The sequence below is a fragment of the Punica granatum genome, chromosome 8 (assembly GCF_007655135.1).
Source record: "Punica granatum isolate Tunisia-2019 chromosome 8, ASM765513v2, whole genome shotgun sequence".
Taxonomy (NCBI): domain Eukaryota; kingdom Viridiplantae; phylum Streptophyta; class Magnoliopsida; order Myrtales; family Lythraceae; genus Punica; species Punica granatum.
In genome coordinates, this window is record NC_045134.1 from 16,431,773 (window position 1) to 16,503,861 (window position 72,089).

At 44.3% G+C, this 72,089-nt stretch overlaps 2 protein-coding genes across 3 annotated transcripts in view; one reads left to right on the forward strand and one right to left on the reverse strand.

Moving 5' to 3' along the window:
• The first annotated feature begins 10,380 nt into the window (after window positions 1–10,380).
• On the forward strand, window positions 10,381–22,171 carry LOC116187600 (heat shock 70 kDa protein 17-like). Of its 2 annotated transcripts, XM_031516418.1 has the most exons (16): window positions 10,381–10,728; window positions 11,110–11,353; window positions 12,101–12,906; window positions 14,161–14,393; window positions 15,033–15,192; window positions 15,653–15,898; window positions 16,007–16,143; window positions 16,262–16,592; window positions 16,717–16,878; window positions 17,280–17,354; window positions 17,437–17,537; window positions 17,742–17,811; window positions 19,045–19,101; window positions 19,225–19,283; window positions 21,048–21,120; window positions 21,204–22,171. In XM_031516418.1, the coding sequence occupies exons 3-16, from the start codon at window positions 12,145–12,147 to the stop codon at window positions 21,417–21,419; spliced, it is 2,682 nt and encodes an 893-aa protein (XP_031372278.1). In that variant the 5' UTR covers window positions 10,381–10,728; window positions 11,110–11,353; window positions 12,101–12,144; the 3' UTR covers window positions 21,420–22,171. The 2 variants fall into 2 exon arrangements, with proteins under 2 accessions (XP_031372278.1, XP_031372277.1); XM_031516417.1 differs by lacking the exons at window positions 10,381–10,728; window positions 11,110–11,353 and having other exon boundaries at window positions 11,739–12,906.
• Window positions 22,172–59,394: 37,223 nt separating this feature from the next.
• Window positions 59,395–72,089, reverse strand: part of LOC116188781 (uncharacterized mitochondrial protein AtMg00860-like) — a 16,374-nt gene continuing 3,679 nt past the window's right edge. Inside the window, exon 3 of the mRNA XM_031518251.1 lies at window positions 59,395–59,540. Within this exon, the coding sequence (XP_031374111.1) occupies window positions 59,395–59,540 (146 nt within the window). The remainder of the gene's footprint in view (window positions 59,541–72,089) is intronic.

The window sequence follows — 72,089 nt, forward strand, 5'->3', positions numbered from 1 at the left end:
CGACCGGTTCCTTGGCTTTCCCGGGGTTCTTGCACAACCCTGGACGATCCAGGGATTTGGTTGACACCAGCTACAAGCCGAGGTAGCCCGCACTACGATGTTTCCCTTTTCTGAAAACAACTTTCAAATAAAGGGCAAAAATCGTCTTTTCACAATTCAGCGATACCCTTAGGGTTAGCATGACAGAAACACTACAGTACGGGATAAGAATGGGCTACCTGTTCAGGTGCAGGTTCATCTGCATAGCCTTTCTTATCTAACTGATGAGTTTCTATCATCCTAACATAGACTCGGGTAACTAGAACAGTTATCTCTATCAGAAAACATGCAAAATGCTGATTAACCTTTCACTCGACCTAACTAAACACTAGATAATGGTTAGGAGGAATTCTAGATTCCAAATCTAGAGTCAAAACACGAGTTTGGTTAATTCAGTGGTAATTCAGTGTCACAATACAGAACAACTGTAAAAGCAATCCACACACCTGAGATTTGACTCTCTTTGTCAAGTTCTCAAAACAAAGCCGAATGCTAAAACGTTGGCACATGTTTGATTGTTTAGCATATGGCATTTGCTTGCAAAAACACCCCTGGGTTAATAATCTGTTAATTCACGTAAACACGACAATAACAAACACTTTGTCTGTTATTAACATGTTGCGTGTTATCTTTCCGCACCTGTTTGCCATGCGGGTCGAGCCTGATCCCTAGGCCGAATAATATTAGGGTTCAACACCCTAATCATCGAGCACAGGGTCCAACACCCTAATCAACACTCACAGGGTCCATCGCCTTATTCAGTGAGAGCGTCCATTGAATTTCAGTTCTTCGGTCTTTTCCCTAAACTCACGGTGAGTTAGAGTGGAATAATAACCGAACGCGAAACGACTGGAATTCGACCCTTTTGTAATTTGTATTTATTGTTTTGAGAGCATTGTAAGGATTCTATTTGGCGCATTTATTCTGTAAGAATTCCAGTCGGTGAGCGAACGGTTCGAGAGTCGAATTAATCGAATCGGTCTAATGCTTGCCCAGACACAAGTAAATCCAAGATCTCGCGGTTTTGGTTCACGCAGGGATTCAACCTCCATGGTTCGATGAACTGTAACGCAAGATTGTGAACCAATTCCCTGACATATAGATTTATTTCTCTCCCGGCTTCTCAACCGACATCGTTTAATTCATCGAGTTTACGGTGTCAAAACGTGCGAGCCGAGCGCAACTTAATCCACGCGGTAAATAATAAAACATGCAAGCCTAGCAAACCAGAGTACCGAAAGGGCGTGCGGGATATAGGCCCGCACGTAATATGAACCCCCGAACACGGACTTTCCGGTTCCGCACAGACCAATGCCTTAACAACAAACTAGGTGTTCCATACCCCTAGACCCAGGGTAACTTATCCGCCCTCGACCTTCGGGTCGTAAAATGATAAGTGGCGACTCCTTCTCTCACGCGTGTCCGTCACGCGTCCCCACGGGAAAGTGGACGTTCCGACCAAGCCGCGCGATCCAAAAGCGCGCAATGCGGGCCCCGACGAGAGTCCACATTCGGGTCCGTACACACACATATATATATATATATATATGTATGGTTATAGAGGTGATGGTGACTGAATGATTGCGGAACATAGTTGATGTGTATGCTTAGTATGCTTGTGATGGTTGGACTATAGCCATGGGATCGCTAGACCCGGCGGATTATAAAAGGGGCCTGATCGGCCGCCGAACCCGGCGGAATACAAATAGGGACTTGATCGGCCACTGGACCCGGCGGAATACAAATAGGGACATGATCGGCCGCTGGACCGGGCGGAATACAAATAGGGGCCTGATCGGCCGCTGGATCGACGGAATATAAATGAAGGTCAACTCTTACCGCCGGAGGTTAATGGGCGGCCCCCGCTTATGAGATGTGGGTATTGGAAGTTGAGAATGGTATGAGTGAGATGTGCGGGGTCACGGTACCGTCATAACTCTGTTGCGAGGAAATGCAACCCTATGGCTATATTATTGTTGTTTGGATTTGGTTGCCATATGAGTTGTGTGAAAGTATGATCTTGGTATTGGATCCTATATCTGGTGGAATATGTACATAGATAGATATATGATTGATTGTGGTGAATTGTGATGTTAACATATTAGTTCATTTTACTTTGGAATATAGTACTCACTGAGTTGCAGCTCACCCCCTGCATACATTTTTCCAGATGAGCTAGGAGCTAGACTAGCCGCACATGAGGACTTTAGATAACGGGGATCAGCGCAAAGGATTTTGGCAAGTAGGCCCACCCATAGTATAGGTAGTAAGTGTTCGTAAATGTTACAATCCTGTTACGACCTGAAACTTTTGTTAGTTGGTTTAGTGGTATGGTTGTAGCTGAACACACTATGGAGAGCATATATGTACATTAGAATCCGTTAGACTCATTATATATTCATGTAGAGCATGCCGAGTTAGTTTAAAGGTTGGATGTGTTGTAGAAGTATGCTATATATATATATGAAAGCTTTTTGTTCAGTCTGTGTTACAAGATGGTTGCAACTGAGTAATCTTTGAGAGTTTTATGCATATATCTGAATTAGTTAGGTGGTTATATGTTTATATAGAGCTTGCTGGGTTGGTTCAATGTGTTAGGAGTTAGGAAAACGGATTATACATATATGAGTTGCGTATATGATAATGGATATTAAGGAATAGAGGGGAAACTCTGCTATAAGTTTCGGGTCGTGACATTTTTTGGTATCAGAGCCTAGGTTATAGGATTTTGAAGACCTAGTGCGCTTGATCCCCGTTCTTTTTTATTAGTTGCGGCCCTAGGACGGGATATATCTTATCATTGTGTTTGTTAAATGCTTGGTTAACTTGTGTTCTGTTTAGGAAAATTCGCAATGGGACCTAAACGTGCAAGGCGGGGTCGACGTAGATACCGTACAGCCGAGAATTTAGCTGATCTGAGTACACCTGAGCCGATGACAGAGGAGCAAGTGTCTCAAGCTCCTCAAGAAGCTGCTGCAGCTCCTAGGGATCAAGATCCACCAATCCACCAAACATTAGCAGCCATGACTCGTCTAGTTGAGCAGCAAGCGCAGCTAATTGAGCAACAAACGGCCTTCTTCCAGAGGCAAGCAGCACAGCCGAGTGCATCCACATCTCACATGGAGCAACAATTGACGCCGTATGAAAGGTTTAGGAAATATGGTCCATCTAGTTTTTCGGGAAGTGCTGATCCGATAGAAGCAGAGAATTGGATAGCTGGAATAGAGAGGATTTTCTCAATCATGGAGGTTTCGGACACCCAACGTGTGGCACTTGCAACATTTATGCTAGAAGGGGATGCTCAGTACTGGTGGGAGGCTACTCAGAGACGACTGGACCCGAACTCTTCACATGTTATCACTTGGGGTGAGTTTACGCAAGCATTTTATAACAAGTACTTTCCAGCCTCGTTTCGGCGCACCAAGGAGCGGGAATTTCTTAATTTGAAGCAAGGAGAGCTCAGCGTAGCTGAATATGAAGTAAAATTTACCAAGTTGTCACGTTTTGCCCCTACATTGGTAAGTGATGAAACTTCCAAATGCAGTAGGTTCTTGGATGGATTGAACCTCAATATTAGGTCGCGCGTTTTCGTTCTGGAGATCCCATTATTTGCAGAACTGTATAATAAAGCCATCATTGCTGAGGAGGACTTACGAGAGGAAGTTCTTCAGAGAGAACAAAGTAGAACTCGGCCTAGTAGCTCAATGGTAGAGGGTTCCTCCCGACCCCCAAAAAGAGGCGGGTTTACGCAAGGCTTCAATAGAGGGAAATCAACATATCAGCAGTCTCCACAATGGTTTCATGAAGATAAGGGCATGAGGAGTCAGAGTGGTGGGAGTTATGGTGGAGCTAACTTTCCGAGGCATCAAAATTGTCAGAATTGTGGTCGATTTCATTCCGGAGTTTGTCAAGTGTAGTCTGGCAGCTGTTTTCATTGTGGACGTCGTGATCATTTAAGAAACAATTGCCCACAATTAAGGGGTGAATGTGTTACTTGTTTTAGATGTGGCATGAAGGGACATGTACAGAGGAATTGTAGGCAGCCTATAGTAGCAGCGTCTAGCAGCACTAGTGTGGGCAATAGGCCATCGGCGATGAGAGGCCGTGGGCAGATGAGTAGCAATAAGAGTGTTCAAAGCCGAGGGGGCGGATCGATGGTGAGCTCAGCAGGCTAGGCAAATAGACCAATGACACAGGGTAGAGTATTCACCTTAACGAAGCGGGATGCAGACGCTACTCCTACTGTTGTGACGGGTACGTTAAATCTCTTTAATAAACCTGCTCATGTACTTATAGACCCAGGGTCCACTCATTCATATATCTCATTGTCATATGCCATGCATTCTGATAGACCACGAGAGTTATTAGATAGTCGTATGTCCATAGTTACACCGACGGGGGAGAGCGTAGTGGTTGGGGAAGTGTATCGCGGTTGTAGGCTACACTTAGGGGATAAGGAGATGTTAGTAGATTTAATACCCTTAAGCATTTGGGATTTTGACGTTATCCTCGGGATGGATTGGCTTGCTTCTCATCATGCTTCGGTGGAGTGTTACAAGAAGGAGGTTATCTTTAGAATACCGAATAAGCCTGAATTTAAGTTTCATGGAGATCAGTTGGGTGTTCCATTCAATGTTATATCATCCCTCGAGGCGACGAAACTTTTGAAAATGGGATGTGAAGGATATTTGGCACATGTAGTTGCTACCGAGACACACTCACCTGAACTTAGCGAAATTCCAGTGGTCTGCCAATTCCCAGATGTTTTTCCTGATGACTTACCTGGCCTTCCTCCCGATAGAGAGATTGAGTTTACTATAAAGTTAGAGCCCAGTACTGCCCCGATTTCCCGCGCACCGTATCGTATGGCCCCGACAAAGCTCAAGGAATTGAAAGTCCAGCTACAAGAATTATTAGAAAAAGGATTCATTAGGCCTAGTGTGTCTCCTTGGGGTGCTCCAGTTTTGTTTGTGAAGAAGAAGGATGGCTCACTTAGATTGTGTATGGATTACCGACAGCTGAATCGGGTAACGATGCGCAATAAATATCCTTTACCTAGGATAGATGACTTGTTTGATCAGCTCCGAGGTGCTACCGTCTTCTCGAAGATCGATCTTAGATCGGGATATCACCAGCCGAAAATCAAGGACTCTGATGTGCCCAAGACTGCTTTTCGCACTCGGTATGGACACTATGAATTCCTTGTGATGCCTTTCGGGTTAACAAATGCTCTAGCAGCTTTTATGGATTTAATGAATAGAGTCTTCCAGCCATATCTTGATCAGTTTGTGGTGGTTTTCATCGATGATAGATTGGTATACTCGAGGAACCGGAATGAGCATGAAGAACATCTTCGTGTAGTGTTGCAGATTTTGAGAGAAAGAAAACTTTATGCTAAGTTTAGCAAATGTGAGTTTTGGTTAGACTGAGTGGGATTCCTCGGGCATGTGATTTCAGGTGATGGTGTATCAGTAGATCCCACGAAGATTGAAGCTATTTTGAATTGGAATCGCCCTACAAGTGTAACGGAGGTGAGGAGTTTCCTAGGATTAGCTGGTTATTATCGAAGATTTGTGGAAGGATTCTCCCTTATTGCTGCTCCCCTGACTCGGTTAACGCGAAAGAGTCTGAAGTTTGAATGGACAGATGAGTGTGAGCAAAGTTTCCAGGAGTTGAAGAAGAGATTGACCACTGCCCCAGTGCTTGTTATTCCGTCCACTGATGAGGGGTTTGTGATATATAGTGATGCATCCCATCAAGGCTTAGGCTGCGTATTAATGCAAAATGGCAGAGTGGTGGCTTATGCATCTCGGCAACTAAGGAATCATGAGAAGAATTACCCGACACATGATCTTGAACTGGCAGCTGCGGTATTCGCTCTCAAACTTTACCTGTATGGAGCAAGATGTGAAATTTATACAGACCACAGAGTTTGAAATATTTGTTCACTCAGAAAGAACTCAACTTAAGACAAAGGAGATGGATGGAATTAATTAAAGATTATGATTGCACGATCAACTATCATCTAGGGAAGGCAAATGTCGTGGCAGATGCACTGAGTCGGAAATCCTCAGCAAGATTAGCAGGTACGTGGAGTATTCATGACACACTTATCAATGAGTTTAGATCACTGGAAGTTAAACTAGAGATGACCGGTTTAGGAGCATTGATGGCTATTTATGATATGAAACCAGTGCTAGTTGATCGAATTCGAGAAGCGCAACAAGTAGATCCATTTTTAGTAGAGATGAAAAACAAGATTAAGGAAGGCAGAGTAAAGGAAGGCAAGAAGTTTGAATTTCTTTTGAAAGAGGATGACACACTTATGTTTGGGAATCGAATTTGTGTACCTGACGATGCTGAGTTGAAGAGAGAGATCCTTGTACAAGCCCATAGCTCACCATATGCGATGCACCCGGGAAGCACCAAGATGTATTATAATTTGAAGAGCAGTTATTGGTGGTATAACATGAAAAAGGAGATAGCTGAATATGTTGCTAAGTGTCTAGTATGTCAGCAGGTTAAGGCAGAACATCAGCACCCATACGGGTTACTACAACCTCTTCCGGTACCTGAATGGAAATGGGAAAAGATCACCATGGATTTTGTCTCGGGACTTCCACGAACACGAAGAGGGCATGATTCTATATGGGTGATAGTTGATAGGCTGACTAAATCCGCTCACTTCCTACCAGCTAAAACGACATTTGGTGCTGATCAGTTGGCACAATTGTTCATTAAGGAGATTGTGAGGTTGCATGGTGTGCCGGCATCCATAGTATCAGATAGAGGTTATTATTTTACTTCCAAGTACTGTAATAGTTTTGTGATGGCTCTGGGCACGAAGCTGAATTTGACCACTGCTTTTCATCCCGAATCAGATGGGCAGAGCGAAAGGACCATTCAGACATTGGAGGATATGTTAAGAGCGTGTATCATAGAATTTCAAGGCAGCTGGGATGACTACCTTCCTTTGATGGAATTTGCCTATAATAACAGTTACCAATCTAGTATTGGAATGGCTCCTTATGAGTCGCTTTATGGTCGGGCTTGTCGAACACCTCTGTGTTGGAATGAAGTTGGAGAGAGGCAATTAACTGGACCGGAAATAGTCGACTTAACGGCCGAAAAGGTCAAGGTTATTAAGGAAAGATTAAAGACAGCTCAAGGGCGACAAAAGAATTATGCAGATAAACGAAGAAAGGACCTCGAGTTCCAGCAAGGGGATCGAGTTTTCTTAAAAGTATCACCATGGAAGGGTATTATGAGATTTGGCAAGAAAGGAAAGCTTAGTCCCAGATATATCGGGCCATACAAGATTTTGGAGCGCATTGGGAAGGTGGCATATCGGTTGGCTCTACCCCCTGAACTGTCCCGTATTCATAACGTGTTTCATGTGTCAATGTTGCGTAAGTATATACCGGACCCATCTCATGTTTTGAGTTATGAGCCGGTGGAGTTAAATGAGGACTTGACATATGAGGAAGAGCCAGTGGAGATCTTAGATAGGAAAGAGCAGGTCCTTCGAACCAAGAGAATTCCATTAGTAAAGGTGTTGTGGAAGAGTCATTCGATAGAAGAAGCCACTTGGGAACCCGAGGATTCTATGAGAGTCAACTATCCATATATTTTCCCGATATCAGGTAAATAATTTTGAGGACGAAATTTTCATTAGTGGGGGAGATTGTGAGGCTAGTGTCCACCAAACATGCATATATGCTCATATACATATCCATATGCACATGCATGGTTACATAACATACATGTATATAATATACCATTATTTTTTTGGCTGGATCTTTAAATGTATATAATATACCACAACTTGTGGCTGGATCATTATCTATATGAAAAAATAATAATAATAATAATAAAAACGAAAAAGTGAGAAATCAGACAGAGATGAGTGTAGAATGGGCCAAGTGGCCTCCTCTTCAGCAGCCCTTTCCTTCCCACCGCCTTTGACCATCTTTGACCACCTTCTTTTTCTTCTTTTCATCCTTATTTAAGCCATACCCTCCCTTCCTCTATCCCTAGCTGAAAGAAAACGAAAATGAACCAGAAGAGAGAGAGAGAGAGAGAGTATTGAACTGAGTTGAGAAAATTCTTGGAGAAGAAGAAGAGGAAGAAGACTAAGTTGGAGTATTGATTAGTAAGTTGATTATCTGTGATTTAAACATTCATATTTACTATGTTGTACATGATTTGTGGCTCTTCTTACATCCTTCTTATCTGATCAAGTTTCAAAAGATTAGTTTATGGTAATTTAGTTAGTTTTCCTAGCTGATATATGTTGAATTGGACATATTTGGAGTTAATCTCATGTTGTTTTGGAATGAGTTGGTCACTTATATAAGCTGAATAATTCGGTTGTCTAAGGCAGGGGGCAAATTTCTTAGTTGAGTTAGGAGGTTTCTAATACACATAGCTATGCCCTTCTGAAAATCTATATATACATATATAGATGTAGACAAGTGTGTGAACATATGTATATATATGCATATATTTTGCTCTTTGAGCTGACTATGGATTAGAGAAAGGGATCTGATTTGAGAATTTATCATGCATTATAATGATATCATGTGATGGATTGATTGAATAAGCTCTTGTTTATATGTATTTTGGAACCAAGGAAGTGCTTAGAATTCCTTGCACTCTTCTTGAATTGGGCTGATCAAATTGGTCATCCATTTGATATAAATTTCAACGTATCCTAAGTTGATGTAAATTGAGGAATACATGTGCATATAATTTTGCATCGTTTCCTATTAAGAGAGTTGGGTAGAAATCGAAAGAGATAGGGAATGAACATCGTTAATTATGAACGTCTTACACTATAGCTATATTGATGAAGTAACACGGTGGTTAAACTGATGCAAATTTTTACTCTTATTTAGCATATTATCTAACCTTTGTGCTTGAACTGAATAGGGGCTGGGGAGACTGAGGTTATACCTCCGGAAGGCTCGACTCATTAAGTGGTCATTTCAGGAGTGTTTGTGAGTACTTTCTTCCATCGTAAAATGATAATAAACATATATATATATATATATGTATGGTTATAGAGGTGATGGTGGCTGAATGATTGCGGAACATAGTTGATGTGTATGCTTAGTATGCTTGTGATGGTTGGACTATAGCCATGGGATCGCTGGACCCGGCGGATTATAAAAGGGGCCTGATCGGCCGCCGAACCCGACGGAATATAAATAAGGACTTGATCGGCCGTTGGACCCGGCGGAATACAAATAGGGACATGATCGGCCGCTGGACCGGGCGGAATACAAATAGGGGCCTGATCGGCCGCTGGACCGGCGGAATATAAATGAAGGTCAACTCTTACCGCCAGAGGTTAATGGGCGACCCCCGCTTATGAGATGTGGGTATTGGAAGTTGAGAATGGTATGAGTGAGATGTGCGGGGTCACGGTACCGTCATAACTCTGTTGCGAGGAAATGCAACCCTATGGCTATATTATTGTTGTTTGGATTTGGTTGCCATATGAGTTGTGTGAAAGTATGATCTTGGTATTGGATCCTATATCTGCTGGAATATGTACATAGATAGAAATATGATTGATTGTGGTGAATTGTGATGTTAACATATTAATTCATTTTACTTTGGAATATAGTACTCACTGAGTTGCAGCTCACCCCTGCATACATTTTTCCAGATGAGCTAGGAGCTAGACTAGCCGCACATGAGGACTTTAGATAACGGGGATCAGCGCAAAGGATTTTGGCAAGTAGGCCCACCCATAGTATAGGTAGTAAGTGTTCGTAAATGGTACAATCCTGTTACGACCTGAAACTTTTGTTAGTTGGTTTAGTGGTATGGTTGTAGCTGAACACACTATGGAGAGCATATATGTACATTAGAATCCGTTAGACTCATTATATATTCATGTAGAGCATGCCGAGTTAGTTTAAAGGTTGGATGTGTTGTAGAAGTATGCTATATATATATATGAAAGCTTTTCGTTCAGTCTGTGTTACAAGATGGTTGCAACTGAGTAATCTTTGAGAGTTTTATGCATATATCTGAATTAGTTAGGTGGTTATATGTTTATATAGAGCTTGCTGGGTTAGTTCAATGTGTTAGGAGTTAGGAAAACGGATTATACATATATGAGTTGCGTATATGATAATGGATATTAAGGAATAGAGGGGAAACTCTGCTATAAGTTTCAGGTCGTGACACAAGAACCGGTGAAAATCGATTCCGGTTCCGGTTCTTGCCTACAGGGTACTTAGAACCGAAACCGGAACCGGTACTCGAAACCGGATATTTATAAAATAAAAAAAAAAAAGAAAGAAGAAGAAAGAGTGAAGTTACGGAATCAGAATAGAAGCCCTAGGAGTGCAGTCACAAAAACCCTGCATTCTCTTCTCTCCGTCTTCCTCTACGTCTCTTTCTCCCGCCGTCTACGAGATCGAGACTCCGATTACAGCTTTCTCAAGCTCTCCCTACCCCTTGAAAATCTTCAAAGATGGATGGGTTCTCTGGGAGCAGACCATTAATCAGCTCCTTACAGAGATGGATGGGTTCTCTAGGAATTCGGGGGTCATTGTTTTGACTGCTACCAACAGGCCTGATGTTCTCGACTTAGCTCTGTTGAGACCTGGGAGATTCGATCGACAGGTCACTGTGGACCGATCATATGTCGCTGGCAGAGTTAAAATTCTTCAGGTAATTAAGCTAAATTTCATTCAGTTAGATGCTCTTACTCGGATCAGTACTTCAGAGAGCTTGTAGATAATGCAAAGTGAATGTAGACCAAGAGTCGAGCTGGAAGAGTAATTAGTGTTTGAATTCCGATTTCGAAACTATTTCTAGGTACAGGATGGATCGTATTGCAGGTGTTTGATTTGGTAAAAGGCAAGATATTTGATTTAGCAAATCCTGTTTGATTTAGCAATGAAGTATTATTACCCTCGTGATCAGAACGGAATAAATTAGATGTCACAAGATGTGTGAGATTAGCTTATAATCACTTCCCTTGGTGTAAGGCAGGGCTAGCTTTAGAGGTTCAGCTAACCAAATTCTGATTTTTGTGGCCTTCTATTGCAGGTACATTCGAGAGGAAAGGCTCTGGCAAAGGACGTTGACTTTGAAAAGATTGCGAGGACCCAAGGATTTACCAGAGCCGACTTGCAGAATCTGATTAATGAGGCTGCCATTCTCACAGCTTGCCGTGACCTCAAGGAGATCAGCAAGGATGAGATCTCTGATGCTCTTGAGAGGATCATAGCTGGGCCCGAGAACAAGAATGCTGTCGTCTCCAACGAGAAGAAGAGACTAGTTGCCTATCACGGTATGTAATTTGACTCCTCTAGTTCTGTGTTTGAAGGTAAACTTCGTCTTCCCTTTTGTTGTCATAAACGTTCTTTCTGATTGAGAATAAGCTTCATGGCATCGCAGAGGCTGGGCACACTCTAGTCTAGTCGGAACGGGGTACTCGGAACCTGTGGTATAATACAGATTTCGAGTAGGTTCCGGTTCCAAAATTCAACAGGGTAGGGTTTGGTTCCAAAATCTTGGAACCGGTCTCGTATAGGGTAGGGTTCGGGTATCGCTAAAAGAATAGGATATACGGAATCGATCACCGCTACCGAAAAGAATACCAAATTTCGAGTCATCGACATTTATTATTATTTTACAGACGAAAAAGGAGAAGGGAAAAAAGAAAAAAAATAAAATAAAATAAAGGACATGAGAATCAAGTCAAGTCGAGCAAAATGCACCTTCTGGGAGTATGTGGGAGCATCGAGAGCCCAGCCCAGCATCACTGAACTTTTCTCGAGCGGCCACGTGTACTTTCTGCCAAGCGGTTACATCTCATTGGTATCCAGGCACCAAAGGTATCCACGTGGGCACCTGCTGGAGTCCATACTTTTTGGGAATTTTACAAAATGACCCAAAATGTTTATATATTTTTCTGAAATTACCACATTCCCTCTCTCCCTTCTCTACCCTCTTCCCTCCTCTTCTTCTGTCAAAACTCTTCGTCGCTTTCTCCTCCTAATACCATCCCATCTCGCAATTCATTCTCACATCTCAGTCATATCCTTTGGGATATAACCGCCGCCGTCAATCGGATCCGACATGAGGGCGGGGCTTTCCAGGTTTGCGTTCTTCCTCATTGTGCTGTCGTTGATCCTGGTGCCGTCCCGGTCAGCGGTCTCGAGCCTAGATTTTGGCTCGGAATGGCTGAAAGTCGCCGTCGTGAACATCAAGAAGGGGCAGAGTCCGATAACCATAGCGATCAACGAGATGTCGAAGCGTAAGTCCCCGGCTTTAGTGGCGTTCCAATCCGGCACACGTCTCCTGGGCGAAGAAGCCGCCGGTTTGGTCGCCCGGCACCCCGACAAAGTCTATTCCCAAATCAGGGACCTGATCGGTAAACCCTTTGGTTACGCCAAAAGCTTTCTCGACTCCATGTACTTTCCCTTCGATGTCGTGGAGGATTCGAGAGGTTCGGTGAGCTTCAGGGCTGATGATGGTGGGACTGTGTATACCGTGGAGGAGTTGTTGGGGATGATCCTCGGTTATGCGGCGAATTTAGCTGAGTTCCATTCCAAGTTACCCGTCAAGGATCTGGTGATTTCGGTCCCGCCCTACTTTGGCCAGGCCGAGCGCAGAGGATTGCTCCAGGCGGCCCACCTCGCGGGGATCAATGTCCTCTCTCTGATCAACGAGCCCTCTGGGGCTGCATTGCAGTATGGGATTGACAAGGATTTCTCGAACGAGTCGAGGCACGTCTTGTTTTATGATATGGGTTCGAGTAGCACTTATGCTGCGCTGATGTACTTCTCGTCATATCCTGCCAAAGAACTTGGAAAGACCGTAACTGTGAACCAGTTTCAGGTAAAACGTTACTTGCCCATTAGCGTACAGTTTCATGTTTTATTGGTGGTAATGCCAGGATTTCTCTTTTCCTGAGCCAGCGTTTGCCCAGTGTATCAGCAGACATGTCTTCTTCAGCATAACCTTAATAAACGAGACACTGAAACAAGTGCTGCAGTTTCAGATTGAATCGTGCGTGGAAAGTTGGTTCTTAGAAGAATAATTAAGTAGCCAGCAACTTAGGGGCTTGTGATACGTTATCTGTTTGCTAGTCTGTGGCCTTGCATTTTTCAGATGCTTTTGCTAGATAATGTAGCCTTTTTGCTGAAGGCTAGGGGTATAAGTTAACTTTTTGTCCTATAAGCATAAATCATGACCTTCTTATTCTAGAAGCTTGAATTGTTTGTATTTGGTAAAAACTGAAAAGTAGAAGTTTGCTCACGGAGATCGTTCGATAGACTTTTTGTATGGTTCTGCTAATATCAGATGAAAGTAGGTATTCATTTCACTGTAAAAAATCTTAGGCTTTCTTATATACGGTAAAATATACACATCTATCGTGATCTTCCCAAGTAGATAGTCCTGGATCCGTTCAGCTGCTCAAAGCACTTTCTGATGTGGTCCTTTTGGTCAAATTGCTTAATGTGCTTTCTAATTGAAATTTATTTTACATATATTTAAAGCCAGGAGGGCTGGCCAAGTGGTTGAACAGCGTGACTATCTTGGTAAAGTCGCAATGAAGCCACTCATGGCCGGACCGGACTTAATTGTCCTGTTGGGTTGTAGGGTGCTATGTGGGCTGTGGGGATTAGTCAGACAGATATTGGACACCCCTCTTTGTTTGTTTATTTTATTTTTCAATAAATGTATTCTGTCATGACACTATGCAGAGCAGATTCTTGTTTTGTGCGCCCATTTGCTGAAACTATTTACTGATGTTGCTGAAATATAACGAGAGCTCGTGCTCATGGCTGTTTAGGGACTCGACATTGTTATTCAATTGTTGTCGATCTATTAGGATTAATGTGTGCAATTTTCCTTAAGGTTAATCTGTTGGTGTATCCGCAGGACGAGTGCTTTAATGACATATGCATGTTGGAATTACGAATGCACATTGTTAGAGCTCTTTCGATCATTCATTTGTCTATTCTTTCTTTTTCTTCTTTCTTCGGGTGTTCCTTCATGATCCAAAATCAACTTTTGACATCTATGAACCTGAAGACCGTTCCAAATTCATTTCTTTGACATACTAATAGAACGGCGAAAGTTGCTCAGGTTAAGGATGTTAGATGGAACCATGAACTTGGAGGTCAGAATATGGAATTACGTTTGGTGGAATATTTTGCTGATGAGTTCAACAAACAACTTGGGAATGGGGTTGATGTGAGAAAACATCCCAAGGCAATGGCTAAATTGAAGAAACAGTTTAAGCGCACGAAAGAAATTCTAAGTGCTAATAAGGTGGCTCCGATATCAGTTGAATCCCTCTATGATGATCGAGATTTCAGGTAAGTGGTTTAGAAGGCCTAAGTATCTGCATGTGGAGGGGGAAAAAATTTATATCCCCATCTCTGCATTTATTGGTCTTCATATGGTCTGAATTCCAAAAATCCCCATAAAAATTATTTATTTATTTTCACAATTTCATTATCTCAGGTACAACTTACAATTCTGTAAGGAATGAAAAAACTGCTGCATTCTTTGTTTTTTTTTTTAGTCATTAAAAATGAAAAGCAGATATTTCGGGCTAGTGCCTCAAAATCCATTAGAAAGGTTCATTATTACTTGTTATGTAATTTGGTAACTCTATGGAAAGTTTCGTGGAACATAAGACTCAATCATGAAAATGAGGTAAATTATAGCATGAAAAGGACTTCCTTTTTTTCTTTTACTAATAATCTATAGTTGAGGGCTAAAAAATGAAATGTATTAGGATAAATGACAGCGTGCTATGAATTTCTTCCATTACTTGGTAAAATTTTGTATTCTCTACATTGCTGATGGTCCTACAAGCAAATGGCTGTTGTTTGGTCAACAAACATTCGACATAACATGTCAAGTATTTTTATTTACATTTTAATGGTACAGGCATACTCCCTAATTAAGTGTAATAGGAAAAGCTTACCTCAAAGTATTTTTCCTATCAGGAGCACAATCACTCGTGAGAAATTTGAAGAGCTCTGTGCAGATTTGTGGGAAAAAGCTCTTCTACCTGTTAAACAAGTGCTTCAGAATTCTGGTTTGAAGGTGGATGAAATATATGCTTTGGAATTGATTGGAGGTGCCACTAGAGTACCAAAGTTGCAGGTTAGTACCTCTCTTAAATAAGTGGATGAAATATATGCTTTGGAATTGATTGGAATTGATTGTGAAGGATGTACAAGATGCTCAATGTGCTTAATGTCAAACCTGGCCTTAGTAATTGCTTATGTTCTGAGTGAGCACATTCACCATTAAGCATTTTCTTGTACATGATATGAAGTTTTTTACTGGGTTTGTGACCTTTAAAGAATGGGAATGCTTATTTTTCACGAGTACAAGCTCTCTTAAGTATATATTACTGTCGCTGAAAGTGGAATTATTATGGATCACTTAATTTTCGGAGTGTCATATGGAATCCTTATTATATTTTCATGATTTTAATGTTTTGGTTTCTTCAGAAAAAAGATGTACATCTATCTAAACCATTTCCAAACAGTATATGTTAAAATTGTCTGTAGATGGAAGCAATTAGCAATGAAAGTTCTCTCACTTTGTCTCGTGACAGGCTACATTGCAAGAGTTTATCGGAAAGAGAGAGCTGGACAAACATCTCGACGCTGATGAAGCTATTGTTCTTGGTTCAGCTCTATGTGCTGCCAACTTTAGTGATGGAATCAGATTGAACAAAAAACTCGGAATGGTGGATGGTTCTCCATATGGATTTATGGTTGAACTGAATGGTCTTGATCTTGTTACAGACGACAGCACCAGGCAGTTACTTGTACCTCGAATGACAAAGCTTCCCAGCAAGGTGAATGAAATCGTGGATATAAAATCTATCATTGTGTTAATACTTAGACATTTACTTTAACAGTTACTTAATAATGCTTATTTTTGATAATGCTGACTCTTCTGGCAGATGTATAGATCTATCATTCATAACAAAGATTTTGAAGTTTCGCTGGCATATGAGAGTGGAGAACTTTTACCACCTGGTGTTAGCTCCCCTGATTTTGCTCACTATGCTGTTTCTGGCCTCTCAGATGCCTCTGAAAAGTATGAGCTTGAGACTGACACCTCTTAATACTGGAAATGGTTTCTTGCCATTCAATTTTGTTTTTACCAAACTTAGAATAAAGTCCGGATCTTATTTATGAACTATTCTTCTCTCCAGATATTCATTGAGGAATCTGTCTTCTCCCATTAAAGCAAGTTTGCACTTCTCTCTCAGTAGAAGTGGCATTCTTTCTTTGGACCGGGCAGATGCGGTTATAGAAATTTCAGAGTGGGTTGAAGTACCAAGAAAGAACTTGATTGTGGATAACTCAACAAGTGCTACACCCGACGTTACGGCAGAAGCTAGTACAACTGAGGAAAGCACTGAAAAACCACCAATTGATAGTGCAAGTAGCATTAAGAGTAACACTAGTCCGGAAGAGCAAGGTTCTGAAGATCTTGTTCCTGAAAAGAAGTTGAAAAAGCGAACCTTTAGGGTTCCACTGAAGGTATACAGTTAGCTTAATGCTTGCATGCTCATCATCATTTACAGGATTTTATACCCTTCCATCTTTCAAATATCCTGTTGGACTTGCCTTTGATCTTTCCATTGACGTTGATCACTCATCCCAGATCACTGACAAGACATCAGGACCTGGAAATCCCCTATCTAAGGAGTATTTTGCTGAAGCTAAAGGCAAATTGGATGCTCTTGACAAAAAGGATGCAGAGAGGAGAAGAACGGCAGAGTTGAAGAACGATTTGGAAAGCTACATATATGCTACCAAAGAACAGGTAAGGGTACCACTGATTTAACTTAGCATTTTAGACATGCATTTTTTTTTATATTTTACTATTGTTATTTTGTCCATTTCTTCGGTTGGAAATGCCTGGTTTACTTTTGTTTTTCTTAGTTCTTTATTCTAGGTTTTCTGAATTTAATTTTATTATGTTTTACTTTTGAATTGATGTTTCATTAGCTTTACCTAGAATAAGCTACCAGACGGTGCTATTTTTAATGTCTAAATCTAAGTTTCCTTTCAGTTTTTTTTTTCTTCGATTTGGTCTTCACATTGTGTAGACATTGTGTCTTGTTTCTCATTTTCTTTGGTCAGACTTTCTGTTCCTGATTTTCACATTATGCGATACTCTAGTTGCTGCACATTTCCAGTAGACTGACCTGATTTTTGCAACAGCTTGAGACATCAGAGGAATTTTCAAAAATATCCACTAGTGAGGAACGACAATCCTTTATCGAGAAGATGGATGAGGTAGCATTCTCTGCGATGCTTTCAAATTTTTTTCATTAAGTTCTATTTATTGCCTTTTAATTGGTTTAGCTTGTTTCTCTAGGTGCAACAATGGTTATATACTGAGGGTGAAGATGCTACGGCTACAAAGTTTCAGGAGAGACTGAACTCACTAAAAGCTGTGGGCGATCCAATTTTTTTCAGGTATTATCTTTTGTCATGCTTGTTATGGAAATCATATTTGCGGTTAAAATATCCTTGATCTTTTTGTCTTCTTTTATTATATTAATATATATATATATATTGATGCCTGTGTGTGTGTGTGTATATCCATTGTAGCATTTCATGGAAACTTTATCTTCGAGACTCCGTTTATCTGTTCACATAACATTTTCTTTGAACATATAGGCTGAAAGAACTTACAGCGCGACCGGCAGCTGTTGAGCATGCTCGAGGTTACCTTCATGAGCTAAAAGAGGTATTGGTCTCTCTCTCTCTCTCCCCTTGTCTTTGGAGGAAAAAAGAAAAGTTACTTTTATTGCCTTTGTAATATGATCTCTTTTTTGACCTTTTGGATAGTCATTCTCTGATTCATCTTGAATGGTCCCATCCAAAAATGGACAAAAGATATTGCATTCATTTTGGAGAGTCAAGCTAGGTCATAATGTCTGAATATTTGTAAGTCTTTTATTTTGCTGGAAATATTTTGAAGTCATTTTGCATGTACAATGAAACTGTGATTAGGTGAAATTTTAGGTGAAATTTTAGTATGAATGTCTTTTTCCCCCCTCATCACTGGAGCAATGTTTTAAATTCGCCCTTACCGTCAAGGGCGTGGTATTTATATTTCCATGCCATTTCACTCTTGACCGCACTACTGCATATTAGTCATAGCGCTGCATCTCTTCAATAGTTTTAGGTCAGGTCCCCCGTTTTATTAAGTGCCCTTTTCCTTTTAGTCAGGCATTCGTGTACCTAATATTGCAGTGATTTCTGCAAATAGTTGAACAATTTAGTCTCCTCTACCTCTTTGAAACTTTTTTTATTAGGAAATTGTTATAATAGATATAGGGAGAGTAATTAGGCATCTTTTAAACATTGCGGTTTACTTTTTTATCAATTTAGGGTACTTGTCATGTGTGTCAGTGTGCTATTACTTTCTTATAGAGGAGTTAAGATTTGGGGCTTTTGAGAAGGGACTATATGTGGCTTTTTGATTATTGATACCAGTCTCCTGCGAGTGTCAGCAGAACTAATGCCTTTGAAACTTATTTCTATTTTTGGCGTGAGTGATTTCTCTGAAACTTTATTTTTTGGGAAGCTGGAAAATTTGATTAATGTTCATTGACGAGGGCCACTGCAGGGTGCTTTCACTGACATGTTCTGATCATGCATGGCTTTGTTTTAGTTGAAATTAGAAGAGAATAGGAAAATGAGAAACGAGATGGATGGAGATTTGTTGCGACCAACATTCCACAAATTAATGAACATGAATTATTGGCTTTTATTATTATTGGGTATTCGTGTGAGGCTTTTTGCTGGATAATTTAACACTTTTCATGTGATAATGTGGGGGCTTTTCTTTTTTTTTTTGTGGAGATGGTTCAGTTTTGGCTTATTTCTCTGTGGATAGCACTCTAAATGGTGGAGAATACGTTATATCTAGGGTTGGATTCTTTCATGCGCTGAAATCCTTTCTGCTGATTTTCAGATTGTGAAGAATTGGGAGACAAACAAGTCTTGGATTCCTAGGGAGAGCATAGATGAGGTTTGTGATCATTTTTATTATTATTATTATTTTAATCCTTGAGAGTTTCATATCAACAATTTCTTTCTATTTGAGGTGAAATTCGACACTTCTATATCAGCATTATAAACTTTCATGCTGCAGGTACTGAATGATGCTGATAAGTTAAAAATCTGGTTGGAAGAGAAGGACAATGAGCAGAAGTGAGTTCCTCTTATTCTTTCTCATGTTTGTGCATTATGTCGTCATCCTCTTTGTGTTGCAAAATGGCTTTAGGGGGGGGGGGGGGGGGGGGTGTGGAGTCGCCCTTTTGGCAGGTCATAATTGCATACTCCATGCACATACCAAGTGAACTCGCTCACGGTCGCTTTTCTAACTTTGAGATTTAGTGGCAAAGATGTAGAGCAATGTTCGGTTGTTTTCAAGGATTAACTGTTTAAACTCGAAAGAGCAAACTTAGGGTGGGTTTCTGTATTAGATAGTTGCAATGATCTGTAGGGAATTGTTTTGTAATCAATAGAGGGGGGACTAGCTGATCTACAACTTTAAGTTTTTTTGTCACTTTAATGGGTCACTTCTGGAAATCCCGTAGTATAGAGCCATAGATTCATTTTTCTTTTCCTTGCTTGCACATCTGCTTCCATGACATAAATGCACTGCTGGTTGAGATTTCACTGCTATCCCAAGTTCACTCGTGAAGGGAGTTTTAAATTTTATTTTAAATATAGAAATGCATATAAATCTACAAGTAGAAGCTTATGGATAAAAAAAAAATAGCATAAGGACTCCCTCAATTTCCATTGCATTTATTTGTTTGGCTTGTTACGGTGATGGACTTGTTTTGACGATGAAAATGACATTGATGAAAGAGTAAATAGGCAATTTGGTCCATGACTTTCGCAGATTAGGTCAATTTGATCCCCTATTTTTTCAATTTACATCAAATAGGTTCTTTTTACATCAATTACATTCTCCACTGAATAAAATTACATCAATTGCATCCTCAGCTGAAGGAAGTTATATCAATTACATCCTCCACTAAATAAGTTGGGTCATTTATGATGCAATATACATCAAGCTGGTCCTTTGTGGTACATCAATTAGGTCCTTCCATCAACTAAGGAGTATGTTACATTGTTTAGATGCTTGCTTTTTTTTTTTATAACAGAAAATAAAAATAAAAAAAACAGTGGGGGCCGGTGGGGGCTCCTCCGCCACCGGAGGGTCCAGTACCCAAGAGGCAGGTTGTCGGCGGGGAGACCCTGTCGAAGCTCTCCCCGCTGTTCCTTCTGTTTTTTCTCTATTTCGAAAATCAAAGGGAGCAAGGGCGAGCTCCAGTAGGGATCCCTCATTTTTTTTTTAAAGACGATGAAACGACGTCATTTTAAATGGTGGACTCAATACGACATCATTTTAACCTTTTTTTTAAACAACAAAACGACGTCATTTTTGGTTCATCCCTCAAAATGACGCTATTTTATCGTCTTTCTAAAGCCCCATTTTTCATTTTTTTTCTTAATTTTTTTCTATTAACCTAAACGATGTAACATGTTTCACAGTTAACGTCATATTTAACACCATGATGATGGAAAGACCTGATGTACCAAAAGTTCTTTATGTATTTTGTGTAAAAAATGACACAATTGATGTAGCAATAACTTAATTGATGTAATGTCTTTTAGTGGAGTATGTAATTGATGTACAATGACTAAATTGATGCAAATTGACAAACTCAAGGACCAAATTGATGCAAAAAATAAATAAGGGACACAATTGACGTAATTCAGCGAAAGTCAGGGATCAAATTACCTATTTACTCTGATGTCTAGAGCCGCAACTAGTGATCGCATGGTGGTTTGATTCTTCATGCCATTAAGCTTCTCGTGCTTCACACTGTTATCTATATTGTGCTTCTGTACTTCCATTTCAACTTTTGGTAAATTTTGTATGCATGTGGCATATTACAGGCAATCTGACGATAACAAAACTGCTTTTACCGCTGACGAAGTGTACAGGAAGATACTCAGCCTGCAAGACACGGTATATATTATTCAAGCATATTTTGCTTAACTTCGAACTCTCGAATTGGCCAATTTCTCTTTATTTCATCAATGTCTGTACAGGTAAGTAGTGTCAACAGAATTCCAAAGCCAAAGCCCAAGATAGAGAAGCCTGCAAAAAATGAAACAGAAAAGAATTCCAATGATTCTTCTGCAGAAAGCCCTCGGAAGGACCAGTCGAGCAAGGATATGGATGGCGCAACTGAGGAGAATGCGAAAGGAGAAACTAAACCTGAAGCTGAAGCCCAATCTGAGGCTCAAGCCCATGATGAGTTATGATTGAACCAAGAGTCCCTCCCATTGAAGCGTGGTAATTTTGAGCCGAACAAAATTAAGACCGCCTTATTTTTTAGCAGGAAAGGCTGCTTTCCATACCCCGGTACATTTTATGTACATAGAAGAGATTTTCTTCCTCTTAATTAAAATCCGTGATCAGGTATGCAGCATAGGGGTTAGTGAGGCACCCCACATTATTGCGATGATGGTCGTCATTCATAGGACTATATCTTCCGGGCATGTCCGATAGGATTTTTGTTATTTAACGAGTAGAATACCACTGTCGCCACTCACTTATTTATTAGTTACCGTTTTTGCTCTCAACATATTTTTGCCACCAATTAGCCCCAAACGTTGATATTCTGTCTACCATTTATACCCTTTCGTTAACTTCCGTGACGAAAAATTCATGGACGACGTTACCTTTTTCCTCACTATTCTGTTACGGTAGGGTATAAATGGTAGACGGAATGCCAACGTTTGGGACTAATTGATGGCAAAAATATGTCATGGACAATAACGGTGGCTAATGAATAAGTGGATCGCGACAGTGGTAGTCTTATTCTTATTTAACTAATCCTTGCGTCCATCACAAGTTACATTTACACCGGCTTTACTTGTGTTGAAGTTTTGCTTAGTCTTATTGGGATTGTTGATGGGCTGTCTGCTAGGGGAAAAAGCTACCCGTTTGGTGTCAGAAAATTTTTTAATTATATTCCACTTATCTTCAATTCAATAATATAATTGTTACTTTTCCCTTTTCTTTAATTTTTTTAACAATTCAATTTAATTTTTAATATTAAATTCTCTTAACTATTCATTAATTTTTTTCACAATTCAATAACACAATCATTATTTTCTCTTAACTATTCATTATATTTTCACACTTTTTCTTATAATTTAATAACATAATCATTACAAATAAATTAAAATCAAAATTTAGTTCTACTCAATTTTTGTTGTCAACCTTCAGCTCTTTTCTATTTTTTGTCCTAAAGCTTATTTTCGTGTGGTTTCCTGTCCTGCACCTTTCCCGGTTTGTTCGGTTTGGGTTGTCATCCTGTTTTCCGTCAAAAAGGCGCACTTCCAATTATTGAAATAAAAAATAATAATTTTGAAGAAAATAAAATATCTGATTTTTTTTTTGTCCAAAGGCACAGCAATGGGGAGGAGCAGGGGTAGTTATCGGCGAGGCGCACTCCTCTCAGTCCCCGAATTTCCAAAACTCAAGTCGAACTCAAATCTCCCAATTTAGTGGGGAGGGGATCTCGACGGGGACTCGTTGAGATCTCTCAATTAAGTGGGGGTTCCTGATGAGGATCATGGGCATGACAATGAGGCTCATGTACACGAGCTTGGAAGTCGGACTCGTGAAGAGGGAGCTGAAGCACGAGATCTTGGAGGCTTGCATGTTTCAAGTGGGCCAATTACACGGGTGAAGGCCAAACAAATCCAACTAGTTATGGGGAGCTTGCTGATGGGCTTTATGGGCCAAGAAGAGTCTAATTCAATTGGGTCTTCAAAGGCGTTTATTCAACTGACTTACCATGAGATGCTGAAGATGGAATGAAAGACTGTCAACTATTCTAGATAGCCTTTATTTAGTTTCCTTTGCTATTTCTGACTTTAGGAAACTAAGGTTATTCTAGTTGCCTAGTTTATTAGTTTCCAGTTTTTCTTAAACTTATATAAAGGAGGCTGAGTAGCTGATCAGAGGTAGACTATTTTGGTATTTTGGTGAGATTTTCTCCTTTGTTCTTCATTGAACTCCTTCGAACGAACAAGTGTGACAGTTTGTGATTGTTCAGTACACTTTAATATTATTGGTTATTGTTTCTTCATAAACAACGGGTCAATAATCCTTGTCTTGATATTATTGGTTCTTGTTTCTCTATAAACAACGGGTCAATAATCCTCTTTATCTAAATCTGTGTTTGGCGATCTGGGAATCGATTCAAGTTGCTCGTCGGGTTTCATAATCCTTCGTGAGGTCCGCATTATTTTGGTATCAGAGCATCAGGCTCCAAATCATGTTTATCCTATCCTGTACGTTTCAATTCGTTGAATTTCATTCCATCTAGCTTGTTCGTTCTGGAATGTTAGTAGCAAAAAAAAAAAAGCGAAGTTCCAGCTTTAAAAAAAAGAGAAAAAAAATTCGGCCAAAAAAATTTATAGCTAAAAAAAAAGAAGAAGCCGTCGGTGTCAATTTGATCCGAATTCTTTGCATCAAATCATTCTAAAGTTGTTATTTACCTTTGTTGTTGATCCACGTTGATTTTGCTCCCATAATTACCTAATACCTGATCTTCGATATTCCCTTTCCTATATCATCCTCCATATCTTTCCATCCATTTATTACTCTGATATATTCCTTTCTTCATTCCTAAAATCTTTCATTGGTTAACTTTCCTTTAACCATTTATTTCCCTGTTAGTTTGTGTCCAAGTTAGGGTCAATAAATTAATTGCTGTTTAGAATTATTACAAGCTAGTTGCCTTCGATTTGTAAGTTGCTGAGTTCTTTAAAGAATTTTGAGGAGGAAATTAGAGTGGAAAGAGGTAAGAGTGGTGAGCGTATCAGAGGGAAAAAAAAACCATTGAACTGAGCGAAACACAAGTGTTGAGTGACGATAATTTGAGGGCAAACACTTGAGCGAGTGGTTGTGAGGTCCTAACACCAATTTTCTTTTCGTAGTGCAAACATGAGCTTCGCAGGAAAAGTCAATGAATTTGCAACCGGGGATGGAAGTAATGCCGGCCAGCAAGATGTTACTTTTACTTTGAAAGCCATGCAGCAACAATTCGGGAGATTGAAAGTTGTTTTTGGAGATATCCGTGATAGAATGGACCGGCAAGATCAACGAATTGATCAAATACAGAGGGAGCAACCTAGGCAGCATGTGCAAGTTCCCAATGCAAGGAGACTAATCCGCCAGCCGCCGAATCCTCACGATGAAGAAGATGAAGATTATGAGGAAGATGATGAAATTGCATCCGTGGGAAGTGTGAGGAGAGCCAGAGGAGTTAGGAATGAGGAGCCAGAGATGATGAAGCAAATCGTAGCACGACTTCAAAGGATCTAGTTCAAGTTCCAATTGGACCAATTACGCGAGCACAAGCAAATAAGTTTCAAGATGAACTCAACGGCCTGATTCAAAAGTTTAGGCTCAAGCAAATTCGTGGAGGCCCATTGGTCATGAACCACGTGATCAACAAAGATCCATCAACATGATTTAAGTTATAGAAGATTTCGGACAATGCTAAATTCAGCAAGTATTTGAGGAAGCTTCTAGAATATTTGATGATCAAGAGAAGATATCATCATATTTGTTTAAAGTTTAAATCTCATGGAGATATTCTAGGGATATTTAGATTTCATATCTTTATAGACTATGTCATATCTCTATCGATATTCTAGGTTTTATTTTCATGATCTTTAGGAGGAGATATGGCCATATTAGGATTAGTTTATGTCTATATATAATCATTTTAGTCAATTTTTAATAAAAAGGGAACATTCAAAAATTGTGAGAGTATTCTTTTTGGTTCTTGAAGAACTAATTCGAGCTTATCGGAAATTTCTGTGGCGTTCATCATCGACTTATCAAACGGCTTTCCACCACCGTTTGTGGCGTCTTCATCGACTTATCAAACGGCTTTCCATCACCGTTTGTGGCGTCTTCCTATATACCGAGGTTCTTATTTCGCATTAAACAACGAGTTGAGGTCAGTTATACCAAGATTCTTGTTTTTGTCGTAAACAACGGGTCGAAGGTTTGTCACTCAAATCTGATCGTGGAACGATCTTGGGTTCCTTTAGTTGTTGGGTCTCGTCATTCTTGGTGGGAATCGCATCAGATGAAGTAGATAGGAATATTGTGATGTGATCCAGCTAGAGGACCCTTCGCACGGGCATGCGAAAGCATTCCAGGATGACGGGGTATGGCATGAAGTCGAGCATTGGGATAAGCATGTGCCAGCTAGAGCAAGTACAAGAGCACGAGATAAGCGAATCCAACAAGCCATGCAAAGGCTGTTATTGCATGTCTATGGAGGAGAAGTCGAGCTCTTGGGCGGGCTGCATGTGGAACAAGAAGCCACGACCGTTCATATCCTAGAAATCTATTTAAAAGATGATTCCAGTTCAACTGGCTGAATTTAGTTGCTTTTCAATAACTTGGGCCTACTTTTTTTTTGGGCTCATTACACTTAGGATTTATTTTTGACGCAGCGCGGATCACGATTTCTCGTGCCTAAATCTGAATTTAGACTCGAAGGGAATAGAACACGGCTAAACCCTAACGATATGCTGAAAACAAAGAGTTATGGCAAACTCAAAGTATCATTCATTAATAGGTGTTTCTGAGGTATGTAATTCTTACAATGAGGTGAATAGCCTATATATAGAGGGAATGCACCTACATTGACTATAGAATAGGAAACTGACATCTATACTCCTCTAGATTACTTTACTAAAATGGAATAAGGAAATAATCTGAAACAAGAAACTTCAGACTCTTGACTCAAGCTAATATAGGAAACAATATCTAATTAAGAGAAATTGTACTATGGCAATATTCTTCTCTAGTAGCAACCGGAGTCTTCTAGAATATGGGCTGTTACTTTAAGCAGGACTCCTCGTCAATCTCCCCCTCTTGTGGAAAGCTCGGCCTCGAGCTTGAGCTGAACTCAGGATATAATGGCTCCTTCGAATCATAGTAAGGGTAAATGTCCGCCACATTGAATGTGCGTGAAATATCCATGGACTCGGGAAGATCTATGACATACACATTGTCATTTATCTTTTTCAACACCTTGTATGGGCCATACTTCTTCGGCTTCAGCTTGTTATAATTTCCAACTGTAAATCTTTCTTTCCGAAGAAACACTATCACCATATCCCCTTCTGAAAAGAGTCGCTCCTTACGATGCTTGTCGGAGGCCTTCTTATACTTCGCATTCGTAGCTTCCAGCCTTTGATGAACTTGTTGCTGCATTGATTGCACCTCCTTTACCATGCTTTCAGCTGCAGCATTGCCTTTATAGTTCTTTGGTGGCTTGATCAAATCGATAGCATGCCTTGGAACCTTTTGATAAACTATGGAGAATGGAGACCTCCCAGTAGCACTATGAATTGCACTATTGTAGGCAAATTCGGCTTGAGCAAGAGCGAAATCCCATTGCTTCGATTTTTCTCCACAAATGCTACGAACCATATTTGCCAAGGTCCTATTCATCGATTCCGTTTGACCATCTGTTTGTGGATGAGCTGTGCTACTGAACTTTAATGAAGCATCGAACATTTTCCATAAGGTAAGCCAAAAATGGCTAAGGAACCTGGTGTCTAGATCTGAAACGATGGATTTAGGAACACCGTGTGATAAGCTCACGAACCATAACTTGATAAGAAAGAAGGGTGGAGGGTAGAACCAACAAAACTCACTCGATAAGATGACTCGCCACGAGTAAGAAAAGTCGGGTTGATTCGCCACGCTCAAGGATGAACGATAAGAATCGGGGTTTTCGCCACTAAACAAAGGACTTGTTTAGATAAGAAAAATATAGGAAACGCTCTAGGAAATTTCATTCAAATATTCATCAAATTCGTCGTTTTTTTTTTTGCTTCTCTTATAATTGGTGCATATTTATATAGAGGGAAATTGACATCTAATATTCTCCAGATTACTTTCCTAAAATATAATAAGGAAACAATCTAAAATAGGAAACTTAAGATTGCTGACTCAAGCTAATATAGGAAAATAATATCTAATTAAGGGAAACTATATCATAGCAATATAAGAAACTCAATATCTAATTAAGCTAAATTCTTGTTCTTGAGTCTTCTAGAATGCGTGTTTGGTCCCGAAAATTCGAATACATGTTGGGCAGCAATCTGAAGCACATCATCCCCTCTTGGTTGGAAAAAGACTCGACCTCGAGTCTTCGTCGATGTTCTCCTGGTCTTGATTTGTGCGTTTCGCCGCTTCTTAACTTGCCACTTCAGTAACATCTTTTCTTTGAGAACTCTTTCCAGTAATTCTTCATAAATTGACTGCTTTATTTTTCCACGCCAGCCAACTCGTTGCCTGAACTGTTGCTTCCTCGGTGGAGTCGTATATGCTTTGACAAATTTTGCCTCGATTGGATGAAACACCATCGACGAATCTTTAATAGCAATTACTTCCTGAAGTTTCACTTGGCCTGGGTCTAAAAACAGTTCAGCCTGGACTTTCTCTTCAAAGTTTGAAATTAGTTCCTCCCGAAGAATCTTGTCAATCGCTAAATCCTTCTCGACCAGAACATTATTATCTTGTGACGCTTGAGCTGCTTCATTCTTGGACTCCACATTTTCTTTAAATTTGTCACCCTTCATAGAAGTTTCTTCAAGTTGTACTTTTTCCTCAACATCAACAATCGTCATAGGAAAAGCATTTGTGTTTCTATGCTTAAGAGGATAGGTAGACTTCATGCAACCGTCTTCAGATTCATAGAGGCGCTCTTCGTATCCCAAAGGAAAGAATCTGACCTTCAAGAGTTGTTTCATGTGCCTCCACGTAAATACCAGATTCCTTCCATCTTGAAGACGATTATTTTCCAATTTCTCCCACCAAGTAGACGCTTTGCCTCTTAGCCGATAAACAACTCTAACAACTCGACTTCCATCATTCGGGATGCCATAGTAGTCGAAGAATCGGTCCACATCCGAAATCCACGCCAAGTATTCCTCAGCGCTCATGCTTCCGTTGAAAGTCGGAATTCTCTTTGGGGGATAATCCTTCCGCACCCATTGGCGTCTTCTTATTCCACCGGAACTCTCGAGGGCTTGGGTCACTCGCTCGAGCCGTGCAGTTAACTCCTCTCGCGTCTGCTGGAAAGTGTGAGGCAAGTCTTGGTCGAAAGTAACCCCTCTTGGAACTCGTTCAGGGTTGCTTTTTATCCATAATCTTTGCTTATTTATAAAAAAAATCCACTCAAACACACGTGTTTCACTCGGCCAACAAGGATAGAACCTTCGCTCTGATACCAAATGATAAGCTCACGAACCAGAACTTGATAAGAAAGAAGGGTGGAGGGTAGAACCAACAAAACTCACTCGATAAGATGACTCGCCACGAGTAAGAAAAGTCGGGTTGATTCGCCACGCTCAAGGATGAACGATAAGAATCGGGGTTTTCGCCACTAAATAAAGGACTTGTTTAGATAAGAAAAATATAGGAAACGCTCTAGGCAATTTCATTCAAATATTCATCAAATTCGTCGTTTTTTTTTTGCTTCTCTTACAATTGGTGCATATTTATATAGAGGGAAGACACCCCTCTTGACTCTAGAACAGAAAATTGACATCTAATATTCTCCAGATTACTTTCCTAAAATATAATAAGGAAACAATCTAAAATAGGAAACTTAAGATTACTGATTCAAGCTAATATAGGAAATAATATCTAATTAAGAGAAACTATATTATAGCAATATAGGAAACTTAATATCTAATTAAGCTAAATTCTTGTTCTGGAGTCTTCTAGAATGCGCGTCTGGTCTCGAAAATTCATATACATGTTGGGCTGCAATCTGAAGCACATCAAAGACGCCACAAACGGTGATGCAAAGCCGTTTGATAAGTCGATGAAGACGCCATAAATGGTGGTGAAAAGCCGTTTGATAAGTCGATGATGAACGCCACGAAAACTTCCGATAAGTTCGAATCAGTTCTTCAAGAACCAAAGAGAATACTCTCACAATTTTCTAAATGTTCCTTCTCATTAAAAATTGACTAAGATGAATTTATATAGACACTGATGCGATTCCCGCCAAGAATGACGAGACCCGACAACTAAAGGAACCCAAGATCGTTCCACAATCAGATTTGAGTGACAAACCTTCGACCCGTTGTTTACGACAAAAACAAGAACCTTGGTATAACTGACCTCAACTCGTTGTTTAATGCGAAACAAGAACCTCGGTATATAGGAATACGCCACAAACGGTGATGGAAAGCCGTTTGATAAGTCGATGAAGACGCCACAAACGGTGGTGGAAAGCCATTTGATAAGTCGATGATGAACGCCACGGAAACTTCCGATAAGTTCGAATTAGTTCTTCAAGAACCAAAGAGAATACTCTCACAATTTTCTGAATGTTCATTTTATTAAAAATTGACTAAGATGAATTTATATAGACACAAACTAATCCTAATCTAGCCATATCTCCTCTAAAGATAAGGAAAATAAAACCTAGAATATCGATAGAGATATGACATAATCTATAAAGATATGAAATCTAAATATCCCTAGAATATCTCCATGAGATTTAAACTTCAAACAAATATGATGATATCTTCTCTTGATCATCAAATATTCTAGAAGCTTCCTTAAACACTTGCTGAATTTAGCATTGTCCAGAATCTTCTATAACTTGAATAATGTTGATGGATCTTTGTGGATCACGTGATTCATGTCCAATGGGCCTCCACGAATTTGCTTGAGCCCAAACCTCTTGAATCAGGCCGTTGAGTTCATCTTTAAACTTCTTTGCTCGTGCTCGCGTAATCGGTCCAATTGGAACTTGAACTGGATCCCTTGAAGTCGTGCTATGATTTGCATCATTCCCCTCCTCTTGAAAAGGATTTGTCCTCAAATCATCACCTACATCAAAAGGAAGCAAATCAACAACATTAAAAGTAGCAATTACATTGTACTCACCGGGTAAGTTTAGTTTATAAGCATTGTCATTAATGCGCTCCAAGACTTGAAAAGGACCATCTCCTCTTGGAAGTAGTTTGGAACGTCATTGCGCCGAAAATCTCTCTTTCCTCATATGCAACCAAACCCAATCTTCGGGTTCAAAAATCAGCTTATGACGGCCCTTGTTGGCGTGTTTTGTATACTGCTCCGTTCTTCGCTCAATGTTGAGTCTTGTTTTTTCATGAATCTGCTTGACAAATTCAGCTTTCTTTTTGCCATCTAAATTAACATGCTCAGTCAAAGGTAAAGGAGATAAATCCAATGGAGTTAAAGGATTAAATCCATAAACAATTTCAAATGGTGAAAATTTAGTAGCGGAATGAATAGATCTGTTATAAGCAAACTCAACGTGTGGCAAACACTCTTCCCATGTTTTAATGTTCTTTTTTATGATTGCCCTCAACAAAGTAGACAAAGTTCTATTTACTACTTCCGTTTGACCATCAGTGTGTGGGTGACAAGTAGTAGAAAACAACAGCTTAGTACCTAACTTACACCACAAAGTCTTCCAAAAATAGCTCAATAACTTAGCATCTCTATCCGAAACAATTGTTCTAGGCATGCCATGTAACCTCACAATCTCCCTAAAGAACAAATCAGCAACATGCGAAGTATCATCCATTTTGTGACATGGAATAAAGTGTGCCATCTTAAAAAATCTATCCACAACCACAAAAATTGAATCTCTCCCACGTTTAGTCCTAGGTAATCCTAACACAAAGTCCATTGAAATATCAATCCAAGGCTCACTAGGAATTGGTAAAGGAGTATACAAACCGTTAGACTGCACTCTGGATTTAGCTTGCCTACATGTAAGGCATCTACCACAAATTCTCTCAACATCTCTTTTCATATGTGGGAAATAGAAGTGTTCTTGCAAAATAGCTAAAGTCTTTGCAACTCCAAAATGTCCCATTAATCCCCCCACCATGTGATTCCTGCACTAATAACTCTCTTAGGGAACAATTAGGCACGCATAACTTATTCTCTCGAAACAAAAACCCATCATGCCTAAAGAACTTACCACAAGGGATTTTCTCACAAGCCCGATATTTCTCACAAAATTCATGGTCATCAGCATATAAATTTTTAATGTGCTCAAAACCAAGCAATTTTGCATCAAGTGTAGAGAGTAATGCATACCTGCGAGAAAGTGCATCGGCGACCACATTCTCCTTACCTTGCTTATACCGAATGACGTATGGAAACGTCTCAATGAACTCCACCCATCGGGCATGTCTTTTGTTTAGTTTTTGTTGGCCCTTCAAGTGTTTCAAGGACTCATGATCGGTGTGTATCACGAACTCCTTAGGCCATAGGTAGTGCTGCCACGTCTCTAAAGCTCGAACCAATGCATACAACTCTTTATCATAAGTTGGATAGTTTAAGGCTGCCAGGCTTAGTTTTTCGCTGAAGTAAGCAATTGGTCGTCCTTCCTGCATGAGAACTGCACCTATACCAACACCTGAAGCATCACATTCAATCTCAAAAGTTATAGAAAAGTTAGGTAAAGATAATAAAGGAGCGTTGGTCAGCTTCTCTTTGATTAGCTGAAACGCCTTCTCTTGTTCTTCTCCCCATCTAAATCCAACGTTTTTCTTGATCACTTCAGTAAGTGGTGCTGCTATGCTACTAAAGTCCTTCACGAACCGCCGGTAGAAACTAGCAAGTCCATGAAAACTACGAACATTACTTACACTTGTGGGACTAGGCCATTCTTGGATTGCACGTACCTTCTCCTCATCAACCTGTATACCTTGTGCACTAACAACAAATCCCAAAAATACAAGCTTATCGGTGCAAAAAGTACACTTCTTCATATTAGCAAATAACTTTTCCTTCCTAAGCACATCTACAACAGATTTCAAATGTACCTTATGATCATCTAAGTTTTTGCTGTAAACGAGTATATCATCAAAGTAGACAACCACAAATCTACCTATAAATGCACGCAAAACATGATTCATAAGTCTCATAAAAGTGCTTGGAGCATTAGTCAAACCAAAAGGCATAACTAACCATTCATACAAACCGTATTTTGTTTTAAAGGCAGTTTTCCATTCATCTCCTTCTTTCATTCTAATCTGATGATAACCACTCTTTAAATCAATTTTAGAAAATACACAAGAACCATGTAGCTCATCTAACATATCATCTAAGCGAGGAATAGGATGACGATACTTTACCGTTATGTTGTTATTTGCTCGGCAATCAACGCACATTCTCCACGTCCCATCCTTCTTAGGTACAAGTATAACCGGAACGGTGCATGGACTCATGCTTTCTCTCACGTACCCTTTCTCCGACAACTCACTTACCTGCCGTTGAAGCTCTTTTGTCTCCTAAGGATTGCTCCTATAAGCTGGTCGGTTTGGAATTGTCGCACCAGGAACAAAATCAATTTGATGTTCAATCCCTCGGATTGGAGGTAACCCATGTGGTGTTTCCTCGGGAAAGACATCCTCATACTCCCGCAAAAGAGAAACAACAGAACTAGGAAGAGCGATATCAAGTTCATTAGTATTGAAAAATGTCTCTTTGTACAAAAATACAATCATCGGCTGATTTAAAAACATTGCTTGCCTAATTTCTCCCATTTTTGCATAAAAATTCTTTTGTTTTCTCTCTGATTTTCTCTCAATGGCCGAATTTTGATTTTCTTTTTCTCTCTCATTTTTCTCGGCCTCTCTCTGATTTTCACTCTTTTTCTTCTGTTCACTCTCTTTCTTTTGATCACTCTCTTTTTGCAATCTCACTTGATCCTCATATACTTGCTGCGGAGTCAATGGTACAAGAGTGATTGATCGTTGATTAAGTACAAAGGAGTATTTGTTCGTAAAGCCATCATGCTTCACTCGTCTATCAAATTGCCATGGACGCCCTAGCAACAAGTGTCCTGCTTGCATCGGTACTACATCACACAACACTTCATCTTCGTATTTACCGATTCGAAATGCAACTAACACCTGCTTGTTCACTCTTATCTCACCACTATCATTCAACCATTGCAGCTTGTACGGCCTAGGGTGCTTCACCATGGGCAGTCTCAATTTTTCCACCATTGTTGCGCTTGCGACATTAGTACAACTACCACCATCAATAATCACACTACATACCTTGTCTTTGATGTAGCACCTAGTGTGAAAGATGTTCTCCCGCTGCACTTCTTCAACTCCTTTTGTTTGCAAGCTCAATGCTCTCCTTGCCACTAATGTCAATGCATCTGGAGCTAAATATTCCTCCTCGGGAACGTCCTCCACTGGGGGCATGTCATCGGTGTCGGTCACAATGTCACCATTGTCTCGCATCATCATGACCCGCTTGTTTGGGCATTGACTTGCTATGTGTCCCTTGCCTTGGCATTTAAAACACTTAATGTCACGATTCTGGGAGGTAGAAATGTCGGTTTTACCTTGAGGAACATGGCTGGTTGCTTCTTGCTTTTGCTCGGTTTTCAACATTGACGTGGATTGCTTCTCATCTTTCTTCCACTGATTCGGTTTCCAAGTGGATGTGCTTGGACTTTGGCTTGCACGTCTATTGCCTCTCCTCTTGAACTGGTTCTCAATCTTGATGGCCATGTGCACCATATCCTCCAACTCCACATAATGTTGTAATTCCAAGGCATTTTGAATTTCTCGGTTCAATCCAGCCAAAAATCTTGCCATAGTAGCCTCCCGATCCTCCTCTACGTTAGCTCTAATCATGGCCACTTCCATCTCCTTAAAATATTCCTATACACTCCGGTTACCTTGCCTAAGACTTTGTAACTTATTATACAGCTCCCGGTAGTAATAACTAGGAACAAATCGCTTCCCCATCACCCTTTTCATTTCCTCCCACGTATCTATCGGTGGCTCTCTATTTCTTCGCCTATTTATCATCAATTGATCCCACCAAACAATTGCATAATCCGAGAATTCAATTGCTGCCAATTTGACTTTCTTCAACTCGGAATAACTATAACAATCAAATACAAACTCCACCTTTTTCTCCCACTCAAGGTATGCTTCGGGATCACTCTTTCCTTAGAACGATGGGATTTTCATCTTAATACTACCCAAATTATTATCTTCCCGATTCCTATCTTCTCTAAACCGCCCTCCATGTCTCCTATTACTAACAACCGAATCTCGATCATCTTCATCAAAACCAGCCCCATAAATCTCTTCATCTTCAACCCTCACTTCCCTCGGTTGAACTCTTTCCCTCCTACGTGCATTAAGAGCGTTTCGTGGCTGCTCCACACGTTTATTCTCCATCAGATCTATCCGTTCATGAACCTGCTCAAACTTCAACCTCATCACACACCTCATCTCACTCATCATGGCCTCTATAAGTATTTTCGAATCAGTCAATTCCATAGTACCTTCGGGAATACTCTTAGAACTGTTGTGAGACATGATTGCTGCAAAATAAAGTTAGAAAGAAAGGACCTCACAATTCTCTCCCTTACGTGTTTACACTCAAGAATGTGAATCGCTCTACACTCGTGTTTTAACTCAAACAAACGTGGCTTTTAACCCTCTAATGTTCTCACCACTCCTGCCTTTTTCCACTCAATAATTCTCTTTCAGATCTCTTTAAACTAAACGAACAATTCTCCAAAATTTCCAGCAGCAATTCACCAAGAACTTACCAAGGAAAATTAATGGTTGAAGGAAATTTAAGGAAGAAAGGAAACAAGAGAGAAGGCAACTACTATGAAGGATTAATAAACTAGAATGTTATATGAAATTATGGGATCAGAATCAATGCAGATCACAAAGAATGACAAATAACAACTTTAGAATAGTCTGATGTAAAGAATTTGGATCAAATTGACAACGATGTCTTCTTTCTTTTCTTTCGATCTTTTTTTTTTCAGCTCTGTATATTTTTTTTGCCGATTTTTTTTCACCTCTTTTTTTTTTTGCTGTTAACAATCCACAAAGAACAAACTCGACGAAGCGGAACTTTGCAAATTGAAATAAAAAGGATAGGATAAACCCGATTTGGAGCCTGATGCTCTGATACCAAATGATGCGATTCCCGCCAAGAATGACGAGACCTGACAACTAAAGGAACCCAAGATCGTTCCACGATCAGATTTGAGTGACAAACCTTCGACCCGTTGTTTACGACAAAAACAAGAACCTTGGTATAACTGACCTCAACCCGTTGTTTAATGCGAAACAAGAACCTCGGTATATAGGAAGACGCCACAAACGGTGATGGAAAGCCATTTACTAAGTCGATGAAGATGCCACAAACAGTGGTGGAAAGCCGTTTGATAAGTCGATGATGAACGCCACTGAAACTTCCGATAAGTTCGAATTAGTTCTTCAAGAACCAAAGAGAATACTCTCACAATTTTCTGAATGTTCATTTTATTAAAAATTGACTAAGATGAATTTACATAGACACAAACTAATCCTAATCTAGCCATATCTCCTCTAAAGATAAGGAAAATAAAACCTAGAATATCGATAGAGATATGACATAATCTATAAAGATATGAAATCTAAATATCCTTAGAATATCTCCACGAGATTTAAACTTTAAACAAATATGATGATATCTTCTCTTGATCATCAAATATTCTAGAAGCTTCCTTAAACACTTGCTGAATTTAGCATTGTCCAGAATCTTCTATAACTTGAATAATGTTGATGGATCTTTGTGGATCACGTGATTCATGTCCAATGGGCCTCCACGAATTTGCTTGAGCCCAAACCTCTTGAATCAGGCCGTTGAGTTCATCTTTAAACTTCTTTGCTCGTGCTCGCGTAATCGGTCCAATTGGAACTTGAACTGGATCCCTTGAAGTCTTGCTACGATTTGCATCATTCCCCTCATCTTGAAAAGGATTTGTCCTCAAATTATCACCTACATCAAAAGGAAGCAAATCAGCAACATTAAAAGTAGCACTTACATTGTACTCACCAGGTAAGTCTAGTTTATAAGCATTGTCATTGATGCGCTCCAGGACTTGAAAAGGACCATCTCCTCTTGGAAGTAGTTTGGAACGTCTTTGCGCCGGAAATTCTCTCTTTCCTCATATGCAACCAAACCCAATCACCGGGTTCAAAAATCAGCTTATGACGGCCCTTGTTGGCGTGTTTTGTATACTGCTCCGTTCTTCGCTCAATGTTGAGGCTTGTTTTCTCATGAATCTGCTTGACAAATTCAGCTTTCTTTTTGCCTTCTAAATTAACATGCTCAATCAATGGTAAAGGAGATAAATCCAATGGAATTAAAGGATTAAATCCATAAACAACTTCAAATGATGAAAATTTAGTAGCAGAATGAACAAATCTGTTATAAGTAAACTCAACATGTGGTAAACACTATTCCCATGTTTTAATGTTCTTTTTTATGATTGCCCTCAGCAAAGTAGACAAAGTTCTATTTACTACTTCCGTTTGACCATCAGTGTGTGGGTGACAAGTAGTAGAAAACAAAATTTGTCGGGGCACGCATGCGCGAAGCCTATGCAACGCGGCTTGGGAGTATCCACCTTCCCGAGGGGATGCGCGACGGACACGCGTGAGAAGGAGTCGCCACTTACTGTTTACGACCCGTAGGTCGAGGGCCGTTGAGTTGCTCGGGTCTAGGGGTACAAGGTACACCTAAATGCTAAGGCAATGGTCGTACGGAACCGAAAATTCCGAATTCGGGGGTTCTATTACGTGCGGGCCTATATCCCGCACGCCCTTTCGGTACTCTAGCTTGCTAGGCTTGCTGTTTTGTTTATTTACCGCATGATTTAGGGGTGCACTTGACTCGCCCGTTTTGACACCGTAAAGTCGATGAATTGATCGAGTTGGGCCAAGAATCCAAAGGATGAGTAGGCTTGTGCGTCGAGAAATTGGTTCACTATCTTAGCGTTACAGTTCATCGAACCGTGATGGTCGAGTCCCTGCGCGAACCGAGACCACGATTATTCGAACTTACTCATCCCTTGGTGACGATAGACCAACTTAATCGACTCGACACTCGGACCTCACGCTCGCCGATCGGGGATCCTTACAAGTGAATGAGTGAGTATACAAATAAAATTCTCACAATGTTCTCTCGAATGATTACAAAGTATAACTGAATAAGTAAATGGATCCCGATCGGTTTGCATTGGGCCAATATTCCGCTCTGGCTCACCCTGTGTTTTGAATAACCGATAAATAAATTAAGGCAACGCGGGCTCAAGGAGCCGGGGGTCGGGTTCGATCGAACCGACGGTTTGCAGGAGAACCGATTAGTCCCCACTGTAACCGTTGGACCGATCGAGCTCCCGGGTGATATCTAAACACGTTTCGCACATCCAATCCAACTTGCCTCCGCATAGGCCATATTTGGAGTGTGATGGTGACTCGAGGCTAGATCCCATTCCGCACTCGGGTTGCACGCACTCAGTGAGTTAGGAGGCGTTGGACCTCGTGTTCGGTGATTTGGGGTGTTGGACCCCGTTCAACACGCAACCTACGGGCTCGGACCCGAACCGCAACAAATCAACAAAAGCAATATGGAAAACACAAGAAAACTGATAAAACTGATGGAAAACAGATAACAACTGACAAACGTAGGTGAATACAGACAAGTTGTGTATTAAGTCGAATGTACGTGATTTAATCAGTTATTAACCGGGGTTGATTTGCAAACGATGCATCTAACCTAGGCAAACATAGAGGGCGGGCTAGGATGCGGTTCTAAGCCAATTATATGTGTGGATTTGTTTTAGGACTCTTATTCAGTTAAGTGTCGCTACTGTACGGACCCGAATGTGGACTCTCGTCGGGGCCCGCATTGCGCGCTTTTGGATCGCGCGGCTTGGGAGTGTCCACCTTCCCGTGGGGACGCGTGACGGACACGCGTGAGAGAAGGAGTCGCCACTTATCATTTTACGACCCGTAGGTCGAGGGCGGATAAGTTACCCGAGTCTAGGGGTATGGAACACCTAGTTTGTCGTTAAGGCATTGATCTGTGCGGAACCGGAAAATCCGTGTTCGGGGGTTCATGTTACGTGCGGGCCTATATCCCGCACGCCCTTTCGGTACTCTGGCTTGCTAGGCTTGCATTTTTGTTTTATTTACCGCATGAATTAGGCTGCACTCGGCTCACACGTTTTGACACCGTAACTTCGATGAATTAAACGATGTCGGTGGAGAAGCTGAGAGAGAAGTAAACCCGTGTGTCGGGGAATTGGTTCAGAATCTTGCGTTACAGTTCATCGAACCATGGAGGTTGAATCCCTGCGTGAACCAGAACCGCGAGTTCTTGGATTTACTTGTATCTGGGCAAGCATTAGACCGATTCGATTAATTCGACTCTCGGACCGTTCGCTCACCGACTGGAATTCTTACAGAATAAATGTACAAAATAAAATCCTTACAATGCTCTCGAAAACAATAAATACAAATTACAAATGGCCGAATTCCAGTCGACTCGCGTTCGGTTATTATTCCACTCTAACTCACCGTGAGTTTAGGGAAAAAGACCGAAGAACTGAAATTCAATGGACGCTCTCACTGAATAGGGCGTTGGACCCTGTGAGTGTTGATTAGGGCGTTGAACCCTGTGCTCGATGATTAGGGTGTTGAACCCTAATATTATTCGGCCTAGGGATCAAGCTCGACCCGTATGGCAAACAAGTGCGGAAAGATAACACGCAACATGTTAATAACAGACAAGGTGTTTTGTATTTACCGAATGTACGTGGATTAACAAGTTTATTAATCCAAAAGTGTTTTTGCAAGCAAATGCCATATGCTAAGCAATCAAACACGTGCCAATGTTTTAGTATTTTGCTTTTGTTGGAAATTTGGAAAAGAGAATCGAATATCATGTGTGTAGATTGCTTTTATAGTGATTCGGTGTTGTGACACTGAATTACCACTGAATTGATCCAAACTTGTATTTTGACTCTAGATTTGGAACCTAGAGTTCCGCCTAACCATTTTCTAGGATTTGGTTAAGTCGAGTGAAATGATTAGTCCGATAACTGTATTTTGATACAGAATACCCAACTGACATCTTAAACTGCGCTAGGATGTCGGCGAATCACGAAATGATGTTCTTGCCCTTGATTTGAAAATTTGTTTTCAGAAAAGGAGAACAACACAATAAGGATTTGAAAGTATGAGGGTTTTGAAAAGGGCATTAACACCGTTTTGTAATTCGTCGACGCGAGTTACAAATTAATGTCCAATTCGTGCAAAGTTATTTAAATGGAATGAATTAACCGTGTGAACGTCCCGATTAACCCGTTCGTGGAATTAATGCTTAAGGTTATTGCCGAATACTTTAATTGTGAAAACGATTCGTGATTCGGCGACCAACACGAATCCGTAAGGATCGAGGATATTTGGTCCAATGACCGAAACTACCCTCGTAACCGAATGGACCCAAATGAGTCAACGATACCCGAATCCATGCATGTTTTGTTTTGAAAAGACATGTAATCGATGTTTTAACATGGGAATCGTGAAAATATCGAAATTACACTTTCGTACAATCCGAGAAATGAATTAAACTCGAAATAAGGAAATCATTCTTGATCCAAAAAGGGCCAAGAAGCTCTCGGCTTCACCTTGTCAAAGATGGCCGAATACTCTCATGGCTCGATTCAAATCACAAAGAATTTCCTTGTCTTGGTTTAATCATTTTTTGCATGCTCAAACATCAAACATCATGAATAACACGTTTTGACAAAAACCGGTATTACCATGATTTGATTAACTCATTTAAACATGCAAACATTCACAAACATGTTATTTAAGGAATCGATAAAATAATACCGGCTTCATGCATGCAAGAACAACAAAATAAACTCGGAAAATAACTTGGATCAGGCTATGGAGACCAATCTTAACCTGAAAAGAGCAACTCAAGTCTCGGCCATCCCATTTAGAGACTTGGCCGTGAGCTCACTTGCCATTTCCGGGTCGGGATGGTCTTCCAAACAACAATCCAAACCTTTTTCCGACATGCTAGCAAGTTATAAGGTAAAACACATGCATAATATAACATAAAATTGCATAAAAGTTAAGTCTTGCAAGTTAAGTATGCATAAAATACCATAGTACTCCATAGCCATGCAAAAATATAAAAAGCCCTAACTCCTCTAAGTCAAGAGTGATTTACCTAGCCTCGGGATACGAGGAAAGAGTCGGGTGACTCGGTTGAACGCTTGGAAGGATGCTCGGGTGCAAAGGATGCACGTTCGGGGAGCTAGGTGCACGGGGAATGCGGCTGGAATGCACGGGAGGGGCGCGGCGTGCGCGGGGCGCGGGCAGGCGCGCGGGCGTGCGCGGGCGTGCACGGGCGTGAGCGTGCGCGCGGGCAGGCGGGCGGGCGGGCGCGGGCGTGCGCGCGGCTGGCGCTGGCGGGTCACTATTCACCCGAGAGTAGCGATTTCACCCGAAATGCACTATTTGACCTGAAGCAATAATTTAAAGACTTCAAATGGAAAAACCAATTTCACCAATGAACTCCATGGGTCCAAAATGAGTGGGATATGAAGTTTGAGAAATTTTGAGCTTAAGTCGGGATGATGAACATCGGCTTCCGACTTAAGAACTCAAGGCTCTCTTTTGATCTTTTCGGTTTTCTTTTCTCTTCCTTCTAAGTGCTGAAGTTTTCTGGTTCTTGAGTGTTCTTGGCTATGGAGTTTGAGAGGATTTCTTGAAAGAGAAAGGTTGGAGAGAGTGTGTAAGAGGAGAAGTGATTATCTTAATCACTTTTGGGCCATTTATAGGCAAAACTAATGACACAATTAGCAAAAGCAAGTGCTCTTAACCCCCATGCTTAGAAAATATCAAGCCTCATCCTCTTCCATTGCATTAATGAAGAAGAGATAAGACATTGATGAGCATTGATGAGCATTGATGGAGGCTTGAGTGTTGTCTTCAAACTCTTGGATATTTTCAAGCAAGAGTGCAAGTTGGCTTCTTGCATTGAAGAAGAAGAAGAAGCTTCTAGAGTAAAGGGTGACTCATCTTGAATAGCCCATGGGTCCCACGACCGAAGAGGAGAAACCGGGAAAAAGCTCGGGTCTCGATTGATCGCGCATTCGAAGTTCGTGGTTTGAATTGAACGTCGAATTATCGATATACGCGAGGAAATGGATTTAATGAGTCCGAGATTGGCATTTTTCGTGAGAAATTGCCAAATGTCTGTATGAGGCTTAGAAGCCGGTTTTGGGCCTTTTATGCATTCAGAGCGAGGTTACCCACTTCTGACAGCATATCTTGTATCTGCATCCCACGTCGGTCATTTTGACATAAATTGTCAAATTACGTGGGCCCTTGTCCCTTAAGCCGGTAAATACAAATATGGAGCCGGAGATATCCCAGGAGGCCGAAACTGGATTTCTCAGATTGCTTTCTGAGTTTCTTGGGCGATCCGGAGATTACTGCGATCTCTGTTTGCTGAGATTGGGTCTCTAAGGATATGAAAAGTGCATCTGAGACCCTTAAAGCACTGCTCGAGGGGTCTAGATGAGTTGTGTGATTCATTCCGACAATTCCACATTGAGCCTTGAGAAGGCTAGCATTGTGTAAGGTAAGCATCCGGCGTCAAGTTTCCCCAAAGAGGACCTCCGGATATGGATTTTCACTGAAAATGGCCTTTTGTGCCCCTCGGAGGTTACTCGGGAAACCGTGAAGGGTTTTGCTGTCTGTTTTGCCCAATTGCGAATGTCCGCTGGAGTTTTCAGGGTAATGTAGTGTGAACTTCGTTTGCCGTAATTCCATCAGACCAGTCTCCGGTTACGCTCTTCCGAAGAAGGGTATGCCCGTTTTGTCATTCGGAAGTCATTCAGAGTGTCTGTGTGGCTTCTAAAAGACAATATGAAGCATTGCTCGTGCTCTGTATGATTGAGGGGGCATGGTCGCATCTGATATTTGGAATTAACTTTTCTTCGAGAAACCGGCATTTTTGGACTTCCACTGAAAAGTTGTCTGTATACAGAAAGTTGTTCTGTATAGAGCAGATGATTTGCAAAATGCCTTTGGGGACACTTTTCATCTGTTTGGCATTGGAGTGGATTTTTGGGGTCCAATATTGGCTGTCTTCCGATGATCGAGCGAACTATCGGAAAATAGAACTGTCCGTGTGATATCCTGAAAATGCCGGTTTTGGATATTGCTGAGCTCTCTAGTCACTCTATTACCCTTTGGTGACCCCTGGAGTCCTTCTGTCATATGCATGTGTCATTTGCCCGATTTTGCCGACTTGAGGATGAATAGTGATTTTCTGCTCTGTTAAGTCGTTTTTCTGTATTCTGCTCAGGTTGTGGCTTGGATCATTGCTGATATCATCGTTTGGAAAGGTGAGCCAAAATGGGGTGCTGACAGCTACGGTTTCACCGAATTATCCAAAACTCGTGTTTTGACTCTAAATTGGAATCTATCATTCCGCCTATCCATTATCTAGTGTTTGATTAGGCCGGATGTATGATTAGTCCGGTTCTTTGTGTTTTGTAATTGAAATAAAATGTTCCCCACCGAATCTACAATAGGAAGATAGAAACACCGAAAGTGGATGGAATGGGTCGTGCGAATGAGACTCGCACCCGAACGGGTTGCCCTTTTCCGTCCATAGATCGAGGTGTTTCTGACTTCCTAGCGCCTAGGGTATCGGTGAATTACGGAATGACGATTATGCCCTCGGATGATAAAATTGCAATGTTCGTGTATAAATTGGAGATCGCGTCACACGAAGGAGTCTAAGGAGGACTCTCGTACCCCGACCCGGGCCGCCTCAAATTGGGCCCGGACTCGAGTCATGGCACGTGAGTATTCCCTAGACATCAATTCTATTCGTGTTACACGACTCGGTATTTTGAAATTGTGAATTTTTAATGGAAGAGGGCATTCTCGCCGTTCCGTAAATCATCGACGCGTTTACAAATTAATAACCAATTTACCCAATTATTTAGTCCAAGTGATTTAATTAGCCGAGTGATGCGTCCCCTTTTTCCCCTTTTGTGGGATTATTCGACAATCACCAATTTACATCGCAACTATAGATTCGGTGGGTATTTATCCGGAACTAACACGTCTAATAAATGATTGATGCGCGATCGACAATTAAATGGAAAGCACGATTACAAATAACTCCAAGAGCCGACTTCCAAACGGAGGAGGAGGCCGACCTAGACTCGAAGAAAGCCACGGGGCGCTCGATCACATCCCGAAGATAGTGACCGAACATTCCCTTGGCTCAACCCCGGGTCTTGGGCGGTCTCTTGCACCGATTTCAATCGTTTCTTGCATGTCTCATATACCATAGAAATCAATAATACAAGTACCCAATAAAATGATGCCGTCATGATGTAGAATACACAAATAAACGCACGAGGTGAATACACACATGAAATTCGTAATGCAACATTGATTTATTCAAGGCCAAATTCAGAAATTTATCCCGAGAAACCCTCGACATCACGGGAGGAGAAGTCCGTGGCCTCGGAAGGACCAAGGGACCTCTCGGCCTCCCCGTAAGGAACGTGGCCGTGAGCTCCCTTTGGTGCCACCGACCCGTGGGGACCTTTTCCCCCTAGATCCCGAATGTTTCTCGTCACATCATCACATCTTGGTCACGGTTAAAAGCATCACGACCAAAGAAATGGTCCAATCTGAAGAGATGAGGCGGCCATGGACTCTAGAGAGTCAAGAGGGCTCACGGCCATCCCGCTAAGAGGTTCGGCCGAGAGGTCTCACGGCTCTCTTGGGTCCATGTCGGTCTCATCCCCCCGGATCCGGGGCACTTCGTGTTATGCTTGCATGACTATACGGTATATGGACGTTAATGATAAAAAGTAAACGTGCTACGATGCATGGCGTGCATGGAAACATCCGGATCTAAAAGGAAAGAACGATATTTTCATGCATCCGGGTTACTTTAAACCAACATTCACACTTCACATGAACGAATATCGAAGGTCCTAGCTCTTCTAAGTTGTAGAGGGATGTTACCTAGCCTTGATGCACGAGGAAAAGAGTCGGGGACGCGGCCTTGAGAGTTGCAAGACTCGGCTTGAGGTTACGGGTGGATGACCAGGATGGAGGTGCAGCCGCGGCAGTCTAGGGAAAATGGCTCAGCACGCTTGCTCCGACCACGGCACGGTGCAAGATCGGGTTCGTTGGACTCCTAAGAGGCAGATCTAGACGCCCATGGGTAGTCCCGAACGTGCCAAGTCCTGGACAAGCTTGAAAATGTGAGAGAAAGTTCGGTAAAAAAAAACGTGCCCAGTAAGAGAGAAACGGGTGAACGGTGGTTGTGCACGGTTGATCGGCCCTCGGACCGTGACCACCTCTTCACGGGGGAGGGTGAGGGTTGTGAGGAACCCTTTGAACGTGATGGCACGACTCGCCAAAGTCGTGGGGAGAAATGGCACGTGGTTGGAGTCCGGTGCGCGCGGCTAGGGGTCTCGGGACCCGATTGTTCTTGCGGCTAGAACGGGGTGTTGGGGACCTCAAATGGAAAAACTAAGCCCATGAATGGACTTAGGGGGTGGAAAATATGTAGGCTAGGAAGTTTGGTGATTTTTGGCTTAAGTCGGGTCGGGTGGTTACCGGAATACTGGGTGGTTTTCCAGCAATTTTGGCCGGTTTCGGCCTTGACAATGGGCTGGACGGAAACGTGGGAGTGGCTGGAGGTTGAGAGCCTTTTAGAGAGAAGTTGGCTTGAGAGAGAGTGAGAATTGAAGAAGTCATTAGAGTTAATGATGGATGGGGCTTTATAGGCTAGGCTAATGGCCCGATTAAGTGAAGTAAAGTGCGGTTTAGTGGGCTAAGCATGGGCTGCCGAATTTGGAGGGAGATTAGGGTGGGGAAAGAGTCATGTTGAGTGTGGGGGAAGCAAGAGGAGTGATGGGTGTGATGGATGGATGATGGGAGGTGATGGATGTGAGAGAAATTCAAATTGTGTGGTGGAGGGAAGGCCTTGGGAGATGGAGCCGCCGGCCATGGGTTCTAGCCGAGGCTAGGTGCGGCCAAGCCGTGGCTTGGAGGGTTGAGCCGTGGCTTGGGGTTGAGCCGCGGCTTGATGGCTTGGCTTGGCTGAGCTGTGGGTCCCACTCGATTGAGAGAAAAGCCGGAAAACGCTTGAAACTTGATTGAGCTCGCATACGATCTCTGATGTCCAATTAATTTGTAGATTTGGAATGCTTGAACGACGAGGATTTGAATGAGCCTAATATCGCCATGCGTCGTATGAATGAACGTTCGGGCGACTCGGCGCCTCGAGAGTCGGTTTTGCCCTGTTTGGACGTTCGGAGCGGAGTTTAGTATCCCCCAGCCCCCGATTGCTCTTTTTGCGTCTTGACATTCGTTTTGGCGACCCTTTCACCTCGTGGGGATCGTTGGCTCGCCGTCCCCGGCCGAGGACCGTTAGCCCGGGGAGGCCTAGGGACTTGTGACCGGGATTTTTCTCAGTGTTCCCTGAATGTCTTGAGGTGCTCGGGGATCGTTGTGATCTCTGTTTTCCGTGGACGTGCCCCGAAGGCTCGCCGGGAGTCGTTCATGACCACTGAAACATCCCTCGGGAAACCCAGTCGAGCTCCGGAAGGTCATCTGAAGCTTGTTCCCCGACCTTGGTGGTCCCTGGGTGCCTGTAGGCCCGTTTTGGGGGGCCGTCTACTTGATAGTGGAGCGGGCCCCAGGAGCTCTGTCAGAAAAGGCGTCCGTGAGAGATCGGGGTGTCCCGGCTCATGTGGCATGCCCCGGAAATGCGTCCGGACGTGTCATTGGTCACTTTGGCACCGAGGGGGATTTTTAGAGTCCCATATTGGGCACCTTTCGGCGCTTCAGAGACTCGGTGATGAATAGTGCCACAGTGCCAACTTTGCTGTTTTCGGGGCCCCTCGTCTGTAAGTTCTTCCGACTGATCCCTTCAGCTTTTCCAATGGACCCAGCTCTTCTCCCGTCGTTCATGACTTTGTGACCGCACGTTCGCCTCTGATTGCTGGGTGATGAATAGTGACCCGGGCCTTGATCGGGGATTCTCATGTAAGAAGCCGGTGGTCCAAAATGGGGTGCTGACACTTAGCATCTCTATCCGAAACAATTGTTCTAGGCATGCCATGTAACCTCACAATCTCCCTAAAGAACAAATCAGCAACATGCGAAGTATCATCCGTTTTGTGACATGGAATAAAGTGTGCCATCTTAGAAAATCTATCCACAACCACAAAAATTGAATCTCTCCCACGTTTACTCCTACGTAATCCTAACACAAAGTCCATTGAAATATCAATCCAAGACTCACTAGGAATTGGTAGAGGAGTATACAAACCGTTAGGCTGCACTCTGGATTTAGCTTGCCTACACGTAATGCATCTACCACAAATTCTCTCAACATCTCTTTTCATATGTGGGCAATAGAAGTGTTCTTGCAAAATAGCTAAAGTCTTTGCAACTCCAAAATGTCCCATTAATCCCCCACCATGTGATTCCTGCACTAATAACTCTCTCGGGGAACAATTAGGCACGCATAACTTATTCTCTCGAAACAGAAACCCATCATGCCTAAAGAACTTACCACAAGGGATTTTCTCACGAGCCCGATATTCCTCACAACTCCACATAATGTTGTAATTCCACGGCATTTTGAATTTCTCGGTTCAATCCAGCCAAAAATCTTGCCATAGTAGCCTCCCGATCCTCCTCTACGTTAGCTCTAATCATGGCCACTTCCATCTCCTTAAAATATTCCTCTACACTCCGGTTACCTTGCCTAAGACTTTGCAACTTATTATACAGCTCCCGGTAGTAATAACTAAGAACAAATCGCTTCCTCATCACCCTTTTCATTTCCTCACACGTATCTATAGGTGGCTCTCTATTTCTTCGCCTATTTATCATCAATTGATCCCACCAGACAATTGCATAATCCGAGAATTCAATTACTGCCAATTTGACTTTCTTCAGCTCGGAATAACTATAACAATCAAATACAAACTCCACCTTTTTCTCCCACTCAAGGTATGCTTCTGGATCACTCTTTCCTTGGAACGATGGGATTTTTGATGAGGATCATGGGCATGACAATGAGGCTGATGCACACGACTATGGACGTCGGACTCATGAAGAGGGAACTGAAGCACAAGATCTTGGAGGCTTGCATGTTTCGAGTGGGCCAATCACACGGGCGAAGGCCAAACAAATCCAACAAGCTATGGAGAGCTTGCTGATGGGCTTTTTGGGCCAAGAGGAGTCTAATTCAATTGGGTCTCCAAAAGCCTTTATTCACTTGACTTGCCATGAGATGCTGAAAATGGAATAAAAAGACTGCCAACTATTCTAGATAGCCTTTATTTAGTTTCCTCTGTTATTTCTGGCTTTAGGAAACTAAGGATATTCCAGTTGCCTAGTTTATTAGTTTCCAATTTCTCCTAAGCTTATATAAAGGAGGCTGAGTAGCAGATTAGAGGTAGACTATTCTGGTATTTTGGTGAGATTTTTTCTCCTTTGATCTTCATTGAACTCCTTCGAACGAACAAGTGTGAAAGCTTGTGATTGTTCGGTACACTTTGATATTATTGGTTCTTGTTTCTTCATAAACAACGGGTCAATAATCCTTGTATTGATATTGTTGGTTCTTGTTTCTCTATAAACAACGGGTCAATAATCCTCTTTATCTAAATCTGTGTTTGGCGATCTGGGAATCGATTCAAGTTGGTCGTTGGGTTTCACAATCCTTCGTGAGGACCGCATCATTTTGGTATCAGAGCATCATGCTCCAAATCAGGTTTATCCTATCCTTTACGTTTCAATTCGTTGAATTTCATTCCATCTAGCTTGTTCGTTCTGAATTGATTAGTAGCAAAAAAAAAAAAGGAGAGCAAAAAAAAAGGAGCGCAAAAAAAAATTCGGCCAAAAAAAATAGAGCTGAAAAAAAAAGATAGAAGGAAAAGAAAGAAGCCGTCGGTGTCAATTTGATCTGGATTCTTTGCATCAGATCATTCTAAAGTTGTTATTTACCTTGTTGATCCGCGTTGATTTTGCTCCCATAATTACCCAATACATGATCTTCCATATTCCCTTCCCTATATCATCCTCCATATCTTTCCATCCATATATTACTCTGATATATTCCTTTCTTCATTCCTAAAATCTTTCCTTGGTAAACATTGAAGAAGATGAAGATGCAACTATGGCCAGGTTTTTATGTGGTTTGAACCGAGAAATTGCTAATGTGGTGGAGTTGCAACATTATGTGGAGATAGAAGAGATGGTTAGCATGGCCATGAAAGTAGAACGGCAACTCAAGAGAGGGAGACCAACCAAGCATGAGGGTGGTTCTTATTCGGGATCTTCAAATTGGAAGTCGAAATGGGGTGCCAGCTCAAGACCAGTAGAGAAACCCAAATCGAATACCGAAAGGAGCATGAGCAAGCCAAGGGGACAACAAGGAGAGAGGTAACTCTACATCCCAACCTCAAAAGAATAGAGATATCAAATGTTTTCGGTGTTTGGGGTCTGGGCATATTGCTTCTCAATGTCCAAATAAAAGGGCAATGATCATGCTGGATAGTGGGGAAATTGAAACTGAAGAGGAGGAAAGTGATTCAATGCCAACACAAGATGATTCTAGTAGTGATTATGAATATGCTGCTGAGGGGAATGCCTTAGTAATCATGCGAGCACTGAATGTACAAATTAAGGAAGAAGAGAGAGATGATGTGCAAAGGGAAAATATATTCCACACTAGATGCCAAGTGAAGGATCGAGTATGTAGTTTGATCATTGACGGGGGTAGCTGTGTGAATGTGGCTAGTAAGTTACTTGTTGGCAAGTTGGGATTGCGTACATTGAAGCATCCTAGGCCATATAAGCTGCAATGGTTGAATGAAAGTGGAGAAGTGAAGGTGAACAAGCAAGTTCTGGTTTCCTTTACAATTGGGAGATACAACGATAAAGTTCTTTGTGATGTAGTGCCCATGCATGCTAGTCATATGTTGCTTGGGAGGCCATGGCAGTTCGATAGACATGCAATACATGATGGGTATAAGAATCGATACTCTTTTGTCAAGGATGGTAGAAAGGTGACACTTGTTCCATTGACACCTTATCAGGTGTATGAGGATTAGCTCCGAATCAAGAGATCAATTTGTGAGAAAAGTGAGGTAGAAGCTGAGATTGAAAGAAAAAAAGAGAGTGAACAAGTGAGAGAGGAAACTGGTAAGACTAGAGAGGAAGAAATTCGGGATAGTAAAAAGAAAGAGAGTTCAGCTATAGATGAGAGGAAATAGTTAGTTGAGAGAAAAGAGAAAAAAATGAGTTTCTATGAAAAAGAAAGAGAGATCAAGAGTGCATTCAAAGCTAATCGCCCAATGATATTGTTTGTTTACAAGGAGGCTTATTTCTCTGACCTTAATTCTTCTTTGCCAAGTTGTGTTACCTCTCTTTTGCAGGAGTTTGGAGATGTCTTTCCCACGGAGTTACCCAATCGTTTGCCACCAATAAGGGGAACAGAGCATCAAATTGACTTTGTGCCAGGAGCCGCAATTCCGAACCGGCCAGCATACCGAAGTAATCCGGAGGAGACAAAGGAACTTCAAAGGCAAGTGGACGAGCTTTTAGCTAAAGGGCATGTGCGTGAGAGCATGAGTCCTTGTGTGGTCCCGGTGTTGCTGGTACCAAAGAAAGATGGTACTTGGCGAATGTGTGTTGATTGCCGCGCTGTAAACAAAATGACAGTAAAGTATCGACATCCCATTCCTCGATTAGATGACATGTTGGATGAATTGCATGGCTCCACGTTATTTACAAAAATAGACTTGAAAAGCGGATACCATCAGATTAGGATGAAAGAGGGTGATGAGTGGAAAACGGCTTTCAAAACAAAACATGGCTTGTATGAGTGGTTAGTTATGCCATTCGGGTTAACTAATGCGCCTAGTACTTTCATGAGGCTCATGAATCATGTTTTGCGTGCTTTCATTGGAAAATTTGTGGTTGTATATTTTGATGATAACTTGGTGTATAGTAAGAGCTTGAAGGATCATATTCATCATTTGCGATGCATGCTTCAGGCATTGAGACATGAAGAATTATATGCTAACCTGAAGAAATGTACATTTTGCAGGGATCGAGTTGTGTTTTTGGGATTTGTTGTTAGTTCCAAGGGTATTCAGGTTGATGAGGAAAAGGTGAAAACAATTAAGGATTGGCCGACGCCGAAATCCGTAACCGAGGTAAGAAATTTTCATGGTCTAGCCAGTTTTTATAGGCGATTTATGCGGGATTTTAGTACTTTGGCTGCTCCATTGACAGAAGTGGTTAAGAAAGATATAGGTTTCAAATGGGGAGTAGAGTAAGAGCAAGCATTTAATTTGATTAAGGAAAGACTTTGTTCTGCACCTTTATTGGTTTGACCTTATTTTTCGAAAACTTTCGAGATTGAATGTGATGCTTCCAAGATTGGTATAGGTGCTGTTTTGATGCAAGAAAAACGGCCGATTGCCTACTTTAGTGAGAAACTAAGTGGAGCCGCTTTGAATTATTCTACATATGACAAGGAACTCTATGGTCTGGTCCGCGCTTTGGAGACGTGGCAGCACTACTTGTGGTCGAAGGAATTTGTCATACACACGGACCACGAATCATTGAAGCATTTGAAAGGACAAAACAAGCTGAATCGGAGACATGCCAAATGGGTCGAATTGATAGAGATGTTTCCATACGTGATTCAGTACAAGGAAGGAAAGGAAAACGTGGTAGCTGATGCATTATCACGGAGTCTTGACGGGAAGAAAAATGCAGATATGGTGAAAAAGATTCATGAAGAAGTGAGTCAATATATCTTGAAGAAGAATAAACAATACGCTGAACGTGCCAACAAGGGACGGAAGAAAGTGATTTTTGAATCAGGAGATTGGGTGTGGGTTCATATGAGGAAGGAAAGATTTCCAAACCAACGGAAATCCAAATTGAGTCCACGAGGAATTGGACCATTCCAAGTCGTAGCCAAGATAAATGATAATGCCTACAAAATAGATTTACTAGGTGAGTATAATGTTAGCCCAACTTTTAATGTTTCTGATCTTTCTCCGATTGATGTAGGTTTCGATTCGAGGACGAATCCTTTTGAAGAGCGGGAGAATGATGAGGATCATGGGCATGACAATGAGGCTGATGCACACAACCATGGAAGTCGGACTCATGAAGAGGGAGCTGAAGCACAAGATCTTGGAGGCTTGCATGTTCCGAGTGGGCCAATCACACGGGCGAAGGCCAAACAAATCCAACAAGCTATGGAGAGCTTGCTGATGGGCTTTTTGGGCCAAGAGAAGTCTAATTCAATTGGGTCTCCAAAAGCCTTTATTCACTTGACTTGCCATGAGATGCTGAAGATGGAATAAAAGACTGCCAACTATTCTAGATAGCCTTTATTTAGTTTCCTTTGTTATTTCTGGCTTTAGGAAATTAAGGATATTCCAGTTGCCTAGTTTATTAGTTTCCAGTTTCTCCTAAGCTTATATAAAGGAGGCTGAGTAGCTGATCAGAGGTAGACTATTCTGGTATTTTGGTCAGATGTTTTCTCCTTTGTTCTTCATTGAACTCCTTCGAACGAACAAGTGTGACAGCTTGTGATTGTTCGGTACACTTTGATATTATTGGTTCTTGTTTCTTCATAAACAATGGGTCAATAATCCTTGTCTTGATATTGTTGGTTCTTGTTTCTCTATAAACAACGGGTCAATAATCCTCTTTATCTAAATTTGTGTTTGGCGATCTGGGAATCGATTCAAGTTGGTCGTTAGGTTTCACAATCCTTCGTGAGAACCGCATCAATTTTCATCTTAATACTACCCAAGTTATTATCTTCCCGATTCCTATCTTCTCTAAACCACCCTCCATGTCTCCTATTACTAACAACCGAATCTCGATCATCTTCATCAAAACTAGCCCCATAATTCTCTTCATCTTCAACCCTCACTTCCCTTGGTTGAACTCTTTCCTTCCTACGTGCATTAGGAGCGTTTCGTGGCTGCTCCACACGTTTATTCTCCATCAGATCTATCCATTCATGAACCTGCTCAAACTTCAACCTCATCACACGCCTCATCTCACTCATCATGGCCTCTATAAGTATTTTCGAATCAGTCAATTTCGTAGAACCTTCGGGAATACTCTTAGAACTGTTGTGAGACATGATTGCTGCAAAATAAAGTTAGAAAGAAAGGACCTCGCAATTCTCTCCCTTATGTGTTTACACTCAAGAATGTGAATCACTCTACACTCGTGTTTTCACTCAAACAAAAGTGGCTTTTAACCCTCTAATGTTCTCACCACTCCTGCCTTTTTCCACTCAATAATTCTCTTTCAGATCTCTTTAAACTAAATGAACAATTCTCCAAAATTTCCAGCAGCAATTCACCAAGAACTTACCAAGGAAAATTAATGGTCGAAGAAAATTTAAGGAAGAAAGGAAACAAGAGAGAAGGCAACTACTATGAAGGATTAAATAAACCAGAATGTTATATGAAATTATGGGATCATAATCAATGCAAATCACAAAGAACGAAAAATAACAACTTTAGAATGGTCTGATGTAAAGAATTTGGATCAAATTGACAATGATGTCTGCTTTCTTTTCTTTCGATCCTTTTTTTTTCAGCTCTGTATATTTTTTGGCCGATTTTTTTTTCAGTTTTTTTTTTGCTGTTAACAATCCACAAAGAACAAACTCGACGAAGCGGAACTTAGCAAATTGAAATAAAAAGAATAGGATAAACCCGATTTGGAGCCTGATGCTCTGATACCAAATGATGCGATTCCCGCCAAGAATGACGAGACCCGACAACTAAAGGAACCCAAGATCGTTCCACGATCAGATTTGATTGACGAACCCTCGACCCGTTGTTTACGACAAAAACAAAAACCTTGGTATAACTGACCTCAACCCGTTGTTTAATGTGAAACAAGAACCTCGGTATATAGGAAGACGCCACAAACGGTGACGGAAAGCCGTTTGATAAGTCGATGAAGACGCCACAAACGGTGGTGGAAAGCCGTTTGATAAGTCGATGATGAACGCCACAGAAACTTCCGATAAGTTCGAATTAGTTCTTCAAGAACCAAAGAGAATACTCTCACAATTTTCTGAATGTTCCTTCTCATTAAAAATTGACTAAGATGAATTTATATAGACACAAACTAATCCTAATCTGGCCATATCTCCTCTAAAGTTAAGGAAAGTAAAACCTAGAATATCGATAGAGATATGACATAATCTATAAAGATATGAAATCTAAATATCTCTAGAATATCTCCATGAGATTTAAACTTTAAACAAATCTGATGATATCTTCTCTTTATCATCAAATTTTCTAGAAGCTTCCTTAAACACTTGCTGAATTTAGCCTTGTCCGGAATCTTCTATAACTTGAATAATGTTGATGGATCTTTGTGGATCACGTGTGTGCGCTCCCGAATTTAATCTCGTTGGGGCACGCATGCGCGCGCCTAAGCAAACGCGGCTTGGGAGTGTCCACCTTCCCGGGGACGCGCGACGGACGCATGTGAGAAGGAGTCGCCACTTGCCATTTTACGACCCGAAGGTCAAGGGCCGGCAAGTTACCCGGGTCTAGGGGCACGGGGTACACCTAAATGCTAAGGCAATGGTCGTACGGAACCGGAATTCCGGATTCGGGGGTTCTGTTACGTGCGGGCCTATATCCCGCACGCCCTTTCGGTACTCTAGCTTGCTAGGCTTGCCGTTTTGTTTATTTACCGCGTGATTTAAGGTCGCACTTGGCTCGCTCGTTTTGACACCGTAAAATCGATGAATCGATTGAGTTGGGCCAAGAATCCGAAGGATAAGTAGGCTTGTGAGTCAAGGGATCGGTTCGCTATCTTAGCGTTACAGTTCTTCGGACCGTGATGGTCGATTCCCTGCGCGAACCGAGACCATGATTGTTCAAACTTGCTCATCCCTTGGCGACGATAGACCAACTTAATCGACTCGACACTCGGACCTCCTGCCCACCAATCGGAATCCTTACAAGTACACGAATGAATATACAAATAAAATCCTCACAATGTACGCTCGAATAAATACAGAATACAACTGAATGAAATAAATGGATTCCGATCGGCTTGCATTGGGTCAATATTCCGCTCCGGCTCACCGTGTAGTTTGAATAACCGATAAACAAATTAAGGCAACGCGGGCTCAAGGAGCCGGGGGTCGGGTCCGATTGAACCGGTGGTTTGCAGGAGAACCGATTAGTTCCCACTGTAACCGTCAGACCAATCGAGCTCCCGGGTGATATCTAAAGACGTTTCACGCGCTCAATCCGAATCCGCCTTCCACATAGGCCGTATTCGGAGTGTGACGGTGAATCGAAGCTAGATCCCATTCCGCACTCGGGTTGCACGCGCTCGGTGAATTAGGAGGCGTTGGACCTCGTGTTCGGTAGTTTGGGGCATCGGACCCCGTGTAACACGTAACCTATGGGCTCGGGCCCGAATCGCGATAAATCATCATATGCGAAGACAAAACAGAAGAAAACTGATAAAACTGACACAATACAGACAACAACCGACAATCGTCGGTGAATACAGACAAGTGGTGTATTAAGTCGAATGTATGTGACTTAATCAGTTATTACCCGTGGTTGATTGGCAAACAATGCATCTAACCTAGGCAAACATAGAGGGCGGACTAGGATAAGGTTCTAAGCCGATTACATGGGTGTGTTTGTTTTATGACTCTTATTCAGTTAAGTGTCACTGCGGTTTCACTGAATTAGCTAAACTCGTGTTTTGACTCCAGATTGGAATCTAATATTCCACCTATCCATTATCTAATGTTTGTTTAAGTCAAGTACATGATTAATCCGGTTGTTCGTATCTTGTAACTGAAATAAAATGATCCCCACTGAATCTACAATAGGAAGAAGGAAACACCGAAGACGAACGAAATGGGCCACACGAATGAAACTCGTACCCGAACGGGTTGCCCTTTTTCATTCATAGTTCTAGGTGTTTCCAACTCCCTAAACCTAAGGTATCGGTGAATCACGGAATGACGATTATGCCCTTGGATGATAAAATCGTGGTGTTCGTATACAAATTGGAGATCGTGTTGCACGAAGGAGTTTAAGGAGGACTCTCGTACCCCGACTCGGGCCGCCTCAAATTGGGCCCGGACTCGAGTCACGGCACGTGAGTATTCCCTAGACATCAATTCTATTCGTGTTACGCATCTCGGTATTTTGAAATTGTGAATTTTATTGGAAAAGGGCATTCACGCCATTCCGTAAATCATCGATGCGCTTTACCAATTAAGGATCAATTAACCCGATTATTTAGTCCATGTGACTTAGTTAACCTAATGATGCGCATCCCGTTTTCCCATTTGTGAAATCCTTCAGTGATTATTGATTCACGTTGCAATTACGGTTCCGACGTGCGACGTCCGGATCTAGCAAGCCTAATAAATAATAATCATGTAGGATATGATTAAAGGGGAATATGATAAAGAGAAACAATTCCAAGGGTCGTCTTCGGAAGGACGGAAAGACCAAACGAGACTCCAAGGAATGGAAGGAGGGCTCGGCCATCCCCAAATGTGATCGGCCGAACGCTCCTTGACCCGGTTCGAATCTCGATGGGTCTTTCGTGTCATTCCTAGCCGATCATTGCATGCATCAAACAATCCGCACATGAGAAAGATGTATATTTCCCTAAATCGGGACTAACACGATCACGGTTTACATGAATAAACACACAAAGCATACAACGAGTCATATTTGTGGAATTAACGAATGAACTTAATTTATTTCATGGCGGTCTTAGTGATATTACATGGGAAATACACGGCATCAAGGAGAAAGAAGAGCCCTAGGGGTTCGGTTAGGCCAAGGAGCCTCACGGGTCACCCATCGCAAGGGTATGGCCGTGAGCCCCTTAGACATAACCGAACCATCTAAGGGCTCTCCCTCCTAGATTCCGAGCCATTCCCTTCGATAGACACCTCTTAGCCACGGTTAGGACCTTCCCGAATGTGGAGATGGTCTAATCCGAGAGAATGAAGCGGTTGTGGACTCGAAGGAGCCAAGGAGGCTCACGGCGCATCACCTATGAGGCTCGGCCGGGAGGTTCCGTGGCTCCATCGAGTCTATATCCGTTTCATTCCCCTAGATTCGGACCACATCACGTATACATGCACGTTTACACGATCATATAGACGTAGAATAACAAGATGGAATACGTACGTTGCATGAGGATGCATGGCAAGTTCGGATCTAAAGAAAAATGAAATCTTGCATGCACACCGACTTTTAAAACGTATAAACACTTCATACAAGTAAAGATAGAAAGTCCTAACTCTTCTAAGTTGTAAAGGGATGTTACCTAGCCTCGTGCACGAGGAAAAGAGTCGGGGAAGTGGTCTTTGAGAGTCGGAAGACTCGGTTAGGGCGAAGGGCAGTAGGCGACCCGGGTAGGCGCAGCTGCGGCAACCGCGGGAAAACGGCTTGGCACGCTTGCTCCGACCACGGAACGGTGCAAGGTTGGGCTCGTTGGACTCCTAAGAGGCAGATCTAGGTGGGCACGGAAAGCTCCGAGCGTGCCGAACCCTGAATAAGTCGGAAATGATGAGAGAAGTTCCAGTGAAAACATAGAAAACTGGTTAGCGAAAATGGGCCGAACGGAGGTCGTGCACGGTTGATCGGCCCTCGGATCGTGACCACCTCTCCACGAGAGAGGGTGAGGGTTGTGAGGAACCCTTTAAATGTGATGGCACGACTCTCCGAGGTCGTGGGATGAAATGGCACGCCGTGAGTGTTCGGTGCGCGCGGTGAGGGTCTCGGGACCCGATTGCAATTTCGGCTGGAACGGGGTCTTGGGGACCTCAAATCGAAAATCCAAGTCCGGAAATGGACTTAGGGGGTAGGAAATATGTAGGTTATGAAGTTTGAGAATTTTTGGGTTAAGTCGGGTCGGGTGGTTACCGGAATACCGGGTGGTTTTCCGGCGATTTTAGCCGGTTTCGGCCTTGGCACGGGGTGGACGGAAGTGAGGGGATGGGCTGAGGTTTGAGAGAATTCTTGAGAGAGATTGGCTTGAGAGAGAGTGAAATTCAAGAAGTAATTAGAACTAATGACGTTGGTGGCTTTATAGGGATGGCTAACGGGATGATTAGAGGAGGTTAATTGCGGTTTTGAATCCTAAGCTAGGGCTGCCGAAATTGGAGGGAAGATTAGGGAGGGGTTTGTGTCTTGTAGAGTGTAGGGGAAGCAAGAGGGGTGATGGGTGTGATGGATGGGTGATGGGAGTTGATAGATGTGAGAGGAGGTGATGGGTGTAAGAGCCAAAATTTGAATTTGTGGAGGGGAGGGCTTGGAGCCGCCGGCCATGGGGGCTTGAGCCGCGGCTTGGGGCTGTCAATTCGAGCCGAGGGTTGAGCCGTGGCTTGGGGTTGAGCCGCGGCTTGATGGCTTGGCTTGGCTAGGCTGTGGGTCCCATTCGGTTGAGGGAAAAGCCGGGGAACGCTTGAAACTTAATTGAACGCGCATCCGTCCTCCGATGTCCAATTAATTTGAAGATTTGGAATGCTTGAACTACGAGGATTTGAACGAACCCAATATCGCCATACGTCGCGTGGACGAACGATCGGGCGACTCGACGCCTCAAGAATCGATTTTGCCTCGTTCGGACGTTCGGAGTGGAATTTAATGCCCTTCGACCTCCGATTGATCTCTGTGCATCCTTGCATTCGTTCTTGGCGGCCCTTTTCCCCATGGGGGGATCGTTGGCCCGTTGTCCTCGGTCGGGGACCGTTGGCCCGGGAAGGCCTAGGGACTTCGACCGGGATTTTCTCAGTGTACCCTAAATGCCTTGAGGTGCTTGGAGGTTATCGTGAGATACTCAGAGATCATTGTGGTCTCTGCTTTCCGTGGGAATACCCGAAGGTTCACCGGGAGGCGTTCGTGATCACTGAAACGTACTTCGGGAGATCGAGCCGAGCTCCGGAAGGTTGTCTGAAGCTTGTTCCCCGGCCCTGGTGGTCCCTGGGCGCCTGTAGACCCGTTTCGAGGGGCCGTTTGTTTGTCAGTGGAGCGAACCCCGAGAGCTCTGTCAGAAAAGGCGTCTGTGGGGGATCGGGGTGTCCCAGCTTAAGCAGGATGTCCCGAAAATGCGCCCGGACGCGTCATTGGTCACTTTGGCACTGAGGGGGATTTTTGAACCCCCATATCGGACACCTTTCGGTGCTTCGGTGACTCATTGAAGAATAGTGCCACAGTGCCAGCTCTGCCGTTTTCGGGGTTCTTTGTCCGTTCGTTCTTCCGAAAGCTTTCCTTTGCTTTTCTCAGTGACCTAGCTCTTCTCCTGTTACTCATGACCCCGTGCCTGCATATTTGCCTCTGATTGCCGGGCGATGAATAGTGTCCCGGGCTTCGGTCGGGAATCCTCGTGTGGGAAGCCGGTGGACCAAAATGGGGTGCTGACAGCTTGCCCCTCTTTGGTTGCATGCTCGGTTAGAGGATGTAGCCAAAGGCCATAATAAGCATCCCCTTTTTGGGCTCGGCGACAGTTCTGATACCGTTCCCTCCCCGCTGCTGCTCGTACCTTACTTGGACGTGTCGGGACATTGCGCCGGAAGTTGAGATTGGGACGGACCCGAAGGAAAAACGGGATAGATCCGAAAGAAAGCAGGATAAACCTGAACATGGAATTTAAACGCCGGGATGGACCCGAGGGGCCAGGATAGACCTGAACAGAAATTTAAAAGCCGGGATGGACCCGAGGGGCCAGGATAGACCTGAACAGGAATTTAAAAGCCGGGATGGACCCGAGGGGCCAGGATAGACCTGAACTGGAATTTAAAAGCCGGGATGGACCCGAGGGGCCAGGATAGACCTGAACTGGAATTTAAAAGCCGGGATGGACCCGAGGGGCCAGGATAGACCTGAACTGGAATTTAAAAGCCGGGATGGACCCGAGGGGCCAGGATAGACCTGAACTGGAATTTAAAAGCCGGGATGGACCCGAGGGGCCAGGATAGACCTGAACAGGAATTTAAAAGCCGGGATGGACCCGAGGGGCCAGGATAGACCTGAACTGGAATTTAAAAGCCGGGATGGACCCGAGGGGCCAGGATAGACCTGAACAGAAATTTAAAAGCCGGGATGGACCCGAGACAAGGATTTGAAATTTGGAATTCATGTAGAGCGCTGTGTGATACGGCTTGCTTGGCGGTTGGATTCGGATTGCTCTGTGCGTGACGACTAATGATGACCTCTTAACACTTGTCCTTTCTGAACATTGTTGGTTGGGGTGGTGCGGTGCATCCCTCGACGATTTCCAAGTCTTCGAGAACACGTTTCGCCGCGTGAGGCAGACGTGAGTCCGTCGGCGGGGAGCGTCCCCTGGGGTTCCTGATCGCACCTGTACATGGAAAAGAGAAGTCTACAAAAGGATGTCAGCTGCGTGAAATCGTCTAGACTACGACGCGTAAAGAAATCTATGTAAAGATGTGTTGGGGCATGATATTGGTGGCCATTTGGAGGGCGGCCGCGTCCCTATTGAGGAATAGCTTTTCTGAGACGGATAACCCGTAGAATTATGTACATAAAGGTAATGGGAGGGATCTTCTGGGATCCTCCAAGTCAAGGATACGTTGATTCGACCCCCATTTCGAAGCGGGCCTCGAGCTCGGAGAATTGAAGAGAGTTTGCTTGCGTCGGGGAGTGCCGAACCACTACTCGGTGTAGCTCCACAGGGAGAGTGTCGCTCTTCTTTCGTGGTCAAGCCGACATTTCCCCCTAACTTTTGCCTAGGCCGCGGGATGCGCAACAGCCTAGCGGGGTATTTTATTTAATTTCTCTCACATGAATGCTCACCTTTTGCTACGATTCCCCACGTTTGGGTGGGATCGTACCCCTCGAGTCCTCTAACTTTTGCCTAGGCCGCCTCAAAGAGGTTTTCGACCTAGCGAGGGAGTGATTTATGCTCTCCTTTTGCCGCGACCCCCCCCCCCCCTTTGCGGGATTTTAAGTCGTGCCACTCGTTCCCTAGTTTTTGCCTAGGCCGCCTCAAAGAGGTTTTCGACCTAGCGGGAAAACTTATTTTTCTCTCAAGAAAGCTTAGTGTTGGACAGATGATGGGAATTGAAACTTGTCCACGGAAATAGAAATGTCTTACAATGAAAGGGGCACGGAGCCCGGAGGATAAAGAATATACAAGTGTTCACGGATAATACTTCTTAATGGCGTCAGCATTGACAGGAAGGGCATTTTCAGTGCCGTCCATGTCGCTCAAGATGACCGCTCCTCCGGTGAAAACCTCTTTGACGACAAAAGGGCCATCGTACTTGTACGAGAACTTTCCTCGAGAGTCCGGCGTGACGTGTAGGACTTTCCTTAAGACGAGGTCGCCGGGGTTGAAATCGCGGTGGCGGACTCTTGCGTTGAAGGCTCGAGCCATTCTTTGTTGATAGCACTGTCCGTGGCATAGCGCTTTCAGCCTCTTCTCATCAATGAAATTTAACTGTTCGTACCGCTGCTTTGCCCATTCCACTTCTTCGAGCTCGGCCTCGGCAAGAATCCTCATGGAAGGGATCTCTACTTCGATTGGGAGCACGGCCTCCATGCCATAGACTAGTGAGTACGGGGTGGCCCCGGTTGAGGTCCGTATGGACGTACGGTACGCCAAGAGTGCATAGGGGAGCATCTCGTGCCAATCCTTATAGTTCACCGTCATTTTTTCGATGATCTTTTTGATGTTCTTATTCGCCGCTTCCACCGCACCGTTCATTTGGGGACGGTACGGGGTGGAATTGCGGTGCCGGATTTTGAATTGTGCACAAAGCTCGTCGATGACCTTGTTGTTCAGGTTCTTGGCGTTGTCTGTGATGATTGTCGCAGGGACCCCGTATCGGGCAATGACGTCGCGTTTGAGAAAACGGGCCACGGCCTTTGCGGTGACTGACGCAAGAGTGACGGCTTCGATCCACTTGGTAAAGTAATCAATTGCCACCAAAATGAACATGTGACCGTTGGACGCTTTGGGGTTGATCGGGCCGATCACATCCATTCCCCACATTGAAAAAGGCCATGGCGCCGTCATGGGGCGCAATTCGTTGGGCGGCGCTTTGATCTGATCGACGTAAACTTGACATCGGTGACAATGTCTGACAAGCTTCACACAATCAGTCTCCATGGTGGACCAATAATAGCCCAGGCGCATGATCTTCTTAGCGAGCATGAGACCGTTCATATGAGGTCCACAGTTTCCCCCGTGCACTTCCTCCATGAGACGCCGCGATTCGTGTTCGTCGATGCACCGGAGGAGTGTGGAGTCGAAGGAACGGCGGTAGAGTATCTCGCCGCTCAAGAAGTAGTGTATCGCGAGGCGTCTGAGAGTCTTGCGATCGCGGCGGTCGGCGAATGGGGGGTATTGGCCGGTTCGCAGAAGGTTCTTGATGTCTTTGTACCACGGCTTCGCCTCGGATGCTCCAATCGAATTGCAGTGTGCCGGTCCTTCGGCTATCTCAATCTCGAGGGGCTCGATAAGGTTCTTCTTCGTGATGCTCACCATGGAGGCGAGCGTTGCAAGCGCGTCCGCGAATTGATTTGTCATGCGCGGAGTGTAGGTGAACGAGACGTCCTCGAAGTTCTCGGTTAACTTCTCGAGGTATTCGTGATACGGCACTAGCTTCGCGTCTTTCGTCTTCCATTGCCCCAGCGTCTGGAAGATAGTGAGCATGGAGTCACCGAACACTTCGAGCTCTTTTACTTTGAAATCAATCGCCGCTTGGAGGCCGAGAATACATGCCTCGTACTCAGCCACATTATTGGTGCAGGGAAAGTCGATCTTTGCCGCTACCGGGTAATAGCGCCCGTCCGGGGATATCAGTACCGCGCCGATGCCTGATCCCGTGGAATTGACAGCACCGTCGAAATACATCTTCCATCCCGGCTCCTCTCCCTCGTCGTCTACTCGGAGGATTCCCTCATCCGGGAAGTCGGGGTTTATGGGTGTGTGGTCTTCAATTGGGAATTCTGCTAAATGATCCGCGATCGCTTGCCCCTTGACCGAAGTGCGGGACACGTACTCGATATCGTATTCCGTCAATTGACAGCGCCATTTGGCGAGGTTGCGCGTGGAGGAGGGACTGTCGAGCAAATATTTCAGGGGATCCGCCTTTGATAGCAAGCGGACTGTGTGATAAAGCGTGTATTGTCGGAGCCTTTGCATGACCCACACCAACGCACAGCACATCTTCTCGATTTCCGGATAATTTGACTCTCCATCGGTGAACTTTTTGCTCAGATAGTAGATCGCGCGTTCCGTGTGCGTGGACTCCTCCTCCTGTCCCAGCATGCATCCTAATGATTGACGACGCACCGTTAGGTAGAGTACGAGGGGACGGCCTGGTGTAGGCGGGACCAATACCGGCGGTTGGACCAGGTATGCCTTGATGGTGTCAAAGGCCTTCTGACATTCTTCGTCCCATTCGATCGCCGCGTTCTTGCGGAGCAAGCGAAAGAGTGGTTGGCATTTGTCTGTCAAGTTCGCAATGAATCGTGCGATGTAATTCAGCCGCCCCAAGAAGCCTCGTACTTCGCGGACCGAAGATGGCGGAGGAAGCTCCTTGATCGCCTTGACTTTATCGGGATCTACTTCGATGCCGCGCTCGCTGACCACGAATCCTAGTAATTTTCCCGATCGAGCGCCGAACGTGCATTTTGCCGGATTGAGCCGAAGCTTGTACTCCTTTAAGCGGTCGAAGAGACGCTTCAGGTTAATGAGGTGGTCCTCTCCCACTTTGGACTTGGCAATCATGTCGTCGACGTAGACTTCGACCTCCTTGTGCATCATGTCGTGGAACAACGTGACCATAGCCCTCTGATAAGTTGCCCCGGCGTTCTTCAGGCCGAAAGGCATGACGCGATAACAAAAGGTCCCCCACATGGTAGTGAATGTCGTCTTGACCTTGTCTTCCTCGGCCATCCGAATTTGATTGTATCCGGAGAAGCCGTCCATGAAAGAGAACTGAGAGTGGCGCGCCGTATTGTCAACTAGTATGTCGATGTGGGGCAAGGGAAAATTGTCCTTGGGGCTGGCCTTATTGAGGTCCCGATAGTCGACGCAGACTCGAACCCTTCCATCTTTCTTCTCCACCGGCACGATGTTTGCCACCCATTCGGAGTAGTTGCAGACCTCAAGAAAGCCCGCGTTGATCTGTTTGACGACCTCCTCCTTGATGCGGAGAAGGAGGCTTGCCCGTTGCCGTCGCAATTGTTGCCGCTTGGGCGGGAACTTCTCGGTGTCTAGCGGGAGGAAGTGCTTTACTATTGACGGGTCTAGCCCCGGCATGTCAGCGTAGGACCAAGCAAAAACTTCTTGATACATGGTCAGGAAATCGATCATTCGGACCCGTTGTGTTGGGTCGAGACTTGTACCGATCTTTAGGATGCGGGGCTCCTCTTGAGTACCCACATTGATCTCTTCTGTTGGCTCAAGCGAGGTGAGTTGGCGATCCTCGAGGCGGCGCAAACTCTCTTCTATCTCAGGCACTAGACTGTCTTCGTCGAGCCCTTCTCCGAAGTATATGGGTCCGGGCTCTCCGAGACATTCTTCGAATGGGTTCGAATCGACGCGTCGAGGATTTGGATTCGAGTGGAGCCTGGAAATTTTAGAGAATCGTCTTAGAAAATTTCATAGTGTTGTGAGGTGGAGAATAGGAGGGAGAAAGAATGCAAGGGAATTCAAAAAAAACGTGAGAGATTTCATTGATGTTGTGAACAAAGTGCCATAATAGAAACCCCTTTTCCGTCGTGTGGCGCATGGCTATGCCGACACGCGGGGAACATCTTATACGTAGATAAGCCTTACACATCGGCAATCACAGCCGAGTAGCGCGGGACTGAAGTCCAGTTGTCCAGCTCCTCATTTTCCTGCGCCAAGCGAATGTGAACCCCTGAAGGAATCTCCTCGGTGACGGCGTACACGGCTGACGGAGTGGCAGAAATGTCGTCGGAGTCTGAGGAAGGGCCGTCAAGGGTGCCTCCTATGATGCGTGAAGGCCCGGGGAAGAAACGAGATAATGGGGGGACTGGAGTGCCCCTGTTGAGTCTCCCGTAGTATGCGGCAAGGCGATGAAGGTGGTTGCCCTTGCGGGCCTCAATGATCTCATGACAGGAGGGGCGAAAGCCGAGTCCCCTCCTGTGTTTATATTCCTCGATCTCGATGGGGCGGTTGATCCCTTGTCCGCGTGCCCCAAGGCCGGTGCCGGGAATATAATTGTTGCGCAGGAGAAACTTCCCTATCATGCGATCGGCGCGGGACGGTCCGCTCTCTCCGTAGTCCCGGATGACGGAGATGGTCTCGAACGAGTGGAACGGGAGGTTTTCATCGTCCCCAACGCTGATGTAAGGCACCGCCGTCTCCTTGTAGATGGCGTAATCCTCCTCCCCTTTCACCGTGATGAGCTTCTCTTCAACGATGAACTTTAGCCGTTGGTGCAGAGAAGAGGGGACGGCGCCAGCCGAGTGGATCCAAGGCCTCCCGAGCAACAGGCTGAACGCGTTCGGGATGTCGAGCACCTGGAACGTGATGCTGAACGAGCACGGGCCAACGTCTATGAGGAGGTCGATCTCCCCGTTCACCTCCCTGCGAGAGCCATCAAAGGCTCGGACCGCCGTCTTGCTTGGGCGGACTCGGTTAAGATCCACGTTCATCTGTTTGAGGGTGGTCACCGGGCAGACATTGAGGGCGGACCCGTTGTCAATCATGACCCGGCCGATGATGTAATTGTTGCACTTACAGACAATGTGCAATGCCCGTGAATGTGACCAACCCTCGGACGGGAGTTCATCGTCCGAGAACGAGATAGTGTTGGAGAAGATGGACCCGATCGTCTCCTCTATCCTGTTAGGGGGCGTTTCCTTCGGCACTTGCGCCGCGGTCAGTACCCGGAGGAGGGCCTCTCGGTGAGGTTCCGAGCCGAGGAGGAGGGCAAGCAATGAGATGTGGGCCGGGGATTTGGCCATTTGCTCGACCACCTTGTATTCGCTCGCCTTCACGATCTTCATGAAAGCTTCGGCTTCCTCCTCGGTCACCTTCTTGGACGGGAAGGGTGATCTTTCAGGAGTCGCCCCGTCTCCAACAGCGGGTGCTTTCCCTTTGTCCTTGGCCGTCGGGTTCTCGTATACTCGTCCCGAGCGTGTCAGCCCCATGACACTGAATTGCTGCTCAACGCTCCCGATGCTTCCTTCGTAGGCCCAGGGGACCTTGTTGTCTGAATACGGCTCCCGAGCGGGGACGTCAACGACGAATGGAACCGGTGAGGCCGCATGTCCCGTGAACCCGACCGTGAGTTCTTCGGGAGTGTAATTGATTACAAAGGGAGGGGGGCTCCTTTGCGCTTCTTCGTCCCTCTCCGAGACGCATACAGAGATCATGTTGATGGATGGTCCCGAATTCGGCCTATGGTCCGGGAGGGGGTTGGCTTGCACGTTTGGAGGTCTGATGGCGTTGAAAGTGAGTCGGTTGCTGTCGATCCTCCTCTGAATTTCGTCCCTCAACCTCCAACAATTGTCGAGGGTGTGCCCCGGTGCGCCCTGATGGTATTCGCAGCGTTTGGATTGGTCCTGGATGGACGGGTCGAAGTTCGGACCCGGGGATATCGGTTGAATCTGATCTCCTGCCAAAAGTTGTCGATATATGTGAGAGAGAGGAGCAGGCAGCGGCGAGTATTGCTTGCGGGGTCGGCTCGGTGCACCGCCGGCCTGTTGACCCTGCGAAGCGGGGTTCTGTTGCGTCGGTGGAGGAGTTCTCGACACCGGGGGCGTGGGTTGAGAGGGTTGAGCGGGGGCGGGCGTAAAGTGGTCATATGACTGTGAGGTTGTCGACGGTGGGATCGGCGGGGCCGAATAGTAGATCGATTGAAGTTGATGCTGCGGAGGTGGGGGAAAGTAGGTGGGAGCGGTGGTCGGTGCGGTTGTGAGATTCACCGGATATTGTTGTGGCGCCTGACGTGCCGTATTGACGGCGTTGACCGAGACCTCCTTCGCTCTCCTCCCGGTGGAAGATGACGGCGTCGCGGGAGCCTTCTTTGACGACTCCTCTCCCTTGTTGGCGGGGTCCTCCATTCTTCCGAGCTTGATCCCTAAATCCAGCTTTTTCCCGGCCTCGATGAGGTCGGAGAACGATGAAGTGTGCGCCAACAGGTGTGAATAGTACACTCCTCTCAGCGTGGAGTGGAACAGTTGGATCTGTTGTGCTTCGCTGATCGGGGGAATGTGCTTCGCGGCTTGGGCACGCCACTTGGCGGCATACTCCTCAAACCTTTGGCCCCGCGCCATTTCTTTCGTGCTTAGCTCCAACAGGGTGGGGGGCGTTTCTGCACAATACCGGTACTGGTCGGTGAACTTCCGGGAGAGGTCCTCCCACGTTGGGATGTCTTCAGCCTTCAGTGACATGAACCAATCGAGGGCCGATCCTGACAGGCTATCCTGGAAGGAGTGGATGACGAACTCCTCGTATTCCCAAAACTGCAGCATCTTCCCTCGGTAATGGCGGAGGTGGTGGCGCGGATCCGTCGTGCCTTCATAGGTCTTGAACTCTGGAACCTTGAACTTCGGGGGCAGACGCATGCCCGGGAATAGGCTACAGTTACCGTAAAGGGCGTCGGGACGAGCGTCGTTCGCTTGCAGGGCCCGTATCGTTTCCTCCATTCGCTTCAGCCTACGCTCTTGTTCGGCGTCGGCCTCGGGGAAGAAGTGCATTGGTGAGGCGAATTGGGCCGCATGGGTCGGAGTGCCCGGTTCGTGGAAGGTGGTGTTTATGGGGGGCGGTACCTGGTAGGAGGGGCCGACGTGAGGCTGCAGAGTCGGATAAGGAGGGAGCTCCGTGGCTTGAGGATGAGTTGGAGCAGGTGCGGTGGTTGCCGGGAAAACCGTCGGCGGGGGCGCCGTGTAGATCATAGCCGGAGCAGGTATGGAAACAGGTGGAGGTGCAAACAAGATGTGCTCCGCGGACAGGAAGGCAGCCGGTGGAAGAGGGACTACCGAAGGGGCCGGCGGTGGCGGAAATTGACTTGTGAAGGGGTGGGCCGTGGACGTATACAGCGTTGGTGGTGCGGGAGCTTCAACGTTCTCCGGGGCTTGGGTCGGTGGAGCCCACGGGGTTGGATCGACTGTTGGTCCTGGTCCCGGGGGAGGAGTAGAACTCGAGGAGGCCCGGTTAGGTCCTCTGAGCAAGGCGAGCAGTTCCGCCATATTAGTGGCCATTTGGTTGACCGTGCCCTCGAGGGCCGCAATGCGGGCTTGGTCATTGGTGGCGGCGGATGTTGGTGAGGCCGGTGGGAGAGGCGCCCCTGAAGGTGCCGGGGGTGGGAGATGCGTCGGAAGGGCGCCGGAGTATGCCGGGAGTACGCCCGCAGGAGTAAGAGGTGGTAGAGCGTGTGTCTGCGGTGGTTGAGAGAGAGTCGGGACCGAAGGGTTGACTTCTTCGGAAATATCGACGTGATCTCCTTCCGCCATCCTGAGACGTTGACGAGTCGGGTAGCGGTGTGACGCCAGTGGTAATCACCTAGATTCCAAGAATGTGTAAGGACATACACCAATATCTCAAATGATAAGTGCGGAATTAAGTAAAATGACAAAATGTATGAGATGCATGAGCTTTCAAAACACTAATGTCATTACATTGATTAGTTCCAGGTTCCATGGTTTTCACAAAATAGAACAATCGGAAGAAAGGAAAGGAACATAAACATAAAGCCGACATCCCTTTGCGCTCGGTGGCCGCTCGAAAGTGGCGTGGGTCCGAGTGAGGGCAAAAATGAGTGCGCCTACTAATCCTAAGGATGGGCGGGGTTGCGCGCCCTCTTATGCACTCGATCCAACTCCGCGTCCAAGCGGGCCATCTCCCGGTCTAAGTGTGCGACCCGGGCGCGTGCTCGAGTCAGCTGTGTTTGAACCTCCCTGTAGTCGGCGACCTCTGCGCGGGCGTCGACAAGCTCGCAACGGAGCCTATCCCGTTCCTCCCTGACGGCCCGTAGCTCCGTGTGCATGGCCGCTTGGATAGAACTCTCGGCTTCGGGAGCGAGGGTGGATGTAGCGCGGGGAGTCGGGGCGGCCTGAGGCCGTTGTAGTGGTGTCGATCCTTGCGGGTAGAACTGGGCTACGTACGCTGAGGTGGCCGAAAATGCTCGCTCCTCGTCGGTAGGATGCTCGGGGAAATACAGGCGCTGTATGGTGCTAGCATCCCGCTGACGGCGGATCTCCCGAATCTGTAGGAATCTATCGGGAGCCGTGGACGTGGAGTCGGCCCATTGGATGCGGAAAGGTAGGCGGTCCGCCTCGGCGGGAATGTCCTGTAGGCCGCCGAGTTGTCTGATTACTCGGCCAGGAAATATGAGGGTGCTCCCCAAATGACTGAGGAGGGGAACTCCAACGATTCCGGGACATCCCGTGATCATGGGGCCGCCGGGATTCCATCGGGCGACCCATAGGAACCGTGAGGGTGTCAGCTCGCGCCAAAAGCGCCTCCATTCCGAGAAGCTATGCTCGGGAGGTGGGATGATCGGCGCCAAGCGTTCGATCAACGAGCGCTCGTCGGCGATGTAGGAGAACGGATGTGACAAGCAGAACGGGCGGATATGGGCTAGAAGCCAAATCTGTAGCAAGTGCGGGGATCCTCTCATCCTTCCGCGCCGAACCTCCCTAACATAGTCAAGAGACCGAACGGTCTCGGCTAATAGAGCCTCCACATAACTATGGCCTCCCACCGCTTGGAGGACGACTTGGGCTATAGCCCCGTCAATGAGGTTCGGAGAGTACGGGAACAGGAGGGTACCGAAGACCAAGAGCAGGAATCCATGGCAAGCATCGTGCTGATAAGAAGCCGTAGTAGGCGTCATTGCGTGGAGGAGCGTCCAATCGGAGAGCCATGCAATCCGGATGCCTTGATCCCACCTTTGATGGAGCTCCTCGTGGATATCTTGAGCGGGTATGCGGAGAAGAGCGGAGAGCTGACCCTGGACGGTTGTGAACGGATTGGGTCTGAATATGCCTTGGGTCGTGGGTGTGGGCCTCTGGATGAGTGCCGTGTACTCCTCGATCGTAGGAGCTAACTCTGTACCCTGGAAGTTGAATACTGCGTGCTCGGGGTCCCAAACTTCGGTAGCGGTCCTCAAGAAGATCCAGTCTACCGGAGTCTCGGTGAGCATGACCACGTCTCCGATGATGTCCTGGATGAATGCGCGGTCCACTGGTCGGAGAGTCCTCCAGATGCGCATGATGTCTTGCCTTGGTGGTGTAATTGCTTCGAGCCTAAGACCGGGAGCCGGGCGGTCCATCCTTACCTAGATGGGGGAGATGTCGACTTAACATTTTTAGGATCAAATCAATGTAATGTCCTAGATTTTTCGAAAAAATGTATGCAGTGCGAAAAGATAAACTATAGTTGTGTTCTTTACAGTATACATCGCTCTTTCTTATAAAAACAACAAAATGCCCGTCCTAAAAAAAAACTACGGGCCGACTCAAGGACTTGACTTTGGGTCGGTTGACGGCATGGAGGTAAAAATTGGTCCAGCATGACGGTCCCTGTGTATGCATGGTTTTCGGTGCTACTGGGAGAACCGCTAACTAGGGATGGGGGCTCCCGACTCAAGGGTGTGAATTCCTTGAAATCGAGCGAGGATCTTTGGGGGCCGGTTCGGTGGCATAGCCGACTCGATCCGTTCCCTTACTCGGAACCTCTGACTAACCTAGCTTCCTATATTGGTGCCCGTGGGATGTCGGACAAGGTCCCTAAGAATCTAGTATGATGTGCAATGCATGTGCAGGAAATAAGATGCGTAAAGTAGATAAGCGGGAAATGCGGAAAGCGGTAAATAGACAAGCAAACAAACAAGCGGGAACGAGCCCGAACCCTCTAAGTGTCCCCAGTGGAGTCGCCAAGCTGTGCGCACCCGAATTTAATCTCGTCGGGGCACGCATGCGCGCGCCTAAGCAAACGCGGCTTGGGAGTGTCCACCTTCCCGGGGACGCGCGACGGACGCATGTGAGAAGGAGTCGCCACTTGCCATTTTACGACCCGAAGGTCGAGGGCCGGCAAGTTACCTGGGTCTAGGGGCACGGGGTACACCTAAATGCTAAGGCAATGGTCGTACGGAACCGGAATTCCGGATTCGGGGGTTCTGTTACGTGCGGGCCTATATCCCACACGCCCTTTCGGTACTCTAGCTTGCTAGGCTTGCCGTTTTGTTTATTTACCGCGTGATTTAAGGTCGCACTTGGCTCGCTCGTTTTGACACCGTAAAATCGATGAATCGATTGAGTTGGGCCAAGAATCCGAAGGATAAGTAGGCTTGTGAGTCAAGGGATCGGTTCGCTATCTTAGCGTTACAGTTCTTCGGACCGTGATGGTCGATTCCCTGCGCGAACCGAGACCATCATTGTTCAAACTTGCTCATCCCTTGGCGACGATAGACCAACTTAATCGACTCGACACTCGGACCTCCTGCCCACCAATCGGAATCCTTACAAGTACACGAATGAATATACAAATAAAATCCTCACAATGTACGCTCGAATAAATACAGAATACAACTGAATGAAATAAATGGATTCCGATCGGCTTGCATTGGGTCAATATTCCGCTCCGGCTCACCGTGTAGTTTGAATAACCGATAAACAAATTAAGGCAACGCGGGCTCAAGGAGCCGGGGGTCGGGTCCGATTGAACCGGTGGTTTGCAGGAGAACCGATTAGTTCCCACTGTAACCGTCAGACCAATCGAGCTCCCGGGTGATATCTAAACACGTTTCACGCGCTCAATCCGAATCCGCCTTCCACATAGGCCGTATTCGGAGTGTGACGGTGAATCGAAGCTAGATCCCATTCCGCACTCGGGTTGCACGCGCTCGGTGAATTAGGAGGCGTTGGACCTCGTGTTCGGTAGTTTAGGGCATCGGACCCCGTGTAACACGTAACCTATGGGCTCGGGCCCGAATCGCGATAAATCATCATATGCGAAGACAAAACAGAAGAAAACTGATAAAACTGACACAATACAGACAACAACCGACAATCGTCGGTGAATACAGACAAGTGGTGTATTAAGTCGAATGTATGTGACTTAATCAGTTATTACCCGTGGTTGATTGGCGAACAATGCATCTAACCTAGGCAAACATAGAGGGCGGACTAGGATAAGGTTCTAAGCCGATTACATGGGTGTGTTTGTTTTATGACTCTTATTCAGTTAAGTGTCACTGCGGTTTCACTGAATTAGCTAAACTCGTGTTTTGACTCCAGATTGGAATCTAATATTCCACCTATCCATTATCTAATGTTTGTTTAAGTCAAGTACATGATTAATCCGGTTGTTCGTATCTTGTAACTGAAATAAAATGATCCCCACTGAATCTACAATAGGAAGAAGGAAACACAGAAGACGAACGAAATGGGCCACACGAATGAAACTCGTACCCGAACGGGTTGCCCTTTTTCATTCATAGTTCTAGGTGTTTCCAACTCCCTAAACCTAAGGTATCGGTGAATCACGGAATGACGATTATGCCCTTGGATGATAAAATCGTGGTGTTCGTATACAAATTGGAGATCGTGTTGCACGAAGGAGTCTAAGGAGGACTCTCGTACCCCGACTCGGGCCGCCTCAAATTGGGCCCGGACTCGAGTCACGGCACGTGAGTATTCCCTAGACATCAATTCTATTCGTGTTACGCATCTCGGTATTTTGAAATTGTGAATTTTATTGGAAAAGGGCATTCACGCCATTCCGTAAATCATCGATGCGCTTTACCAATTAAGGATCAATTAACCCGATTATTTAGTCCATGTGACTTAGTTAACCGAATGATGCGCATCCCGTTTTCCCATTTGTGAAATCCTTCAGTGATTATTGATTCACGTTGCAATTACGGTTCCGACGTGCGACGTCCGGATCTAGCAAGCC

What these genes read in the sequence shown, in the direction of transcription:
- LOC116187600 (XM_031516418.1), top strand. Translation starts at nt 12,145, where the DNA reads ATGAGGGCGGGGCTTTCCAGGTTTGCGTTCTTCCTCATTGTGCTGTCG. An exon ending in TGACAAAGCTTCCCAGCAAG is followed by an intron (nt 15,899 to 16,006) that starts GTGAATGAAATC and finishes CTCTTCTGGCAG; the next exon opens with ATGTATAGATCTATCATTCA. An exon ending in CCTTTAGGGTTCCACTGAAG is followed by an intron (nt 16,593 to 16,716) that starts GTATACAGTTAG and finishes CACTCATCCCAG; the next exon opens with ATCACTGACAAGACATCAGG.